This window comes from Gymnodraco acuticeps, unplaced genomic scaffold (genome assembly GCF_902827175.1).
Source record: "Gymnodraco acuticeps unplaced genomic scaffold, fGymAcu1.1, whole genome shotgun sequence".
In the NCBI taxonomy this organism is placed as follows: Eukaryota; Metazoa; Chordata; class Actinopteri; order Perciformes; family Bathydraconidae; genus Gymnodraco; species Gymnodraco acuticeps.
In genome coordinates, this window is record NW_022990368.1 from 1,337,708 (window position 1) to 1,409,796 (window position 72,089).

Below are 72,089 nucleotides of genomic sequence, written 5' to 3' on the forward strand. Positions count from 1 at the left end.
CAGAAGGCATCACCAGATTGTGTGTAAAATGTCCAATATACAAAGTGAATGAGGAAAGGGTATGACCTTCTGATTATAATGAACATCTGAAAGATCCTAATAGATGCAGATTTAAGTTTAGTCACCCAGAAAGCGAATGAAGAAAATCAAAACGGAGCAGCGCCAGGGGGGCGTCCTGCACAGCAACACCTACAAAGGTACAGTGTGTGTGTGTGTGTGTGTGTGTGTGTGTGTGTGTGTGTGTGTGTGTGTGTGTGTGTGTGTGTGTGTGTGTGTGATCTGTGGCAGGGGGTAGGAATTGATTATAATTAATGGGTTGATTAGAATATCATCACATAAACTACAAAAAGGGCGCCCAGCACAAACCTCATCAATCATGCTCACAGATAGATCTCATGGTGATGCTGGACTGAACACAGCATGTCAGATTTACACATTCACGTTTCCTTTAATATTACAGATGTATTATCACTTGAGTGCACTTGAGTCACATGTAGCTTTGTAAAATTAGTTTAAAACCTGTAGGTTTCTACCACTGCTCAATTTGATTGAGCACAACTGCTCACTCACTAACAAGTCTTCTTTATTTGCATGTTGCATGCTCAGGTGTTCAAACCAGGTCAGATGTGTCTTGTGCGTCCATTTACTAGTTTCTAGTTTGAAATCTGGAATTCATCCGGTCAGGCATTTCCCAACAAGTTGGAAAAGGAAAAAGTAAATTGTGTTTTCACCAACTTTTTTAACATTTCCCCAAAACTAATGACTTCTGTGAAGCACTGTTGTCACGATACATGATTAAAACATTATCACAATATCTTTATAATGATTTAATCTATCATTCAATTTATCTTTGACATTTTTATTGTGCATTTTTTCTCTTTGTTGGAAAATGAACTACCCTTAAATACGGTGGAGATGAGGAAACAGTCTGTTACTATGACTACAAAAGCGTACAAAGGCTCTGGAAACTTCACATGATATTATAATCTTCGAGTGTATATAATATGATAGAAAGATACTTTTTTTTAAACATCAAGGTCATCACCAATACCTATATGCAAAGACACCTTGAATGTGAAGCATGGCTGCTTACTTCCCACCTTGGATGGTATTTATGTCACTGTGAGTAATGAGTGACCTTTTGTATGTCCTTTGGAGCCCTGTGTTAAAGTCAACGTATCTATGACCTTTGTTTCATGTCAGTTTGCACTTGGCTTACAGACAAAATGCTAAAAGAAGAAATATGGTCATGATTACGTTAGTCTTTAATTTGTTTTGTTTCTGGTTGTGTTAAAAATAATATAGTTGTACCTCTTCACATTCACCACTGGAACCCTGAGTTGTTGGTGTAAGAGGAGGTGGAAGGTGAGTGCATTTTTCAAGGACATCTACACAGAAGTGAATAAAGGTAAACAAGGTTCTACTCATCATCAAGATTAAACTCGGCTCGTCTGGTTTTCAACCTTCCTAAATTCTCCCACACCACTCCGCTCCTCCGCTCCCTTCACTGGCTTCCGGTAACTGCTAGAATCCACTTCAAGACACTGGTACTTGCATACCGTGCTGCGAATGGATCTGGCCCTTCCTACATCCAGGACATGGTTAAACCGTACACCCCAGCGCGTGCACTACGCTCTGCATCAGCCAAACGACTCGTTGCGCCCTCGCTGCGAGGGGGACCCAAGTTCCCATCGGCGAAAACACGTGGGTTTGCTATCCTGGCTCCAAGATGGTGGAATGAGCTCCCCATTGACATCAGGACGGCAGATAGCTTGCACATCTTCCGGCGCAAACTGAAAACTCATCTCTTTCGACTCCACTTCGAGCGTTAGAACGATTAACGAAGCACTTATATACTAATAAAGGACTGGCTTACCTAAAGCCAGTTGAGTAGCACTTGAAATGTTTGGCTCTATGAAACCTGATATACTTATATGATTCTGTTTTCTTCAAGGTTGTGTCTTCCTGGTCGAATGTACTTATTGTAAGTCGCTTTGGACAAAAGCGTCAGCTAAATGCAATGTAATGTAATGTAATGTAAACTGGCAAGGTCACAGGCCTTTCTTTTTACCTACCATTATCTTTGAGGCTACAGTTTTGCAGCTTCAGTATTCATGAAGTGAATCATGTTGTGTATCGTGGTGTTTATGAGCTTTGCAATGCATCTGACCCAGTAATCACCGCTCACAGTCACTGCACCGAGCAACGAGACACTACAAATGAAATCCAATTGACCAAACTGTTGTATGATAACAGCACTCTGATGATATTTTAATGGTAGTCTATCAAAAGGACATGGGAAGGCAAATGATAAACATTGAAGGGTGGAGCAATATCATCCGTAGAATATATTGAAAAGCAAATTACTGTTTTTTGTTTGAACATTTTTAGTGTGTCACGAAACAAACTCTGAAGCTTTCAATAGCTTCAGGAAAGAGGTTCATTCAACTGGAACATTTATAAAACTGGTTGTCACAGCATTTTAGGGTAATGCTGTTTTGTTTTGACCTCAGTGCCAACAAATCTCCTGCAACACCATACTACCCAGTAAATATAACACCAATGAGATGGAGAGATTTTTAGGTAAGCTTGAAAATCTGCAAAGGCAGAAGTCACACAGAGAACTGGAGTATACAGAGGTAGGCATTTACTTTGGTGGCCCAGAAGCTCAAAGCACAGAAGCATTTCACAAAACAAATGAACAAAACCAAATAAAAAATCCATAACAAGTGTGCAGCTGTTGTTATTGTCATGCAACAAAGACAGATTAACAGGATTGTCTGCATTGAAACATTTGATTGACTGCACTTTCTGATTTCATGTATTTTATTTATAGATCAAACCTGCAAAGATAATACAAAAATGGATGGGCTTGTTTGGAGTCTAATACAACAATGAGCATCCTCCTGTGATTAAAATTGGTACATCTCATATTGTACTTGAACCATGAGCTCTGCTGGTAGATAGAGAACACAACTAAAAGGCCTCTTCATGTCACAAAACAAGATGAAAGTGAGCCAAAAATATCTGATGGTGTACATATAAATACCCTTTCAGCTTAGAGTGATATCTGTATGTGTATTTTGTGATTTGTTGGAATTTAAGTATGCCTTCTGTTTTGTGAAATGTGGTGTACCTTTATCCAACAACATGGCTTTAATGGCAATGATGTCATGTTGGTCGCCCCATCACTTTGGTCCAGATATCATAACAACTCTTGGATGCACTGCCATGAAATGTTGGACATGGACAGGCATTGGTGGTGCAGGGAGGATAGAGACAGAAGACTGCAGTGTGATTTCCTCTACTGCAACCATTCTGCTTGTGAGTGAAATGCCTCCACAACTATTATATAAAGTGCCACTAAATGAGGTAAACACATTAGATTCGTCCCATCATTTGGTTTCTGACTTTTTAATTTTCAAGTTCAGTGGCTCATGTTCTTTTAGCTTAAAACCCAAACATAGTCAATCTAGTTTGTCACCTGGGGCTCAGTTTTATTTATAAAAAAACACTTTCATTTGAGGATTTACCATGGTAATCGCCTGAATCCAGATCCATAGAATATATTTTAAGTTTCCCTTACTACATAACCATCTAAATTACTGTCATAACGTAGTAAACGATGTACGGATATTAAAGATGTTAGACGAGAGATGTGCTGTAAAATCAGCTATAGGCTACTGAGCAGGAATCTCAAAGATAACATTTCGTTTCATATTGGTTTTATGATTACATCTTTGTAGTGGTCTGCTCTGAATAATTTGTGTTTCTTCTTGCTTGTTTTCAGAATCTATTTCTGTTGTTGTGTATTGAGTGTTGTCATCAGTGTTAAATGCCAGCAACAGATCAGACTGATTATGCCAGACTAGTAAATGAGTCTCTCATGATATTGGTTTTTACAGTGTGGTCATTTGGTTGATCCATTCATAACAGTGTTGTTGGTCTGTCCAAATGAGAACATATCTCATTTATATGCATTATGCAGAGAAAGGAGCAATGTTGGATGAAGTACTCAGATATTTTACTAAAGTAAAAGTAGTAATAAATAGTGTGGAAGTTTGCTGTGACAAGTAAAATAATAATAATGAAAATAATGTATGTTATATTGTCACGAGGTAAGACAATTAGGACCTAAATGCAGAAAGAAGACCAGGCAAATATAAAGGCATAAACAAAAAGCAAGCTTTTAATTAAATAAAGCCGATACAAAATGGCGGATCAGACTAAGCAAAGCAAAACCAAACAACAAACATAAAGAAAAACTGCATGAGCCCAGACCAATATCAGGAACACAGGAAGAAACATAGATGAAAAACCAAGGATGAACACTAGGGGACACAGGCCTGTACACACAAGACTAATCACAAAGACACAATGGTCAAAAAAAGGCCAAGAAAATATGAAGAGAGTTCATAAAGACTTCACAAATGACAACTGTGATGCTAATCGATTTTGTATTTCAAAAAAACTTTTTTAGTAACTATAACACGTAGAAAATGAGCAGTGACTATAGTGACTAACTCGATGATTCCTTCACACGCCTCCATATGTGCTGCTGCTGTTTTTTTGTCTAGCAGAGCTAAATGTCAGCATCTAACCAGACACCAAACTACCTATCAGACAAATGGATGACCAACACCTTCCCACGCATTATCGAACAGGGTGACAAAGAGATAGAGTCTGTGTGTGTGAGTTAGAGTGAGTGTGTGTATATATATATATATTTATATATATATATTTATATATATATATATATTGTGTGGTGCATGATCAACCTGTCGGGCTTTTCAATCATGACGGCCTCGCTGCACATTATTCCTCTCTTAATGGCTACATTGAGATTTTGCAAATGGTAACTAAAGAACATGAACTGTAGACAAATTGACGTTATATTATTGCATCAAACTATTCCAAACATATGTTAACCAAAAAGTGATCACATTTAAAAGAAAATAAAGCAAGTCTTGTTCCTCAGAATTAATTGTAGCCTTTTCAGACCATTTACATGCACAAAAACCTATATAACACACTACAGGGAAGGAAAATCTCCAAAAGTATAATGGGACCCCTTTAACAATTTGGTAGTTGTGCTGTACTATAGAATCATTACCTAGCAAGCAGTCCAGTAGTGTATGATATGGGGGAACTAAGACAGCGTACTGAGAGTGTGTTTGCCAGCCTGGTGGGCCCAAATGTTCCCAGAAAAGGGAAACCTGCTTTTGTGACAGTTCTGGTTTCTGTTTGTTGGTTTAAAGTTTGACAGGGATAATAAATAACACTGCACCAACGAGCCCTTCATCCCCTTGCCAGACTTCAGAGAAAAAGTGCTGCTGTGCTGACAAAAAAAGCTGGAAGCTTTAAACATTCTCTACTGGGGGATTAGTCTGTTTATGAGTTCAGTATTTTTGCTGCAGTACTTTTATGTGAGATAATTATTAGGTTAGAGTGAAATAAATAAATAAGTTATTCAACTCTATTGTACAACGAAATGCAATCTCTTGCTGCAGCTTACATGAAGAAAAGTAACTATAAACCAGTCGAGGGAAATCTTGTATTCTACACTGACAAGCAAACACACTAAAGGTGGATTTATATATCAGTGTCAGTGTGTTATGTCTATACAGACATTTGGAGAGAGAGAACTGTTTTATATTTCACCGTAGGATTTTACCTGTTGGTCGTAGCAAGAAACAGCCTTTCAGTCACAACACATGTTATATTATTGAATAGAAAAAATGAAGAGTCTCTCTGATGTTGTATAAACAATCTCTATTAAGAAATAGCAGACTGCAGAATGCCCAATTGACCAATCCAAATCAAGTATAATACAAAATTATAAATGATCACAAGACCACATTATAAAAAGATACCTTGACTGCTTCTGTACTGTTTCAATACACAGCACAGATTTTCCATTTGACTCTCCTCCGCTGCCAGTACATCTGTTTGCTTATGTGGTTCAGTGTGAACAGCTGAGGAGGAGAAGTGAAAGTCAAAGGATAGACAGATTGCGAGTGAGACGGTCATTCGAGAGTCACACAGATCAACTGAAGTCTCCCACAGGAGACAAACGCAGTCAGCAAGGCCAGTGACAGGCAGTCCACAATGTAGAGGCAGAACCACGCTGTCTTTTAAGCCAGCCACACACACACACACACACACACACACACACACACACACACACACACACACACACACACACACACACACACACACACACACACACACACACACACACACACACACACACACACACACACACACACACACACACACACACACACGTAAAAACAATAGACAATTTAAAAGCAATAATCTAAAAGATGTCAACATGCTAAGGAGAAGAGGAGGGTTTTAAGAAGCGCTTTAAAAGCAGGCAGTGTGGCGGCCTGTCTGTCTGATATGCAGGGGCAGATCATTCCACAGTGTGGGAGCCGCTACAGCTAATATATCGTCACAACTGTAACTTACAAAGTTCAGTAACTAAACTTTAAGCAGAAAATAACTTCACCTTATGCTTAAGTCGTTATCGAACTTCATTAAAGTCAGCTTAACAAGAAAGAAATAGCTTACAGTAAAATAATAGGCAGTCAAGTTACGCAGGAGAAGGAGAGGAGTCTGGATATCTGCAGCGAGACCCTTCTGGTGCCAATGCATGAGTTTGTAAGACCTGTTTATAGTTTGGAGTGAGTGGTGTCGCTGTAGCCTTACTATAATTGTCATGCAAACATATTGACTGTTGGACAGAATTTATCCAACCCATTTTGTAAAAATACCCCAGCATTTTTCTTTAACAGTGAAAGGCCAAAACCTTACAAGCAAGTGGTCTCAACTGACGATATAAATCAAAACCCATCTGGTCTCTTGAGAAGGCTGTGAAAGTGGATTTTGGATGTTGATTTATGAGACGCAACACACTGGAAATATTACAAACTTGTGTTGTTGGGGTATGGCAGTGTTGCATACATGTTAGACTTCAGATTGGATTCAAATGTTTTCTGATACATCTCATACAGACATTGCTCTCACATGCTCAGCTACATAATCACACCTTTTTTAAATGTGATTCTTGTGAGATCCGTAATAACACTGCCTGCACATAACACCCTGTATGTGTCATGCCGATGTTATATCAATACCTGATAGAAACAGCTGTGAAGTCCTTATAACAGACAGATGGTATTGAATTCACAAAAAAAATGACTTTGCACAGCTGTGACTGTGACTTTGAACTAAAGCCCGGAGACTTAAGGTATACATAATAAAAATAAGTGTTCTCCGTTTGTGGAGCAGAGAGAATGAGAGCAGGTGGGAACAAACAAAACAAGGTATTTTAAGCTGTGTTGATGCAGACAATTCACAAAACATTATTCCCTCATGTGTGAATGTAGGGAATATTTGTTTTTCTCCATCAAAGTAGTAGTAGTAAAATATGAAAAGGTTAAATCCAGCAGGAAGTCCTCAGAGCAGCAGGAGTAAAAAATAAATAATTCAACAGCTTACACCAAAGCACTCTGTATCACGCATGTCACCAGATTTCATTCTTCACAATTAATCAGAGTTTTGTTTTTTTGCCCAATATAACTAATTACAGATATGTCTCAGTCAGGAGGCTTTACATCATGACACCCTCTGCTCTTAGACCCTCACATCGTACAAGGGAACAAATCAAAAATGTTGAAGAAATCTCGGGGACAGCGACAGAGGAGGAATCCCTCTCCCAGGACGGACAGATGTGCAACAGGTGTTGTATGTATACATTAAATAAGATGAACAGATTACACAATTGATACAACGGACAAGGTAAAGGTATGTTAAAAGATGGATCAAGTTGGATGTAAACAATTTTACAGGTTCTGCCAAAAATAATTACGTAACACAACAAGAAAGTAAACAAGTCCTTGCATGCCTTGCACTAATAACCTTGCACTCTTTTGCAAGAAATATTTATACAGTGAATGTGACTCAGGGTGAAGTGTGCTCTAGAAAATACACAGTGTGATTCTGTATCAGACATTATTTATTTAACAGTCCCTTAACCCCCAAATATCCCTTCACAGGAAGACGTTAATCTGTGCTTCATTCCTCTCGAAGATAAACAGAAATCACAAACCGTACCCTCAACCAGGTCAAACAATTTGACATATTCTTCTTTAAATAAATGTAGTTTTGAACAACTCAGGATGTATTTTAAAAACAGATGATGCAATTTCCTGTGAGGCCAGCCGTAAACCGAGTGTATGCACTTGAATATAGCACATGATATGCACACAGTACATGGCATACATAGGGGCGGTGCATTTAATGTTCTAACAGCAATGAAGCTAAAAGGACATACATCTATGCTACTTCTTGTTTCAAAGAGATAACATTGGTACTTTAACTGTCATGTGGAAGTGACTGTAGACTATAGCAATGACATTTACAGAAAGGCTGTCGATACAATCACTGAAATATTATTTGTCATGCAATGTGTTAAGAAAACATCTTCCATGCTGTTCATGTTAAAGTCAGCAAGTACTACATGGACTTTGTTGAGATAAATATTGTACAGTTGAGTAGTTAATCATTAAAAAGGCCATAAAAAGTGTATTTTCAATCTTAGCTGGTTCAAAAAAACCTGAAAAGATTTAGGTAGTAAATGTAGCACATTAAATAAACCCTCAACTAATTGATCATATAAAGCTAGATGTTACCTTCAACCCACAGGCCAATAGCTTCACAAGTTACATTCAAGTAATGTGTGAACTGAAACTCTTAATTTTCTCAACTCAAAATGTTTGTCATTTTTAAAATCAAATGTACTCTTAATTTGAAATGGTTTCTTTTAAATCTGGCAATCTGTATTATACCCTCTATACTAGTGCATACAAGGCTGACAGGGGAACCTTGTTTAACATGATTTAGCAGTGATGTACACGTAAAGTAAGAGTAGATGCTACTCAAATTAAGGATGTTGTGTGACGTCAAAAAGACAAATGGGACATTTTAAACTAAATCTATTTACTTAAAAAAACTTTTTAAAAAGGCATATTTGAAAATCTAAAAACCACACTTGATTATATATTGTAGGATATTATAAGGTCATTTTACTCATAGTACATCTTGGCTAGTACTAAACTACTAATGATTTTTGCCTGAATCTGTTTCAAGCACAATCGCCACCTGGATTATGTTCAGTTGAAACAATGAAAAACGTACAATTGTTTGGTTAATAAGGCAAAAAAAGAAATTAGAGTCTGGGTGGATACAGGGCGTAAAAGGCACAGGACTTGACAAATACATATTTTGCTTCTATTCACACGGTTTTGTAACTTGGAGTAAGTTCTGTGTGAACATTATGCGACCTAATCCTTAATAAATGTGTGTTGATATAGTATATGACAGATTGATTTGCTGTTAAAAGTTGTACATACATTCATACAGTAGAAGAAGTAACCCTGAGATGTACACTTGTTATGGCAGTGGCAAAGCATTAATAATCAACTTTTTAAATCAAAAATAAAACTGATCTACTTCATTTTCATATAACACCAGAAAGAAATATAGTTTGAAGAGTAAAATGTTAGGCTTTGATGAAGAAAATGTCAGCATTATAAACAACCCTTGTTGTGCTGGACACATCATACGGTTCAGGAAATACTGCAGGGTACTTCATACAAACTTATTCTCCAGCCTCAAATTTAAACATAATTCAGTTTCAAGCTCAAAATATTTCCAGTTGTATTTACAAGGAAGGCAATCAAAGTATTGGTTAGATGATGGAGGCGCTTCACATTTGGTTGTTATAAAAGGAGCCTAGCAATGATTTCATAGGTAGCAAAACAGTAATGTATATTGTGATTTTGTGTTGGAAATGAACAGACTTATTTCATGTCATATTATAAAAGAAGAAGCAAAAGTGGATGTATTGTTTGTCTGCGATTATCCCTGAGACTCTCCTGGGCCCAATGCAGCTAAAAGCCCTGATCTCAAGGAGCTCTTACGTCCCACACATGCATTAGTACTCTGTATGTTAACACAGTTATTAATAATTCACACCACATTCGGCCTTTTGAACATTGTTGTTTTAGATACATATGTTCAAACTAAAAAAGGAATCTTGTTGTTGAACCTTTCCTTTGGACCAAAAGAAAATCATGTAGTAATTGTGCAGTTCAGTGTAAACTCACACTGTGGCTGCAGCAGCATCTGGATCCACAGAGTCATTCAACCAACTAGGGGTGTTGGCTGGAGTCCATTTGCTGCTTTTTAGTTTTTTGTCTCCGTCAGTCGATCACTGGCATACACATGAACCACTTATCCATGCGGCCCTGATTCTTTGCTGCTCTTTGAGGTGTGTTTGAGTCCAGTAGGTCATTGGAGTGACCGTACTCACTGATTGAGTCTTCAACACGGGTCATGTACAGCCAGCTGATGATCACACCGAAGAACTGGAGACAGAAAGACAGACGGAAGATGATTAGAGAAGGATGTCAATATGTGAGCGCTTCATTTCTTTTAAATGTTTAATTGCTTCCCTCACTTGCATGTTATATTATCCTTGTGTCCTTATACCTCTCATGTCAGAAAGGATTATTATATGCAAGGACAGGAATCATTTAAAGAGAAATTAGACCTCTTTTCCCGAGCTGGATCACCTGTCAGCTGGCATGTTGGAGCATATCAGTGTAGTGATATCAAAATATCTCTGCGGTTTTTAATTATGCCCAATCATTAAGAACCTGTTTTCTTTATTTATATTGCTCTAACAGATCTTTCAGATGACAGTTTGATATATCTCACATCAATATATACTTTCACCTTTCTGCCAGCTACTCAATAATCATAATTTACTGCTCAAATACATACAAAATAAAAATAAAAAAAGACTTTCCCTTATCCCTGAATATAATATCATCCATGATAAAACTATTAGAATAAGTGCCTTGCTTTTGTATGACTTCAGTCAAGTTAACTACTAAATCTCAGGGTTTCCCACACATAGACTATACTTGGGCAGGCCGCCCAGGTATATTAAAGGCCGCCCAAGTATATTTCGCGACCCATTTAGTTTTGATTTAAAAAAAAAAAAAAAAAAAAATGTATATATATTTTTTGTATTCGTTCGTGACCACGACGCCATCTGCGATCAATTAACTTGTCGACAATGATCCCTCGCTCCCTTGCTCTGATCTCACCTCCTTCTGGCCTGTTAAGTAGCCTGCCTCACACAGGGTGACTGGCTGTCCACATGATGTGGCCTGCCGACATGGCCACTGTCATACAGATCATAAATCAAAGCCCTTGATTGGTCTCTGTGTGTCATTCAAGCTCGGGATAACCTCAGCTCAGGTGAGGTAAAGGACTGAGTGTTTAGATAGTTAACTTAGTCTAAGTTCTCAGTGGGTCTCAAACGGTGTGGTCACCATTTATGTAAACACATATTTCCATTTGAGAGGGTAGTGATTGGTCTAATGGATAGTGAGGTGGGCTGAAGATCGGAAGGCTGTGAGTTCAAATCCCGCCAGGAACACCACCACTAGTGTGCCCTTGAGTAAGGCACTTAGCCCTTAGTTACTCCAGGGAGAATGTCCCTGTAATCGGTCATTATAAGTCGCTTTGGATAAAAGCGTCAGCTAAATGAAATGTAATGTGATTAGTAAAATATGCATGAATAAATAAATAAAAAGTTAACTAGGTGAAAAAAGGTAAGATACACTTTTAAAACTTGTTGAGAGAAAACTAGTCTTTGCTGCTGCCTCAAAGAGGAGCAGGGGGGAGAGGATGGAGAGGGGGGAGAGGAGGGAGACAGGAGAGGCTGATTCAGGAGCACAGACACACTCACAACTATAAATGAACCAAAACTAAATTAATAAACAAGTTTCAGTGTTTTTTTCATATTGGAAATGGTATGTTATTGGTTATGGCCTTGATTTTATGATTATTGAAATGTATACAGTTCTGTTAAATATAGGTGTTTCCATAGATCTAGTCTCTTTATTTTCCCCTCAAAATGCACCAGATTGATGCATTTAACTCCAAAATAAAAAATAAAATCTTACCGGGGGGGCATGCCCCTGGACCCCCCTAGAGGATTTGAGGTCGACCCCCACTAAAAATCACATGGATAGGTTCCTAAATACATTAATAAATACATTTATTTTTTTAAATAGTAACCCATTTCCATATGTTCATGTGTGGGTAGTAGATTTAAACTATAGGGCTATCATTATGGGCCCTGCCTGTACCGGTTTGCTCTGCCATCGCGTGAAGGGTCTGCTAACAAGCGACCAACAGAAAGGTTAATGTTGTTGCACGTCACCTCAACCCCCCCCCCACTACCACCACCCCCCAAAGTATATTTCAGATCTGTGGGAAACACTGGCAGTTAATGGACCAGCACCAGAGGCATTCCCATACACACAGGCGTTGGAGCTGTTCTTCATGAAATCCCAGAAGGATGAAGTGCTCTGACAAACAGTGCCATCTTTGCGCAAAATGATTATACCGGAATGAAAAGTCAATAAATAATGTTGTTAAAACTTTATTTTTTTTTCGCGCGCGCACCCCCCCCAATAAAAACTTGACATTTTCCTTGATCTCATAAAATGTGTACTTCTTCTTCAGACAAGATAACCTTCCTGTTCCTTCATCTGATGGAAGTGTCCATTAAGGTAGAAGTGAACACAGAGATCGTTTTAGTTTGCTTCTGATAAACAAAAGGCTCAACACTGTAGCCGTATTTTCATCAGATTATTTATTTCTAGCTTTGAATCAAACATCAAAAGACCACTTTTACATATGGAAAAGTGTGCTGAGCAACATGACTATAAAACTGCCTTGAGTGATAGTTTGTGACGTATTTGTGTCCGGTCCGTGTGTGTGTGTGTGTGTGTGTGTGTGTGTGTGTGTGTGTGTGTGTGTGTGTGTGTGTGTGTGTGTGTGTGTGTGTGTGTGTGTGTGTGTGTGTGTGTGTGTGTGTGTGTGTGTGTGTGTGTGTGTGTGTGTACCTGAGGCAGTAGGATCCCTAATAGCATTCCAGCCATAATCTTATAGTTGTCCATGAGCCAGATGAAGAAGGCATCCGTGCAGCCTCTGATATGGATGGTCTCGATCAAAGCCAAACGCTGTGGGACACAAATAGCTTGTTACAGGCTTCGGAAATTACCTAAGACCTGCAGCATAGTGCATCAATCAATCAATATTGGGACTTAATAATCTTACATATCAAAATAAAAATTAATGTTTCACTCTATAAAATAACTGAAATGACAAAGTCCTCGATGCAAGTCAATTGAGTTATAACTATAGTCAATTTAATACACAGCAAACATTTTATATTTTGTCTCATTAAAAAAACAACTAACACAAAAACTGAAAAAGAGGAGCTGCACTTCAATGAGACATCAGTCTTCTCTTAATTCAGGACCCGTCCACAGGGAGACGAAACCGATTTCGAACCGAAGTCGATTTCAAAAAAGTCTTCCGTCCACACGGAATCGGCTCAAGAAATGTGTCCGTCCAAACGAAACCGCTCGAAACCGCTGGAGACGCTGTTACATATGCCGGGCCTGTAAATGGCGCTGTACTTCCGCCACAGAATACACCAAAAGCAGCGAATAAGACCCCCCCGAGCATGGGCATAAGGCATAAACAACAAACAAGGTAGTTCATGTAGTTCTCCATGTCCACTTGTTGCTGATGGTTGTGGTAGAGGAGCTGTAGATTTTGCACTAAAATCTGTATCATGGTCAGTAGCGTCTGGAGCACGAACGCAACCCGGTGATCCGCCATTGTTGGTGGCGAAACACATCAGCAATGATGCGGGGGTGAGAAGGAGAGGTGGGGAGAGGCGGGGCTATGGCGTCATCGATTCAGGAAAAGATCGTACAGGGCGTACACACGGAGCCGCAAGCGTGTCGTCTCCAGACTTACCCACTTTGGGAGCCGGTTTCAAAGTTTATCGGTTTCGGAGCGGCTCCGTTTCGGCTTCGTGTGGACGAACTGTCTATATACGATAAAGAACTTTAGCGGATATAACTGAAATTCGTGTCCGTGTGGACGGGGCCTCAATAAACCTTTGACGCCTTACCTCTTTTTCCAACACCTTGTACCCACACAAAGTGTTTGGCACTTCATTAGGCTGGAGGGAGAGAAGCAAAGAGAAGAGATGAAGTTAGGAGGTAGAAATGAAATGTGGGAGCCAGATCAGCAGAATCAACAGCAGACAAATAAGGCAATCTCGAAATTGAACCCGACACACATCATAACTGCCCCTCTCATGCACACACTGATGACATTCCTGCTACAAGATGGATGAATACATCAAAAGAAAACTGTGTGTGATATTGAGCCAACACTGACCACAATTGTTGATTGTTGATCTTTAATAAAGTGCTGCCAACACAGAAGTTGGCATCGCCCTGGTTCCCTCAACAAAATGCCAATAGTTTTTTCTATAGTCTATTATTACAGAAACTAGGCTTTGTGACCAACATCAGCTTATTATACTTACAAATTGGTATATGTAAGATGATCTTTTATGATTGTAGTAGCATAAATGAGAGAGGCGGATGCAAAAAGCTAACGTGCAGTTATAAAAAAAACGACTAAACTGTTGCATGACTTAAGTGGAATAGCGTTCAGTGTGGTGACATTTCATTTGGCCGATAACCTCATAGTAGACATATAGACAATGTTCATAACTGCTTTTGACACACATGTACAACCTTTAACATTCAGTGGGGTTATTAACTGACATTTATTGTGCAAAAACAAAATGTAAAATGTTCTTGTACTTGATTTAATCAGAGACCTTATTTCAGGCATCAAAACAAAAAAACATTTCCATTGAGACAAAGTAGGCAGAAGTGCAACATTACTAACTCATTTCTGGGTTTGAGGACTAATTTCTGCAGCGCTCTATGGCTTCTTTATGTGTGTGTGTGTGTGTGTGTGTGTGTGTGTGTGTGTGTGTGTGTGTGTGTGTGTGTGTGTGTGTGTGTGTGAGATAACTAAAGTCTGTGTACTGTATGCACACATGTCCCTTATGATTTTGAGCTTGTAGTTTTCCATATTTAAAATATATATATATATATAATATATATATATATATATATTCAAAAATGAAACGACAAACTGACAATCTCTCGTGGCCGAGGAGGAAAAGGAAGGAAGGAGAGGTTGCCTTTTTAAATCATTATCTTATGTGCTATATTAATCACATTTGGACAAGATTACTAAATCAATGTTTTGCAGGACTGTGTGTAGCATGAAAAATATCAATATTTTATAATGGCTCCAATTTTCAAATGGAGCGGTACATGATGACATGTTTGCTTTTTGCAAGCACTTTAGATAATGTTACATATTCCAGTATTGAACACCAACCTTCAAAGCTAGTTAACACAAATACATCAATAGCATTTATAAGCATGAGGTATTTTCCCGATAAGGGTGGTTTGGCAGTTAAAGTTAGCAGTGATTGAAAGGAAACTGATTATTCCAGCATAGAATATACATACAAATGGTATGGAGAGCTGCAACTTTTTTCCATTGCACTTCTTTAAAATTCTCTGACTTGTTACGGAGGGTTAAAAAAGCAACAATTTTGGTGCAGCAGAAAAGATATTCTCTTTCCTCCTCCTTGTCACAACCTGGTGCATTACCCATAATGCAACTCTAATGTCAACAGTTAGATCGACAGTAGAGTGTGTAGTTGTAGCAGTAGCGTGATATTTTAGCTAATTGGCGGCCCTCAGAGACATTTTGTGTGGACCCCCTGAACGTGACAACGTACAATTTAATCACTTCCACATTCAATTGTCACAACTCAGCAACTCACACCACTAACTAGCGTCTGTGTTGGAATGACACCTTATAAAAAAGCTACCTGTTGCATAGCAACTAGCCGCACATTGCAAGTGGTGATAACAATGCTGCGTCATAAATGATCGTGCAATTAGCTAAAACTGGCTATTTCAGTGGACAACTTGACAATGGAATGTGGAATTATAGTGTGAAAGGTGTGAATTTTCCCTGCACGACCATCAATCCCATGCTAGCATCAGGCAAGGCCTCAGAACAGTGAGAAGCTTCAGCCTCAAGCTGATACGTGTCATTTTCTAGGTCACTGCGCTTGTTCTAGGTTGTCCATTTCATAATTTAAATACAATATACTGTATTTGTCCCTGGGAAGGTGTGTAGGTTATATGGAGAAACACATTTTACATTAAAGAGGCCCTATTCTTTTTTTTGGGGCGGGACATCTCTAAGATATTGACCAATTACAACAGAGCCAGCCAGCTAACCAATCAGAGCAGACTGGGCTGTGGTTCCAGACAGAGGGTGAAAAGAGGTGCTGCAGCACAGGCAGTATGAGAAAAATAAAGAGCTTTTTGAACATTAAAACATGGAGATATGTCACAGTAGAGGTACAAAATACAAACATGAACCTGAATAAGTTTGTCCTCTTTAAAAAAAAACACAACACATGCTTTTTAGATTTAACTTAAAATGTCAACAAGTTCATAAAATATGCCACTAACATGTATTCATTGCATTAACATTGTGGCACAGTTACAGTAAGGTACCAGCAGAATCAATAAAACGTAACGTTTGTCATTGTTTGGCGTAAGACTTAAAACCAAGTAGTAGAGCAGAAAGTAGGGGCAGAAATTATTGTAATATTAACAACATTAAGCCCATAAAAGAAAGCCATTGCTTGCCTCTGTATTTTAGTAACAGCAGGTGGAGTAGCGGTTTACAGTAGCGATAATACTCATTAATGGGAATAGTGATTCCTACCTTAGTAGTAATGCAGCAGGTGTAAGGAACTCCGCAGGCCAGTGGACCCGGTGCAGTGCAGTTGTGATACATGTTGACCGACCAGTCCGAGTACTCCTGACCCCCGCAACACTTAAACTGCCAGAGAGAAGAAAGATGGCAAGTTGAGTCAAGTGCAGGAGAAGGTAAGACAATAACGAAAGATCAAGAGAGGAGAGAAGAGGATATGTGAGGAGGAGATGGAGAGAAGGGAGGCAGGGATGAAAGAGAGATACAAATAAATGTAACAATTTGATAAGCAACATTTACGGATTAAGTGAGCCACAATTTTTCTTCCAACAATTTGCATGTAATTATATGCGTGTGTGTGTGTGTGTGTGTGTGTGTGTGTGTGTGCTGGTACGGCTGGGCAATGTAGATACCACAGGGAAGAATGGACATTGAGGGCATTACATTTTTGTTTTTTTAAAATGATGAATAAAACAAGACTAACACGACAACATTTATTTGCAAAGAATGTAGAATGACTGACATTGTTTACAATAATCAACATTTTCAGTTTGAATTAAGGCATCATTCTTCTATAGGTAATTCACGTCTTCAAAGCCTCAAAAGATTGAAAGTCAAACACAAAGGAAAACATTATGTTATTCAAGCTACAAAAGAGTAAGTAAAAAGGAGTTCATAACGTTGACATTCTCCTAAATTCTGTTTAAAAATCTTGTCAGATTAACTGAGGGTTACGTGGTGTGAAGGCTGTTCAAAGCACCCTGCAGGAAACCATGACAATGTAGCCGTACATCATTTTCATTTAATTAACATTGTACTGGAAATTGAACAACAAAAAATGCCACTCCAAATAGCGACAAACAATGTGGCTCCCAAGTTTCTAGCTCCCACCACCTGTTACCCAGAGACTCGCCATGTAAATTACATAAGATAATCACTGTGATTACCCACAGGTGCACAGCGGATGAGCAACAGCAGCATGAAACACACACACACACACACACACACACACACACACACACACACACACACACACACACACACACACACACACACACACACACACACACACACACACACACACACACACACACACACACACACACACACACACACACACAACAAAGTGCACCGTGAAACATCTGTTGATTGGAGAAATACGAAAACCATCAGAGACGATTGCTTAAAATCATTTTAAAAGGAATTTTTCTGCCCAATTTGATAGCACTCTAATAAATTACATCACAACAACACTATTAACTTTACTTTGTAGCAATACTGTAAACATATTTTATTAGGGAGCCAGAAAGAGAACAAATAGGATAAAAGGTCAGACGGTAAGAGAGGACAAGACAAGTGACATGGAGAAAGGATGAATAAATGAATACATAAAAAGTGATCAGTATGCTGATATCTTGCCAGTGCCAGGAAGTTTCTCCCTCTACTTGTTGGCCTCACTTAATACGAGCGCTTTTTATCCAGCACCGGATCAGGACCCCGAATGAGGTTCACAGTAAGGCAAAGCAATGATGATTCAATTAATGTCTACAAGTGTAGGATAGTCCAAAACTATTATTACTGCACACTGTGTAAGAGCTTAACAGCGCGACTGTGGAGCAAAAGGTAATTCAAAAATCATGCAGTACATTCTCTCTTTGGGCAGACGATTGAAATTGAGTCCAGTTCAGACAGGACAAAGACCGACATTTATAAAGTGCGAAGCTTTAACAACAAATGCCAAGTAAATATTCTTAATAGCCACCGACAGACAAGATGAACAATCTGTGGACAAGGACACAACAATTACACCCAGCGGAGGAAATTGAAAGAAGAAGATTGATATTGATTGAGCACACACGAAGACCATCAAACAACCTTTGACAAGAAACCCTCATGAGAGATGAGAGGGATAACACCAGCCAGGATAGAGTTGGGTACCATTCACAGCTGACTGGATAACAGTACATGGAATTTGCTACCAGTAGCTTTTACTGTAATTAATCTGCAATAGCAAAAATATAATTCCAGTTGTAAAAAGTAAGCTTAAACTCATTTTCAATATTGTACATTTTTAAAACATTGGGTTAGGCATTTTAAACGTTTTAAACACTACACACATTAAATCCCCTCCCCCCAACATCCAGCCTGTCAGTCTGTCACCAGGGCGAAACGTGGGACAAACACCAGGATATCTCGGAGGAAGCTCTCGTGGGACCTGTTGCTCTGGCCAGCTTTGAATTTTGCAATACAAATACTACAGCTTGCATTTAGAAAAATGTAAGCACACTTTGTACTCTCCACTCACTGTCACTTCACAAGCTGCAGGGATGCTGTATTTCACTCTCCCTAACCCACACACTCACACATACTCACTCACTGCTGAGCTGCTCTACTCTCACACATACGCTCTCTGGAACCAACTGATTAAATGTGAATCGATACTCTGTAACCCACACCAATGTAATTTGGACGGTTCCTCTGAAAGTACAGATTTTGGGACACAACTTTACACCTAGCATCAGATAGAAAATATATCAGAGGACCAAGAACTCTGGAGGTCCCTGTCGACAACCTATACTCCTGAGAGGGTGCCACGGGTAAGTTAATACAGGCAGTTCAGGAGAAGTTGTGTCCTCACAGGACACACTTAAAGTACCCATCTCCCAAAAAACCTGACGTACCAATGCGACAAAGGGAAGATGAGAGAAGCAACTGTGAAGACTCCTTGTCACTTTCATATTTAAGACTGGATTACAAAATGTGTTAATTGAAGTTTCAGTAAAATTCAACACAAATCAAATGTATTTATGTTTCCTTCATCTGTCTCAATCAAATGCCATTTCTGTTTGTTCTCAGTGCTGCAGATTCATTTTTATTAACTCTTATCTCTTTTTTCTTATTTAGTCTATGTCAACATCTTCAGAGGTTAATCACTGGGAGAGACAGCCCTGAGAGACAGTTGAGTCTCTGAGTAAGAAGTATTTGCAGATGGACTTATTTAGTTGCTATCTGCTTTACTGACTGATGACGGTCTGTTCACTATCTGACTAACTGAACAGCTAATTGACCAGCTGACTGCTCAAAGTGTGGCCCCAAGACAGAAGTCAGGCCATCCTTTGCTTCCTGCCGTCATTATAACATGCCATCCATGCAACAACAGCGTGACAGATCTTTCATGCACTAAGGTCCACATTGAAAACAAAGCTACAATACCATTTAAGAACAAATTGGTAGGTACATTAAAGGTTTGAGTAAGCCATTACCTTGACTCCCATAGTCTAAGTCTAGGATTTCCTTTTCCAAACTAAGTATTTAACAAGAAGCAAATGCTCTCTGCAGTTACATTGGGCGCTGTCTTTTTTTCCATTAAACTCACCAAAAACACTATAGAAGTAAAAATTAAGTTGACTTTTTATCCCAGTCTTGGATATGTCAAAGATTAGCAACCACATTTATTTTTTTGCATTATTAGTTTTTGCACAAAATCAGATTAAACAAAAAACTCCCACATTAGTCATTCGGGACAAACACGTCCACAGTGATACCGGAGGGTTAAACATATGTTCCTGTCAATTTGCAAAGGCCTCCATTAAACAACCTTGTGAAGAGTGTACCTGTAATCACCTGATGCGGTACTTGGTGGTGAGCACTAACAAATCCTTATCCATCATCTGGCCAAATATCATGCCTCTATCATGTGCCATCCCATAGCATTTATAGTGACAGATCGTTGTTCAGCGTCACTTGATCAATTGAAAACGGACACAATGCAGGTAATGGCAGATTCTAGCGATAAAGATCTTTAAAGAGCATTCCATTTGTTTTTTTAGAGCATCAGACGGCGAAACATTTAACAAAACAAAGATTGACTTAAAACGCTTAAAACGCTTCAAATGGTCTGGGTGCAAGACCAAAAACCAGCATGTAAAAAAAAGAGCCGTTACGTGGTTTGAATGGCATGCCAAAATAAATATGGCAAAGAAACAACAACTATTCCTGGCAGTCGTGAAATTAGTGACACAGATGGCACTCGGTTAATCAACTGATAAACTTGGAGTCATGTTTCTCTCAGTAGAAAATACATGAAGTATACACAGAATCTCTTCTATTTCTCATCAATCTGAACTGTAGGCAACAACACATTTATTTATTTCAAGCTTTATCATACCATATTACATTCCTGCCCTCATTTTCATCTTCGTTCCCTCTCCTACCTACTTTCTTTGTATTTCTGACAGGACTTGCTTCCCACATATTATCTGCTTAGTCCTCACATAAATCTGTTGACTGAAACAATAAAAAAGGCAATGCAGTTCATGACTTTTGTATCATCATGCAGATATCTTAAAAATAACATATGAAGAAAAACAATTGTGTCAGTAAATGTTCTTAAACAGCAGACACTACCTCCAGTACGCAAGGGCTTGAGATTACAGTAACTGCACTGCCAAAGAAGGATGTAACTTCTGAGGCAGCCTCACACTGATAACAACTAAACATAGAAACTCAAAAACAAAACACTTATATTTTCACCTCCAGTCCACCTTCAGTGCCTTGTACATTGTAATTTGACATTTGAAGTGTAGTGATGCCTTACAGGCTCATACTTCAGGGCGGGGATTGTCATGTTATCAATGAGGTAAAGCACTTGTAATGCCACAAACTGACAGACTACTGATGTCACATAATAAGTATGAGCCTTCCTCACCATGGTGCTTAAAGGGAAGATAATGATGTATAATTGTATCTCTGATGAAAAGAGCGGCAACAACAGTGGGGCTACAGTAATACAACCAGACAAAAAAGCTATCGTACCACGTGAATGACGGACTGTTTCAACGTTAAGCTGCCTCCTCTGATGGATCGGCACACTTTGATCAATCCCCGGCCGCTAATTACATGAATCCAGATGTCAATAACAGACAACAGAGTAACAACTTTGTTTTTTTTTCAGAGAGATTCACCGTTACATTTAAAATAACTGTATTAACAGCCCATTTCTAATATTTTGTTTGGTTTTTCTCCATAGATTGTGTATGTTTTTCATCTGGTTCTAGGGTACTGTAAAATGAGAAGATATATGATTATCACTTTAAACATTTCACTCATAATGCCATATGTCAAGATTGCACAGATGACATTAAATAGCTTTATTGTTATTCGACAGACTTTACTATATTCCGACTACTGACCTTTCTTTTCTTAGTAAGTTAATTGAATGTTATATTGAAATAATACAATAGGTAATGAACAACGTATGTGACTTGGGCTTAAGAGCTTATCATAACTGAAAAACAGCTTTTTATTAATCATTGGCGTTATACTAAATTATAATACATTCGTTACCTCTTCCCAGAAGAAACGGCATGTTACTCCACATGGGACTAAATAAATGCTTGGCTTTAATGCATTATAATCAATTTATGGAACACATGGGATTTAATTTATGAATTGTATTAGTGCATAAGGGGATTAGCATTCAGACCTCTGAGATCATCACACAGATCCAAAATGCGTTACAAATAACATGAAATCAAAAGCCTTCCATCTTTCACTGAGCTTTGACGGTTGATCATTGCGGTTGTGTGTGTGTGTGTGTGTGTGTGTGTGTGTGTGTGTGTGTGTGTGTGTGTGTGTGTGTGTGTGTGTGTGTAGGATTTATTAAATTGTTCTTGTACTGTCTTCTGTTATTGCTTTTCCTGTAGATATTTGTATCATTACATTCATAAACACAAACTACTTGTTTTTTGATATGCATTTGAATGTAAAACACACATTGAGTTTCTCATGTTAAAATGTGCTTTGTAAATCCAATTGCTTAGCCCTGCTTTGCCCAAATGCCACCAAAGCCTCCTGTGATGAATCCCAAATGAACCTATAAATATGCATGATCACATTTTTGTCACACTAACAAACACACAGCGCTTGGCAAATTAAGTCAGTGTCTGTTGAAATGACCGAATGGCTTTGTTGTTTGAACTGCTGCAAGACTTCTTCATATAAAAACAGAACATCCTGATTCAACGGGTGTAACAACACTGAACGCTGTAACTTCAAGATTAATTCACGATTGATGGCGTGGGCGGGTGTCTAGAGTTACTTCAATTCCCTCTGTTGAGTTTCTAGCAATAAGAACCAGAAGTGGTTTATGATTACTTTTCTGATGATCTATGTAATTGTGAGCACATAAAGGAACTCGCTGTCTTTCTGAGTGTTGAAGCCTAAGGCAGCCATTCCTGGTGGAATAACTGTCACTGTCCCATTAGAGAGTGGATATAAAAGGTCAGCTTGAAATGTACTTTATACAGCATATAATATGACCTGCCACTAATTCATAGTTTCGTTTTTTGGCTCCGGGATCTTTTTTTAATTTCCTGTTGATGAACACCTGAAACAATTTAGAGCTACATCGTCAAATGCACTTTTATGTCTTTTATACATAAATATGTGTCCCCGGTGTGTCGGGGAACTCACGCAGCATCAGAAAAAAACCCCTCTCTCTTTTCCTCCGTACCCACATCTCTAAAAACGGGGGTACAATGGAGCTGATCCAGATTTGGGTCCGATATGACTTAATATCGGAAATGTGGACCCACGGCACTATCAGAAAGTTGCTGAAAGAAACAATGCCCGACTGTTTTGGACGTAATATGGTCGGTGTTTACATTAGCATTGCTAACACTCAGAGCTAACCTGTACTAGAGAGCATGTGTGTGAAGAAGCAGGAAGTAAAAAGGATCTCACCTTGTGGTATAACCGGCAAGAGAGAAAGCCTTTGAGCTCCATACTGTTTCAGAAATAATCCTTGATAATCCATGATATGGCGTTTCATCACGGCAGTATTTAGTTTAGACAGGAGCTGCCGGGTCCCGCATGAACTCAGCCTCCTCATCCTCTTTTTAAAAAAAAAAGCTTTATACCCAAAATCAGCACTTTTGAAACAGGAAGTGAAATAGAGGGATATGAGGCATGGCTAGAATGGGTGATATGTTTGGTATTTTGAGCAAAACACTTCATAGACATGTTTTTTATATATCTGAGACCTACTGTATGCTATTGCCTGAAAATAGCATAATAGGTGACCTTTAATCAAAAAGCTAACAGGTGGGCTTTGGCAACTGAGAATCAGAGTTGCTTAGGGCTGCATTTTACAGAGTGTGAGGTATAATCAAAAAGTGTGAACACTTCTAAAAGGTAAAAGTGTTTGTACCTGCTCTGATTTGCTATAGTTCAACCAGATTTCTTTAGCTTTAGCTCAAGCTTTATTTTTTTGTTTCGGTTTCACTTTTTCCCAATAGCATATTCAGATTCAGTATAACAATAAACATTTAAACAACATTCAAGATAATTAAATAATTCTATATGATACCAAGTCACACTTAAAGGAACAGGGAACAAAACACGGTAAGAACTGCACATTTTCCATAATGTCCAGTCACTAAACCACACAGAGATTTATTTCCATTGTTTACAACCATGAAAACATGTGTCACCTTTGACTCATTTACTCAACAAAACACACGGCCACATTCAGATAATGTCCTCACAAATACAGATTGTAAAGACTAAGCCAAAGCTTTAAGCCACTGAGGTGCCGCTTTGTTTACGTAACTGACGCACGTTAGCTTGTCTGATGAAACTACCTCGGTAGCAAAACTTTACGTTTAGCCTTCCTGCAAAACCCGAGTAAACAAACATTGATTCATTCTTATATCCTGAGTGCTGATATGTTCCCAGATCAATCGGCAAAGTCCATTTAAGAGTGGAATCCGTCTCAATCCACACTAAAGTATTCTTTCAGTCCTTTAGAAAACCCTTAAATCTCTTATACAGCAGGACACGAGCAGCAGCTTGACAGTCACAGGAAAAATATACTGTGAGATATAACCGCTGCTGCCAAATGGCTTTCCACCATCACTGAGGCTGTTTGTCGTAATAAAGGAGCAGATCAGAGTGCCAGTGAGTTAAGAACTCCCATTACAGAACAAACATTAAAAGAAAATCTGCTACCAAAGCAAGCTGGCCTTCTTGTGTTTGAAGGGATAATGAAGTGGAATTGCTTTGGAAGTAGCACACTCCAAAGCACACGCTGATGAAATTGGATGACATACCAAAATAATATGGCAAACTACTATTTCCTGCATTTGTGAAACTTTTGATGCAGATGGAGAGTCTTTTCATCAACAGATTCATTTGAGTTGTGTTTATCCCAGCCTGGTAAATGTGTGTTCAACAATCACTCCCTTTTAGCTCTGGTTTTGGTCTCCATCATCTCCTGAGGGAAATATATGACTCTTTGGCAGCTCAACGCTCTACTATGTTCATCGGTTAGTCTCTAACTGTGAAAGTCTGCTGTGTAGTGCTGAGCAGGCAGTGTGCAGTGGGGTTTAGAAGCTTTTCCCCATGAAACATACACCTGGTGCGTCTGGTAAATGCTATGACAGACGTTTGAGAGACCCAATGCTCTGTAGGTTCATCTATATTAGCGACCCTTTTCACATCGTCACACTGTTTTCATATTGTCTTTCTTGTCTTATCTTTCTGTAAGAGTCCAACGCTAAAAAACTCTGCAGGACTTTGGTCAGATTTGACTGATGATTTAGAAAAATGCCAACAACACCACTGCCATCACATTAAGATGGAACTAATTCAAACTCAACTAATGCACTGATTGTATAATTTACAATAGTATATATTTTTTTCTATGTTTAATTTCATATTGTAAGGAATGCTTTTCAATCCATAGCCAACTGTGAGCCGTGGCTTTTTGAGAAAGTGTGTGTTTATTGTTTGTAGATTGTAATACAGAAGTATTGAAAATGTTCCTTTCATTCCTTTGATAATGAATAAAGTTGATCAAACGTCCGGAGGGCAAAATGTTACTTCACCCCCGAGCAAGAAAATGGAGAAGGACACTTTGCCACAACCGTCTGTTCAGAATAAATTAAAAGAAAGATGAAATGAGAGTTTAAACCAGAATATGAACCAAACTGTGACTTCTTTGTACTGTGACATGCCTACTGAAAATATGTGGAAGTTTAGACCTTCACAATCCAATCTTATATTTTAAAGCTGACCAGTTTCATTGTAAAGTGATTCAAACTGAGGCAGGTGCTCGCTAAAGCACCAAATTACCTTCCACACAACAGCAGCCAATACGTTCTGGCCTTCAAGCGGCCTAAATATCATTCAATCAGGAAACAATCTTGCTCCGCTGGAACTGGTGCTGGTCATTTTGCACATTCCTTAATAGCATGTGGCATTTAGCCTGCAGACTGAAACATTGTTTGTCTTTTCTCTTCTTCCTAATATCAGTGGAGTTTGCCGCAGGCTGCATCTTACTTAAGTGGGAAATGTCTGCTGACCCCAAACACTGCAACCCATTGTGCTCAATACAAAGTTGGTGATGAGATCTTTTGGTTTCAGGCTGTGTGAGGCAGGTGCAGTTGGATGGCTCCGCACAGTTATCTGATTATATTGAAAACAACTAGCTGCGATCATTTCATTTCAAGTCCTGACTTGCCGTGTAATGCATTCATATTGTGAGTCATGCATTGCATTATGACATCATTATAAAGACACTAAATGACAACCTTACCTTCCTCTGCACAAAGTCCATGATGTTTTTGAAGTCAAGGTCGTCATAGTAGTTAACGATGCCTTTTCGGATGTTTTTGTTCAGTAGCTCCACTGTCTGTAAGAGGGAGAAAAACCAACAAAAGAGAAACAGATTGTGATTCAATTGGATGAAGGACGTCATGTTAACACATGTGTTTTGATCCACAACATAACTGATATACAATCAGAGTGTCACACAGGCAGCTCTCCAGAGGAAATGCTCCGATTTCTCAAGGTGACTGATCCACTGAATTGGAATATTAAATGATGACAGTTTGACAGCTCACATCTGTCAGTCACAATCTGGTGCGGCGGGGTCACGTTAGGTTAATGCATCGGTCTATCCAGAGACTGAGAATAAATATTTGCAACTTTAAAGTCCATTAGGTACAGTCATGGAGAGCTTTTCATTTAGGGAACTATTCCACTCATTTCACTTCACTCTTTGTTTTGGATACATCAGTGTTATTTATACTTCATTAGAGAAGAGGATAGAAAAAGCCTTGAGCCATTCAGGCCTGCATATTCTCTGTCATTTTTCTCTTTAAAACTATCAACACACTTGAGACTGCTCCCCTCCTGAGAGTTGCAGAGCGTAAAGGCACTTCCTTTTTCATTACATTTATCTTTCTTCTCCCCTGAACATATCAGATATTCACAGTGAATCTACTGCATTATGTGCAACGCCGCCATATTTAAACCACATTACAATAAGCAGATATCTAGACTCCGAGTTAGTCCACTGAATCGTTTCCCTTTGAGACACTTTATCATTATTAAAGAACTCGCTATGAGCTCACATGGCATTACGATCTCAAACACGGTGTTCATGGAAATGAGGGGAAAGAAAGTGAAATCTTATTTGAAAGCACAGCCATATCTTTTCAAATGAGGCAATGAAGTTAAGATATGACATATTAGAAGCTGGGTTTGATGGGATCTTAAATAGAACTGCCATTAGTTCTGAAATGTAAAAATCATTATGCTGATCATTTGGTTTTGCAACGTGGCATAAACATTAAAATGCACCACACGATATTATTGGAAAGATGTGTTCCAAGACGGCCATTATTCAATTGAGGGAGACGGTTGAAAGCATTAAAAAGTGGAGAAATTAGACACTGATACTCAAGCCTTTTTTCCCCACTGGGCCACATTAAGATATCTATGACAGATCTTTTTATCAAGAAAACTGATGTTATTAATTAAAACATTTAAATCCGAGAACCTATTTTGTCAGCTCTAACGTGATGTTCGTGTAAATGACATGTGCCAAAATTGGATCTAGATTTTTATGTTCACTTCTACAAATGACTTTCATAAAATGTCATAATGGAAACAAAGATTAGGTTCACACCGAGTTGTTCTTAATCACACAACATACTTATGCTTATGCCAGCTACAGCAGGTACATATCTAATATAAAAGTTTAGCAGGAAACAAAACGATGAAGGATACAGTGACTTGCCTTCTTATTTAGATGCACATTTAAAGGAGTTTCATGCAGATATGTATGTTCATGACAAGAAGCATGACCGGATTTCAATCTTATTATAATCAACTAAAGGAAGTCCGCATAATGTAGGAACACTTAGTATTTGTAATGTCCTTACCAACGCTTTTTAACAGTTGATAAAAGAAAGAAAGAATTCTACAACCTTTCTTTCTCCCTCAGAAAATCTAAAAACGATCCTTTACCAGAAAGACTGGGAAAAATGTTTTGTATCGTTCAGGACCGTCACTAACCCTGATAACTGTGATGAATTGTTTGTTTTATATACAAAAGTAATTCCAAATCAATTGATAACTTCCAGTTTTAACACGTCAGATAATTATTTAGGGTTTCTGGTCACTTCATGTCTTCTTTACCCCCCCCCCAAAGCGTGAATGCAACTCAAGAATGCTGCTTGACTAGTCACTGCTGCATAAATACAACATATCCAGCTGTGTTAGTATGTACAGAAACATTAATGGATGTTATTGCTATGAATGAGATCCAAAACTGAAGACAAAAATAGAGAGTAAGACAAAGAAAGGATGTGAGAGACATTTTAGATGTGAGAAAGACAGAGGTGAATACAAAAGACACAGAAACACACGGACAGGTCAGGGAAGCAAAACAATTAATCAGCATAACGATACCATTTTAATGATAATGATATCATCTTTAAAAAAGGGATCAATTATGATGATACTGTCCCTGTACATTTCCGAGAAATTACCAGAAATATGTGGAAATAATCCTGTTTAATGCCGTGTCACTGAAATATCCATTAAAGTAGAAAAAGTGGGATGAAATCTAATTACTAACTTGCATGACTTTATCTTTGATCTAAAATATGCGATAAGTTGTTTGAAGAATGATTATCATAATTATATAAATGTACTTTAATATATTCTATTCCACTACATCAGATTGGTCGCGGTTCATTCTTTTGTACCACCCTGTGTAGTTAAAGTAATCTAAAAGATTTCCATATAAATAAATATCTTCTTAGTCTCCATCTATCTCTGAATGAGGCAACAGTGCAAGAACGTTGAGCTTCACGCCCACTGATGAAAGCCTTTGCATTATTACGACAAGATGGACTTTCAAGTGATCTTGTTATATTGCACAGCTGCCATGCAAGGTAAATTATCTCCTGCCCACACAGGAGATACAATGTAAACGTGTCTACCTGCTGTATGTTTCTAACTCTCGGGTTATTCTTATTTATTTGTTTACGCTGCTATGGACAATCTTGCAATAAATGCACATTCTATGGTCAATCTTGCACCAAAGATGTTGATATTGAAGTGACTGTTAACTTGTATATATTGATTGTTGTGCTTTTTATCTTAATGTGTGCATGTGTGTAAATGTGTCTGTTTATTGTGTATATAGGATATACATATGTTGTACATATTTGTATACATATCTGTATATTGTATAATTGTATTTTTGTATTCGGGAATGTTGGAAACGTAATTTCGATCTCTCCGTCTGTACACACAAACTGAAAGATTGACATTAAAGTTGACTTTGACTTGATCAACATCGTGGACGCTCACCTGGTTCCGAAACACCAGCGCCAATATTCCTCCCAGCAGCTCCAGGATCAGACACACAGAGAGGGTGTACATGAACTGTGAGCAAACAGAAGAGGAAGAGCCATTATACACCTTTGACTTATACACTTCAAATGTAATATTTCTATTCATAATATAACATGTTGTGGTCCAGAAGCGTCTTCCAACCAGCTTTACAAACTTTGAGCCAATCTGCAGAGAGGAATGGTCGGAAATCTCTTTAAACAGTGTGTCGAGCTGCTAGATACTTAGCCCAAAATACTTTAGGCTGCAGTCAAAAGGTGGCCTAAAATTTAATTTTCTTTAAAAGATCTGCTGACAGAATTAATTTTGGCCTTTAAGATAAAGTCTCAGAGTTTGCTATAAACATATTGACTGGAAAAATGTGTTTGAATTTATTTGTTTTCCAGACAGATCTGATAACTTTCAAGGGGATTGAATACTTTTGAAAGCCACTGTATATTCTTTGATTTAAGTTATCAATACATTTAGAGACAATGAAATCATCACCACAGCCTCAAAGCTATACATCCGTTGAGGCACCATGTCTCCTCAGAGTTACAAATATTACTTTGAAGATGGGCACCAAAGTCTGTTTTCTATTTTTATAAATAAACAATATGACGTCTTGTGCCACAGGCTTGTCACAACCCTCAACCTGTGATGTGCTTTGTTTTGCGGTCATGAGAGGCCGCCTGTTTTCTACAGCAAAAACTTGTTTATATTCTTAATTTCTTCCCCCCACTGTATTTAAATCCCTAAAAGTGTAAGCGTAAAAAGGAAAGCATATGGTCCCATGCCCGAAGTGAACTACTGTTTAACTTCAAATGACTCCTGATGGCAAAAACTATAATATACCTGCACACACTGTAAACCCAAATTCATATGATGGCTTGCATACTTTACCTGTGTACCTCACAATTTAAAACCATCACAAGGATGAATGTCCCTTCTATGCAATATTTCAGCTAGTAACAACTTCATGTGAAACTACAGGACCATGGCAGACTAACACACAATTTCACTAACATTGCAGGAAACATGCTTCGACATGTTCAAGAGACATCACCGAGAAAACCAGGCCGACCCCGGGGGGCTGCAGCGTTGTCACTCACTGACACGATCTGCAGGTGAAAAATGTCACGCCACGACAGGTGACTTTCTCACCCTCTATCTTCAATCTCTGAGGTACTGTGTTTCATTATCAATTTGTTGCAGGTCAAATGTGTCCTTTTCTGTCAGGTATTGCTCATAGCACACAAGACAACAGGAAATTAACCCTCTAATATATTTGTGTTTGCATCTTTAGGAATATGTTCTTTATTTGCACAGTATCTGCTTTCCCCATCCCACAAAAAACGAATTCTACTTTGTAACTAAGAAGTGAAAGCATGGATTGTTCTAGTGTGTCATTCTTAAAAGAAAAATAAATACAAGATACAAAAGCATCGTAGTAGCCACTTTCCTTCAAAAAGATAAATCACTTGGCATACCACTCACCACTTTCAGAAGCGTTATATTATCCCTCAGTGAACCCAGGACTCCAATGAGTGAAACAATAAACATGATGATTCCCAGAAGGATCAGGATTATCGACGGGGCCAGAAACACTCCATCCAGAGTCTTGAAGCGTTGTCTCTCCACCTCAGCGTAGATGCCAATGGCCAGGATGAAGCCACCTATCAACTGAAAACACAATAAGAAACTGTTAGGATAAAAAAGCGAGGTTGAATATGAAGGAAAAAACAAGCTGGTGACTATATTCATGCAATTTCATAGCCATCACTTAGCTGGATAAATGATCAACAGGTTATGTGTGTAAGTAGCTAGAGGAAAGTCCCAGGGTAAACAGGTTTTAATATCGGATCTACACATATGATCATGAGCTGACATCCTCGTGGATTCATCTTCTTATTACAGACACATGCATTTCCTAACATTCGGTCTATATGCTGTAAATGTATTATCTCTTCGATGTACACACGGCATCTATTGCACGTCTGTCCGTCCTGGGAGAGGGATCCCTCCTCTGTTGCTCTCCCTGAGGTTTCTCCCATTTCTTTACCCCCTTAAACTGTGGGTTTTCTCTGGAAGTTTTTCCTTGTACGATGTGAGGGTCTAAGGATAGAGGGTGTCGTTATCTCATACTGATATTCTGAACAATCTGTGTTTTTGTATTTGCTGTAAAGTGTCTCTACTGTAGGCTATTTTTATTATATGTACAGCACTTTGGCTCGACCAAAAATCGTTTATAAATGTGCTATATAAATAAGATTTGATTTGATTTGATCAGAAGTGGGGCTTCATAGTTGTTACATTTCCATTTTATTAATACAAGTTTTTGATGACTTAAAATCAGGAATAAGACACAAAGGTTTTACTTAAACAAATTGTGCTGGGTATTTATTTTATTCAGCTAAATAAAGACCTGCATTATATGGAAATGTTCTGTTACTAATATAAAAGGCACAGTGAGAGATAAAGTAAGAGATTATTGAGACTAATCAAACATCCACTCAAAATGTCTATACTGGAATGCAATTGTTCATGTTAACAACCCAGCAGCCTTTAATGACTATATGGTATACATTACTGGCAGTTTTGGTTGTTTTCTAATTAATTAAATGATTTATAGTTTAAGAAAAATAGATACGATAAAAATGTTACCACTGCAGTTCATACTCTTCTATATATATATATATATATATATATATATATATATATATATCGTCTATATATCGTCTATATTTGTGCTTATTGGCAAATGTTAGCCCAGCACAGGTAACTAAGATGCTAAAAACAGTAAACGTTAAACCTACTCCGCAGCAGGGTGTTAGAGTTGTTATTGTTAGCATGTTAGCAGTTCGCTCAAAGCACCACTGTGTCAAGGCTCTGGACTTTTGTTTAATCTTTGAACAAACTGGCATTGGCTTGTCTGTAGTAATCTCTGGAGCCTCCAGTTTGAAACTTCTGCCACTGACACCATAAAAGCTAATTACAGTCCAATTATAATTTGCATGTTCACCAGACTGGAGGGGGATGAAGTAACATATCATTAATAGTTGTTATTTTAAATGACAGATTTCTTTCATTAGGTTCTTTGAAGCACTTTAATTTGGAATAAAGTAAATCTGCTAGGAGCAATCGGTATTGTCTGTGAGAGTTCACAGTCACACACACAAACTGCTCTTTTATCTTCCACATAATTAGATAATCAATTCAAGTCTCACCAAAGATCATTTTAGAACAATAGATGCTGTGAAGCAGAAAGATGTTAGATTGTGCACATAAAAACACACAAAGCAAAAGCTTCTTCTGTTACGCTGTCTATTTTATTGTTTCTATTTCAAGTCTTCAGTTTTCATTGTTTCCATACATTTTGTGAAACTGAATTATGTTGATAAGAGTATAGCAGAAGAGGCTGGACAACAGGTAGAACTTTGAGGCTAGAAAAACAATTTCAAGCATTCGCAAATAAAGGTCAACAAACCTTAAATTACATGGGAAGATTTACAATAGATACAATTATAACTATTAAGAAGCGAGAACCGGTTCACAACTGGAACCGGTTCTCGCTTCTTAATAGTTATAATTGTTATGTTTCAGATTTTTCATTTGTCTGAATTGAGGTTATCGGTTCCTTTTATCAGCCGGCATGTCTTTCTGACGGTTGCCGTCTCCACGACTGGAAGCATCATTTGGCAGACATTAAACACCATGTTTAGATCCAGTGATAATAAATCAGCTGCTTTGAAGTTGAAAACCACAGAAAACTGATCAGGAATCAATAACCAAAACAATTAACAATCAAACCGATAAGCAGAATGTACAATGGCATTGGTGTTAATAAAATGTTATCGATGCCCATTCATAATTATGCCACAATTTAGTTCAATGTTTTGAAAAATAAATAATAGTTTTGTCCCTATATTGATGGCGGCATTACTTTTCTTGTGTTTACATAGAAGTGTACATTGCTCAATTACCATATTTGGTTTTGTACTACTGACATACAAGTAGTTTCAACAAGGAATGTATAGCTGCTAATTACAGCCCAGCAACAAGTGTCTGAACGTCTAGTTAATAACGATGCTTGTTTGTTTTATAACCCTTGGCTGCATGTTGAGATTTTCAGTTTGAGCCACCAATTAAAAACTTAAACCAAGAAGCTACCTGCTAACTGAAGGATGTATTACATTCCCACTCATTTGCATATAAATCTCTGTCTGAAACCAGAGCCGTGTCTGCTCTGATTGGTAGCCGGTTAGCCGGCTCTGTTGTGATTGGTCAACTACTTAGAGATGTACCGCCCCTTAGTGTATCACAAACAATGTGTCGGAGCACTAGCCAATAGAAGTGTGAGTGTAACATAGTGATATCATTTTGTTACAAAAGTAAACAAAGGAGGTGTGTGGCAGAGAAACTCCCTCTGGAAAAAACGTCAATAAAGAGTTTAGTCAGACCTGAGCTCACTGCACAACGACAGAAACAACTGAATGAGACAGAAATGTATTCAGTCGAACATTATCTGAAAACTGTCCAGTCCTGTGTTTTGTGCCTTCCTTTCCCCATCTACAGTGTCACTTTAGCATACATCAAAGCTGCATTCATTTAAATTAGCATTTGGAAGCAGCTAATTATGCAATCAGTAACCACTTCCGTCACTGCTCTGGACATTATGAGAATGAATACAAGTGTAAAAAGGGTCAGTTGACTAAATAATCTATATTATGGAAGAAACAAAGACATTTAGCACTCAGCCCTTAGGTTATCTATCCATGCCATTTTGGTTGTCTCGGAATTATCTGTCTGTGATATTTTTCTGCCAGTGGAAATGTATTTGTGGTGCTCACAGCATTGTGAACAATATCCCAGGTAACTCAGGATTATCTCAACATCCTGCAGTTAACAGCTCTCATTATAATATTTGTTTTACTAAACGCAGAATAGCTAATTAGGAAGATCATTGGATGATAACTGACTGTTCACTCATAACACAGTCCATCCAACAGCAGCACAGGAGCTCACAGTGACACATAGTCTGACAAAATGCAAGAACAAAATGTCACATTTCTATACATCTCTTAGTAGTTCTCATTCATAACACTCCATTCGATGTCTCACTATGGGATGCGCCTCATCGCGGAGCAAACAGAAGCATCAATCTCATTACGCCAATCCTGATTGGCTGGTGATCTTGACGTCAGCGTCAGGGAATTCACCCCCTATAAGTAGCTTGCGCCACGACGCATGCGTCATTCAAACACCTCTTCTCGCTTCAGAGCACATCTCTATAGTAGCCGGACAAGCTTAACGGTCCACAGACTGAACCCAAATATAACCATTTCGGTCGACGGGCGCTCGCCGGCTACTCCTTCTGCTTCGCAAGAAGACGGTAATACTAACGCCAGTTAGTATTAAAATTGACCTCGCCGTTTCTTTCCCCGGAAAGTAAGGTACGGTTTTGATTTTTCTCAAGCTAGCTACGCACCTGTTGCTAGCTAGCTTCCCCTTACTACCGACACCACGGTAGCGAGGACGCTTTTCTTTTTCTGTCTCACGGAGGAGAAAAGGATTAGAAGTATATTGACACACCAGTCAATATTCTTTGAGAACAAAGGACCCACACCGTCCCTTTTTCTCCGGATTAAGGACGGGTTGGTAACACTTTTTCTCTCAACGACGTACCTGTTACGAGCGGGTCCTCTCCACGCCACGAGGCGAACAAGATGGACGCCTCTCCCCCTCACACCAGAGGAGTCAGGGACTCGGCGGCTCGGTCATGCGGCTGCGGGTTGAAGATAGCAGGCACAGACTCACACCAGGTCTGCTTGTCCTGCCTCGGGCTGGAACACGCCCAGGAGGCTATCGACAACCCCGGCTCGTGCGGGCATTGTGCCCGTTTCACCCGAAAGAGCCTCCACCGACGGCTAGCACACCAAGCTAGCTTGTTGGAACAGGACTCCCTCATGTCCACTGATTCGCCGTTTGGCAATCAAGACACGGGGGCGTCTGCCGCAGAGACTGAGCCCCTCACTGTGTCGGTCTGGGGCTCACTAACAGCGGCAGCTGCGGAACCGGGATCCCACGCCGTGTCAGGCCGGGACCCGGTGGCGGCAAGAGATGCGGGAACGGAGCCCCACGCCTCACCAGGCGGGAGCTCCCGGCGAGACCTCACCATGGTCTCGCCCGATCATGACTGAACGGTCCTACAGAGACGCAGCGTTGTCCGCCAGGGCTCTGAACGTTTCCTCACTGCTAACCGCATACCAAGCGGAGCTCTGTGAGGATATGTCGAGTAATCCTGGACCGGCCGTTCTGAACGAGTTGGCCGCGGTCACAGACATTTGTCTCCGTGTCCAACGCTGCGCCGTCCAGGCCACGGGCAAAACAATGGGGATCATGGTGGTGCAGGAAAGAGCTAGATGGCTCAACCTCACCAACCTCCCAGACCGGGAAAAGGAGGATGTGCTTGACATGCCCATCGTTCCCGAGGGGATTTTCGGCTCCGCTCTTGCCTCCATGCAGAGGAGATGCGAGTCGAAAAAGAAGGAGGACGAGGCCCTCCACCTCTGCCTCCCTCGAAGGGCCCAGCCGCAGCGGCAGCCCTTCGTCCAAGCTGCCCCGAACCCTGCTCGGTTCAAAATACCGAAAACTCAGAGGTCGCAGTCCGCCCCGAGTCCCCAGCCCAGGCAGGGGACGAGGGCGAGCTGGCCTAGAAAATCTCCGGTTCCGGCTGCAGCCCAGGCGCAGCCAACCCAGAATTTCTGCCAGCAGTCGAGGAAGAAGAAGCGAGCGGCGTGACAGCCCCACCTTCTCCCCTCTGTGACAGAGCTGGAAGTCTACGGTTCCCCAGCTCTAAATGTGTTCCCGCCGCCTCGAGAGATGCCTCAACACCATCCTCAAGTCCGCATAAACACATGTCACACACTTATTGATTTTGCTGTCATACATTTTTTTCCGTTGACGCATCCAAGCTTCGAGCCAAGGGCGCAGCTCGGAAAAATGAAAAGAAAAACAATAAAAACAATAAACAGTCCGTCAATTGTTCCCCTTCTGAGAGCAGCTACGGCCTCTCTCAAAGGGCGGACAATTGACGGAGCTGTAAAGGCACCACCGTCACGCGCATGCGCAGTGCCGGCTGGGGTCGTGAAGGCACCACCGTCACGCACATGCGCAGTGCCGGCTGGGGTCGTGAAGGCACCACCGTCACGCACATGCGCAGTGCCGGCTGGAGCCGTAAGGGCACCACCGCCACACGCATGCGCTGTGTCGGTGGGGATTGTCGAAATGGGGCACCACAGTGCTCAGACACTGGAGGGCCCCATAACACAACAAATAGAGACTCAGAGGGGAAGAGACATGACATCTCAGCTGGCTCTAAGGAGCATACAGCGGGAGATGCTCACGACATTTGCTTGGGTTTCTCAAGACAGTTACACGGAGCTACAGACTCCAAGTCACCATCACCCCCCCTCGCTTCTCGGGCATTCTGCATTCGCAGGCCCGAGGAGAGTCAGCCCATATTCTGGAGAGAGAGATTCTCTCACTCCTAGAAAAGAGGGCTATATCTATTGTACCCGCCGAGCAGAGTCAGGGCGGCTTCTATTCCAAGTACTTCCTCGTTCCCAAACGGGGAGGGAACGGAATTCGGCCAATACTTGATTTGAGGGCTCTGAACAAATATCTAAAAAGATATAAGTTCAGAATGCTCACTCACACATCTCTGCTGCGGCTCGTGCGACAAGACGACTGGTTTACATCAGTCGACCTGAAAGATGCGTATTTTCACATCCTAGTATATTACCCACACAGGAAATATCTGAGATTCGCATTTCAGGGGATCTGTTATGAATACAGAGTACTCCCCTTCGGTCTGTCTCTCAGTCCAAGGGTGTTTGTACGATGTACGGAAGCCGTGATAGCCCCGTTAAGACAACAGGGTATTCGCCTGGCGACCTACCTGGACGACTGGCTGCTTCTCGCACAGTCGGAGCAGGAGGCTGTTACGCAGACAAATGTCCTCGTAAAGCACCTGCTCAACCTGGGTTTCATAATAAACACAGAGAAGAGCATGTTGTGCCCCGCGCAGACTATACTCTTCCTGGGTTTACGCCTGAACTCGGTGCCCTTTTCAGCCCGCTTGTCAGCGGAAAGAGTGAAAGCTTTCAGAGCTTGTCTCGCTCTTTTCCAGCTGCGCAAACATGTTCTCTTCAGATCATGCCTGCGATTGCTGGGGCTCATGGCGTCAGCCATCCTGGTCGTACGACTGGGACGCTTACACATGAGGGAGTTTCAGCGCTGGGTGGCTGCCCTAAAACTAAACCCAGTGATGGTTACTGTGAAATGCGTAAGGGCACTGCGCCACTGGCTGCACCCGACTTTTCTAGTACGAGGTGTGCCTATGGGTGCTGTCCTTTCACGGAAAGTGGTCACCACGGACGCATGTCTGACAGGTTGGGGAGGTATTTATGAAGGTCGCCCGGTGAGGGGTCTCTGGAGCAGAGACCTCCAGCGGGCGCACATAAATTACCTGTAGCTTTTAGCGGTGTTTCTCACCCTAAAACGCTTTCTGCCTTTCCTCAGGGGACATCACGTCCTTGTGAGGACAGACAATACGACCACAATATCGTATATTAACCGCCAAGGGGGTTTGCGTTCTCTCCAGTTACACACACTGGCGCGCAAACTGATCCTATGGAGCGGTAGACGTCTCCTCTCTCTGAGAGCGACGCACGTACCGGGAGTGATGAACCTCGGTGCAGATCTACTGTCCAGAGGTATACCACTTTATGCAGACTGGACTCTACATCCAAGGATTGTGAGCCAGCTGTGGGTGCGTTACGGCAGAGCCGCGGTGGATCTGTTCACATCGAAAGACAACGCTCAGTGTCAGCTGTTCTTTTCGATGCGCGATCTAAATGCACCGTTAGGCGTGGATGCACTCGCGCACGATTGGCCCCCGGGCCTTCTGTACGCGTTCCCACCCCTGGCTCTGATACCCCCAACTCTGGCCAGAGTGAGAGAGCAACGCCACACACTTATCCTGATAGCTCCGCACTGGCCAGCTATGTACTGGCTAGCGGAGATATATCAGCTGCTGTGCGGGCAGCCATGGCAGCTCCCACTACGCAGGGACATACTGTCCCAAGCGGGGGGGGGCGATCTTTCACCCACACCCAGAGCGCTTGGCTCTATGGGCCTGGCCCGTGAGTGGTACAATCTGAATACAGTGTGACATGAAGCTGACCCTGGCAGCTGACAAGCGAGCCAGTGGCACGCATGCGCTATCTGTACAGTCTTTATGCACTCAGTTCGCCCCAGGGAAAACAGAGTGTGGTTGAAGCCCAACCCTGCCTTTATCTTAAGGCGGTTGGTTCAGGTACCACATTTGACATTGAGGCATCCTCCCCGCCACTGTATTCCTCCGGGGAACAGCGGCCGGATTTGCCGTGTCCAGCCCGTGCTTTACGCACGTACAGGGACAGATCAAGGGTGCTTCGTCATAATGACCAACCCCTTGTGTCCTGGGCTAACCCTTATAAGGGCAAGCCTGTTACTAAGCAACGGCTCTACTACTGGTTTGTGGAAGCAATTGCTTTGGGGCCCATATGAGTCAGAGTTCGCAGGCACCCTCGGGTCCGCGAGCTCTTTCGACTCAGGGTCTGGCTGCATCCTGGGCTCTGTCTCCCATCCAAGACATTGGTGCAGCGGCGAGCTGGTCCTCGCCGCTCACTTTTGTCCGCCTCTTAACAGGCTGGACGTTCTGCTCCCAGTGTGACTCAAGCAGTGCTGGGTGATATGGAAAACTTCTTTGCAGCAATGTTGAGCCAATGTTCTTGAAATTAGGGAAACTGGATTCGCCTTAGTCAATACACTGATATTTATTGAGAGATAAAACGGCCGGAGGATTAACAAAGCAACTCGCACTGTTTAATGCAAGCTGCCAAATTAATTCTGCCCACACAAAGACGGAACCGCTCGAACCTGGTCTCTGAGAAGGGGCGGAGCCTAGAAACGCGGGCCTTTACCCAAATCGATTCCAGATGAACAAACAAAGATGCTCTGTCTCGTAAAGGCATCGGGCAGTAAACCCTTCCCCCACACAGGAAAAGAGAACCCATAAAACCTGGGTCATGTAAAGTTTCTCAGGACAGCTAAGAACACAAAGACATCAGACTGAAATATTCCTTTACACTGGGCACCTGGTTGAGTCAGAGCTCTACCTGTTACGTTCTGGTTGGTTTGGTGATTTTTGAGATAAGCTCGTCTGACAATACGGGAGCTACAATTTCCCTCCTTGCTATGGTGAAGCGAGAAGAGGTGCTTATTTTGAATGACGCATGCGTCGTGGCGCAAGCTACTTATAGGGGGTGAATTCCCTGACGCTGACGTCAAGATCACCAGCCAATCAGGATTGGCGTAATGAGATTGATGCTTCTGTTTGCTCCGCGATGAGGCGCATCCCATAGTGAGACATCTCACTTCATGTTACTCTGAGAACTGGGGTTACGTAAGTAACCTATAGTTTTCTTCATTGTGCATAGTTACTGTTGTCGTTTTCGATGAATGCTACGCTAAATGTTATGTGGTCTAATGCATGGCTAAACTTGTGTTACTACTCTTGATCTTGTTGTGAGTGCCAAAAAGTGAACTGGCAAAAGAAAAATTCAACATTTTCTTTTCCTTTAAATTAAAGTAGAACATGTTTACCCTGAATACATGACAACTAAGTTCAACAGCTAAGTCTATCACTATGAGCTTGAGGCAAATCTAAAATTAAGAAGGACCTCTTACACAGATTCAATTATAGCCAAATGGCACATGAGGAAATGTAAGACTGTAATGTGATGATCAGGCGGCAGAAGCAGTCAAGGCCAAACACCAATGGCTCATTTATAGTAACTTAATTTGTTTGACCCTTTATGTATATAGGGAGGGTCAAGAGAGTTTGAAACATGTGCCTTTCATGTGCAACAAAACATACCATAGAACATATAGAAATACATTTATACCTTTCAGGCCTATTTCAAATGTAGACCCATTAGGCTAGAATGTACCTACCCAGTAGCCAATACTAAAACAGCTGAAAGTTAATAATAACTAACTTTACTCGTGCCAATTCAAACACAGATTTTTTTTTTTACAAAGAGGCATTAACAGGGAAACAAGTTAATATTAAGTTTAATGCGTTCTTGTAGAAAAGTACCGACATCGCAGAGCACTGCAAACAAGTGAATGATGGTCACACACACACGTCCTCGTAATGTTTATAATCCACCATAATGTCCTTTCCTTACATGTCCCTCTTGCTGCATGTTATGGCGTCTCGCTGCTGCCTGGCCTCACGCCAACTGTGAGCACACTTCACTTCAGCCAAAAGAGAGGGGGCACTTAGAGCCATACACAGAGCATCTCTGCATCTCTGATCATCTTTACAGAGTGTCTTCTTGGTTTGTGTGAACAAATCTTAACCAAAATATCTGAGATGATATATGAACACAGGCAGTTCTGTTTATCAGCATGCACTTAGCTGAAGATGTATTAATGAAAACATCAGGCATTAGGCCAGGTTAAGTCGTATTATATAACCTGGTACACTCTGCTAAAACATGTCACAGTGCTAGTTTGCCTGACTAACTGATGTGGGAGCAAACAGCACAGAGCTGAAGCTCTGAAAGCAAATGGGCATCAAGCTGCTGGGAAAAAAATTGACTCATTCATGAACTCTCTGCAAGTCTGTCATTTTGTCCTCAGGGAATTGGTGGTAAACCAGGATAATTCATATAATACTGATTATGAAGTGTCAACGAATTAAAGAGGACGGAAAATATAGGATTCATGGTTTCTTTAATAAATAAATAAAAATGATCCCGCTACATGGTTAAATTCTCAATTTGGTTTTTAGAAAGGCTTATTTTGTTTTCTACTGCCATATTTCTCAATTCTGATCACTGTTGCTTAACAATTTCATGCAACTAATTAAAAGAAGAATAAAGTTATATTTAAGACACATAGCAATACTAAGGATGAGAGTGGACCAAAACGAACTACTTAACCTGATATCTCTGAGCATTGGCCTCCGGAGAATGAAAGCTCTGCTACTGACACGATACAGACGAGAGCCCAATTACCAAATGACATGGTCATATTTTTCAGTACAGTTTGTGTGTTTGTTTTTAGGCTGTGGTTGAGGAGTGGTCATCCCCTGAAGTCAACATGTTTAAGCATCTATGGGCTCCCTATGGCAGAGCCCATGGTATTTGAGTGTGTGTGAATCACACCAAGTACTTTTCCCAGGAATAGTTCCTGGAACTTAGTTCCCCGGAAATCTTTATTTCCTGGAACTATCTAGTAGATCGCGTTCACACTGGAATAAGTCCCTGAGGGAGCCGCTGACGTCACTTCTTCTTCTTCTTCTGCTTTGGGTTTACTGGCAGGCCGCAAACAACTTCACGCCGTATATTGCCACCCGAAGTCCCCGGAGTTGGGGACTGGCTTCAGTAATTTAATAATAATAATAATTCCTTACATTTATTATAGCGCTTTTCCAGATGCTCAAAGCGCTTTACAAATACACATTACACATATGTTTTATACATGCAATGGTCACTGTGGACAATACCCACAGGAGCAAGTTCAGGTGAAGTGTCTTGCCCAAGGACACAACGGCTTTACAGACGCAGCAGCGGCGGGTTTCACCCCTTGATCTGATGATCATTGCACAGCGCACTGCGCCACACCGTCCATCTTCACGCCTCGAAGTCATCGAGGCGCTTTTACAAGTACACATTGATATCATACATGTACTGTGGACATTACCCACAGGAGCAAATCCGGGTGAAGTGTCTTGCCCAAGGACACAACGGCCTGACGCAGTGGCGGCAGGAGCGGGTTTCGAACTGGAGTTCCCCAGCACCCCCCTTGATCTGATGATCAGATGCACAGACCACTGCGCCGCCCGTCCCTGGTAGAGGCTGCTGGGACTCCCAGCAGCTACTCTACTATACTCTACTGAAGCCTTCCGAGTAAATCGCCAGAAGCACCGACACCTCCTCATCACTCCACCGCTCCCATGTTTTCTTTTGTGTTGCCATAAGTTAATCTCTCTCTGTTGGTGCGCTGGGCTAATGCTAATAATGCTAATGCGAGCAAATAAAATGGCGGCTTCAAAAAAAGTTGTCAGAGTTTTACGGGGCTTGGTTTGCAATCCACCCAGCCAATCAGAAATTATAACCTTTTTCTCCCCAGGAAAGTACCTGCTCTCTAGCAGGGACTAAAAAGGGGTGAAAAGGTTCGCAAACAAAAGTTCTGGTTCCAGATCTTTTTCGTGTGAACACAAAATCCCAGGAACTATCGGAAATATTCCTGGGTAAGTACTATGGTGTGAAAGTGCCTAAAGTGTATCACTCCTGATTAGCACACTCTGTAAGACAACATGTGCCACCAGTGTGTGAATGCTGACTTTAGATATAAAAGCACTTTTAGTGGGTTCAAAGATTGTAAAAGCAATATATAAAAGCAGTCCATTTATTACTTTTTATAATTTGGCACGAGATTACAGTAAAACTACTTTCCAGATTGTTTTGAAACTTGGAATACTATACAGTAAGGGTGCAGCGTGAACCAAGGGACAAGCCACGGCATTTTGGAGTGGATCCCATATGAGGGCGAATGCCCACTTTTTTGTCTCATACGGAAACAACCTTTGCTGAAAGTGTTTCCCAACCGACTGCATTTCTAGTTAGTCTGTATTTTCACCAGACTCTGGAGTTGACAGAGAAAAAAATCATTCAGCATTGTTTTTGTAAATGACAGCTTTCTTTAATTAGTTTCTTGAAGGCATTTCTCTCTGATTTAATGTGTAATCATCTAAATGATACACTTGTTTATCAAACATCAAATGACACTAACATAATCATAATACTTGTTGCGTACATGACATTTAGACTATTTTGAAGATAATTCAACTTTTGCGATCGTCAACAAGCAAACGGGGACATGTTTACCTTGATTGACATTTAAAATCACGAAAGGTTGTTGGATTGTAGAGTCAGACTCTAATGATTCCCTCACATGACAATAGTTGTTGTTCACTCACTGAAGCACAAAGTTCCAAATAACAGCACAAATACACATCTGTGTGAACAAAAGGCAAAGATTGAGTTGAACTGAAGTCCTGTGTGTGCATGAGGTTTAGTGTGAATCAGTATGAGCACCGTTAAATAAATTGGCTCAATCAACACTCACTTTGTAAATACAGGTTAATAAAAGCAGACCTCATGCAGCAGACTGAAGCTAAATCAAGCCTGAGGAACAAGAAGCTCAGACCACAGTAACAATAGCTTCAAAATGCAAAACAGCAGTTTCCTACAATATACATCGGGGTCAAACGTGGGATATTTCTATAGAGTGGTGCAGTGACGAGTCCTAAAACCCGGATGTGAGTTAGCATGTTACCACTACCGGTTCCTTCGTCTCAGAGTCAATGGGATTTCTCCATAGGATTTTGGAAAATAGCTTGAAATAAGGTCTGTGGTTGACACAAATTTAAGAGACGGATCACGTTTTGTTCTACAACATTAAATACATCAGCAGTGACCCCACTGGTGATTTATGAAGAGTTTACGTGTCTGAAAAACGATGGTTGTTAACAAGTGGCTGAATAGGACTACAGAAGTTGTCGAGGACGTTGTACGTCATTACACCGAACACGTAAAACACTCCCGCTAAGTTTGTTTGCCCTGTTCTGCTTGAAAGCAAGTACCTGCGCTCTTGCAAACTGTAAAAAACAAACGCTTCAACTTCTACAATTTTGAATCAGTAATTTTGAATATCGATCTTAAGTTGGCGTGACATTGAAGCAGCGACCCTGCTATAGGTCGTTTATAGTATAACGTTAGCATTTTGCTTCTGGTGATTAGATTTATGATTAAAAAAGGATAAAAGTAGGGATGTGGATATTATCCGGCTGAACAAAACGTGCATTTATCAAACAGGTTCGTTTTCCACAGACCTTATTTCGAGCTATTTTCCAAAATCCTACGGATAAATCCCACTGCTTTTGTCGAGGGAACCCATGCGCAGCTTATTTCCGGGTAAATACGTCATCCCGGCACCACTATTACTAAGCATTTTTAACAATAATGATATTATAGCAAATAAAATATTAGCATATTGGCAATATTTGCAGTTCGCAATATTAATGTCAGTGCACATAATAAATGACTTGTTATGGTTATGGAATTTCAAATTATCCTTTTTTTTCTTCAAATTGGTATCAAGAATGAGAAGCTGCCAATTATCGGCTATCGGTATTGGCTGAAATAATACATATCCTAAATCCCTGACAGTGTGCGAAAAAGCACTCGTCCGGGACGTGTTATTTACAATATCGGACAAGTACATCTTTCCATTGACGTGTCCGACGGACAAGTGACGTTTTTTGCCCATATTTATTGACAAATTATTAATAAATTCAGCTTACAAAATGTGCGAACTCATTCGCAAATTGTCCGTGTCCGCCATTGTTGTTTGCGACCGCTTTACTTTTCCTTCTTTGTCATGTGTGATTAGGGTTGGGTACCGGTTCCAACATTTCGATTCCATCGGTATCGTTTAGAAATGTTAGTTTCGGTTCTGCTTGTCGATTCCTAAGGAAATGCATCTCCCCGTTTTCTGTACTGGCGGGGCGGGACTTGTAGCACAGTGGCAGGGTTGGGAAGCAAAACTCGGTTCCGAGTAAGAACAAATAACAATTGTCCGGTACCGGGATTACTAAGAGTTGTGAGTAGTGATGTGATGTTCGCGAACTATCCGATTATTTTGAGTCCTATTTGGTGAGGGCCGTTCTTTTTATCGTTGGTTCACTGCCTGCCATAAATCCACTTGCCTTTAAAGGAACTAACTTTCCTGAATGCAAATTTGCCATAGATGATGGCATAATGCATGCTGCTTGAGTAGAAGTTTGGCTGGCTGAGAGATGTAGCAAGTTATAAAAATGTTCTGTGAGTAAAAGAAGATTTCTAGCAGGAACGCAGCCATAAGATCCGGCTCCCTTCAAAAGAGCTGTAATTCCCAACACACGGAACGCAGCTCTCTCTCTCTCTATGCTCCGGATCAGCTGATCACTGCACGGTGCAGCTCAGCGTCTCTCCTCTCTCTCTACACACAGTGGATCCGCTGCCCGTTTAACAGCCTCATCTTTGTCAAACTTTCTTATGTTCTTTCTCTAACACGTAATGAAGGTTATTAAGAGTTTTAGCTCCTATGTTGTTAATAATGACCACCATTTCCTTTATGAAGTGAAGCAGCCTCCCTGTCTGTGTCCTCGCGCTGTCCTCACATCCCAGGACCCCCAGACTCGGAGGAGCACAGGGATGTCAGTATTGTTTATGAAGCAGGGTATAGAAAGTAGCTACATTATTGAAATGAAAATACTATTTATTTACTTTTACAAACAGTGAGCAACTGGGCAGCTGCAGCATGTTTATTGCAGGATATGTGTTGGACACACAGACTGTGTGGTTGGACTCTGTCTCACAGGCAGGTTGCAGTGTAACATCAGAGGAGACTGGGGCAATTGTACATTCTCAAACTGCACCACTTAGAACTAACTAAACAATGCAGAGATTATTTTTATATAATTTGATTCAATAACCGTAACAAAATGAAACAGTATGAAGTGATTTGTAAATAGGAATACAGATTTGACTTAATGTTATCATACATATATTTTTCTCCCGATGACATTGGCATGGGACTTATTTTTACCCTCTCAAAGAACCGCAATCGAGAACCGAAAAGAACCGGTATCGAAAAGTATAACCGGAATCGTTAAAATCCAAACGATACCCAACCCTATGTGTGATGCAGTAAAATATTAAAGCTCACTTACGTTAGTGGTGTCGTGAAACCGTGGGACAATGTAAAATACTATGCCGAAGAAGAAGATTCCAGTGGCCCCAATTTTTTCGGACAAGTAAATTGCCAAACTCACTTGTCTGGACAAGTACTCTCAAAAAACGTTTTCTTACACTGCCTGAAGGTAATAATCACAGTGCTTTTGAATGCTTTTAAACAACTCCCATCATGTCCTAGTAATTAAAAATAATAGCTCAACATATAAATGTGTCTGATTACACAATACTCAGTTCTGCCTACACAGAGCAGTGTTTGCATTATGTCCTTACACACCCTAACAAACAACATCTCAGAATGACTTTCACAGACAACAAAACCCTTGGAATAATCACCACACAATTTATTTTAATACTGAACTTGGATTACGGAGTTATTCTTTGTCAACTGTTCACTTTTGATCATTCAGGAAAGAGCTCGATTTCCTTGTATAACTAGCTACAAATATTTTCCACAGTGAGCAAGAAATGCCTACTGTGCATTGTTTCTCCAACATATGCTGTTTCTATTGGCTGTTTGCAGCCTAGGCAGTGGATATCCAGCCCCTGGGACACTGAATCAGGGTGAAGAACAGGTCATTTATAAAATATAAATAAGAGGAATAAATCAATCTGAAAGAAATAAAGTTAGAGCCTCTTACAACTTCCCTTTCAGAAAAGTTGGTTTGTGAGAAAGCAAAGGTCTCAGGTAGAAGAAATGACACTGAAACACATTATGGAGAAACAAACTTCCCAATAAATCACTAACAGAGAACTCGGCCCCTGCCGTCGATATAGCTGACGGCTTTATCAGCGTTTGTCATTTCCGTCACTGATTACAATAGCAGGAACAACGTGCAGTCAATAATAATACATTTAAAAATACTAACAGATGCTTTATGAGACCTTACTGCAGATAAAAGTCAATGATTTTAATAAAAGAGCCCCATTTGAAATGTGTGTTAACATTTGCCTCTTTAAACATTTCCTGAAGGATGAGGCTTTATGAACAAAGCTGCTTTTTATTCTCGACTGTATCACGCAGAGATAAAGCGCATTCCTCAGGGACAGCATGTGGTGAAGTGTCTAATTAACATGACTGAATCAACAAGCTGTAGGAGCAGAGTAAATATAACTCGTTAATCTGTGTCACCTCTTCTGTCAAGGCCGCATTCATTCTCCATAATAAACCCATTACTGCCTCCCCATCACTCTCTCCTGCTCTCACCATGAATAACCGCTTCAGAAATGTCTCAGAACAAACAAGTGATTTTCTTTATACGTTAGGAGTTGTGTCAATCAGCCACCTGTCTGCACAGATATACAATCAGTCATGTTGTCCATGAGAGGGAGCAGCTGCAGTGTTCAGTTATGTTGCACGAAAAAAGCTTTATTCTTAAAACAAATGACATAATAAGCCATCATAGTAGCTTGTTTCAGTTACAACAAAGATATTCCAAAACATTAGTTTTATAACAAGAAATATTTTTAAGTTACTGCCTTTAGTTAGTCAGTTAAACAAAAATCCTTTGCAGTTTAAGATGTGTAACGTTAGGCTGCCAACGCTCTCTGTAAACAATCAAATTGTTACCCTACAAGGCAGGTGTGTCAAACTCAATGTTACCGATGGCCACACTGGGACATAAGAATCACATCAAGAGGCAGACGCACATAGTTTGCTGCTAATAGAAATGTAAAACGTCCTCCACAGAAAGCCTGAAATAGTCGCTTTGCTTTAATAGCATTTAGTCTGTGTCATTTAAGTAAGCCAACAGCCAACTCACAAAAGGCATTTTTCACAGCCTGAATATGACAAGTCAATGGTTTTGTGGGACATTGAAGTATAATAAAAACATGTCCCCTAGCATAGTCTTCTAGCATGCAATCCCATGCACTCAAAACTTTGATATAAGATACACTTTGCAGTCCAGCATGACTCACATGGAGCCTAGACCTAAATAAGATGCATCAAATAATGCATTAAAAAAACAAGTCCTCATCTCCGTACACGCCGTTTAGGGTCCTGCATCAATGTTGGCATGCTATTTACATTAAGACCTTTTTCCAGCCCCTCATCTGCTCCTTGATGCAAGTTTATCAAGTCTACTTCAGCTACAACTAGGCAAGCCAAGAATGTATTAAGAACCAAATTGTATAGGAGGGTCGGATCAAAAGGCCTGATTTGGCATGCAGGCGTTAGGTTTGACACATGTGCAATAAGGTATTAATGTAGAGTTGCCTCTACTGCTTTTTGGTTGAGCATTTCTTTACTGATGAATTCATCCAGAGGTTGGACAAAGACTTCCGCTCTTTTGGACACACTTAAAAAGTAAACTTCTGTATTTAAGGGAGTATATCCATGTTTTTATGATGACTGGGACAACACTTTTTGGAAGTAGTCCAGTTCAGAGGGAGATCTCTTTAGACAGCAGCTGTTAAATGAGCTGCAATGTAATCCAATTGGGCCATTCTGGATCACCAATCTCTTCCACTAAAAGTGTTTTATTTGCCACCAACAGGCTCAGATTGTTTATATACATCTTTGACAACATAATGGAAAAGATCTGCAAGAAATCCTCTGGTTTCAATCATTTGTGAATATGAAAACTATAGTAATGTTGAATGTCCAGAGACAATGATAAACTGTTTTGAATTGCTCAGCTGGATTTTGAAGATGCTGTCCTGTGCTTGTTTAGAAATAATGTTTAATGTACTTTCTTTTCATGACATTGCAAACTTCAGTGTCTACTGTAGATGCAGGATCATTGTGTTTAAAAACCGAACAAATCCTCTGTTCTGAGCTCTTTTGCTAAGTTCACTATTTTTACTGAGCTTGCGAGTTGACCCTCGGAGGTTTAAATTAAACTTACAGAAGGAACAGCTTTGACTTTTGTCTTTGTACTTAAAATACTGAAATTGCCACAACAAAAGTTGAGAAATAAAACGTTTTTTATCAAAGTATTTAAAAAAAGACTTGTGACACAATGCTGAAATATGGAGATAGGAGTTTGTAGGACACTTAATCAGATGCAAATAAAGATAAAGCCATTCTTTATGTCTTTCAACCTTCATTTAAGCACAACTAATCTCACCTTTACTGTTGGCTACTCTATGTCATCGTTTTTTTTCATTTCACTTGAGCAGCAGACTAATAGTCAAAGATTAAAAGGCTACGTTAAGCCCAAAAACATTTGATGGGTCCCTTACCGGCAGCAGTTGTTTCATGTTACATTTTTAACATATGTATTCATTTTCTTATAAGATTATAAATTGTTTGTGAAACACAAATAAGCATCATCTTAACTCACACACACACACCCTGCGATTGTAACCGCAGTTTAGTTTAATCACAAAAAGCCACACTATTCAAGTCTGAAGAGTTGATACTATCGGTTACAAGAAGTTCAAGAAGGTGCAGAAGAAATATATGAAAACCTCCCTGAATATACCTGAATTTACTCTAGCAATGCTACCATGCAGATTATGTTGAACAAATACAATTACTGGACCAACTCTGTTATTTGGAGCGAAATCCCTGTTATTTTACGTCCTTATGTACTGAAAACGTTGTTGCTGATGTGTCATCTGGCGGCCCACACATGACTTATGTCTGGCCACATCAGCTTCTGGAATCTCCCATAAAGAAAATAAAAATGAATATACTGTTCCTCTTTCATTTTCTCTTTATCTGCTCTAGTAATGGACTTTAGTACAAGTTTGAGGTACTTGTACTTTACTTATTTTTCTATTGTTTGCTACTTTTTACTTCTACTTCACTACAATTCAGAGGTAAAATGTGTACTTTTACTCCACTACATTTATGTAATACCCTTAGTTACTTTGCAGATCTTGACAAATGATGTGAAATATAAACACCTAAATTAGACTTTAGTTACACCTGAAGTAAATTCACAAGCTTCCCAGCTGAATACAAAGTAATTAAAACAACCTGAACCAGCTGTGATAAACACATTGATGCATCAATAATTATAATATATCATATATCATATGTATATATTATTCTGAAATGTACCAATCTGCATAATGAGTACTTTAGGTATATTCAGATGCTTATACTTTTGTACTTTTACTTTAGTAACATTTTGATTGCAGGACTTTTACTTGTAACAGAGTATTCCTACACTCTGGTGCTTCTACTTAAAAGGTCTCGTGTCATGGCCATTTCTACTGATCATAATTCCATTGTTGAGGTCTACTAGAATATATTTACATTGTTCCAAAATCACATTGGTTTCTCGTGCAGCATCTCTGTATAGTATGTGTATTCACTCTGTCCTAAACGGTTTGTTGAACCTCTGGTTGTGTTTTGTTTACCCTGTACTCAGGTAAGAGCAGGGTAAAGGTGCACAGTGGAGGGTGTGGCCACATTACCACAGGCAGACGGTTATCAAAGTGAGCGATCCTTCAGAATAAAATGTCTCCACAGGTACAACACCTGTCGCTTCAAAACTGTACATCACAAAACCCAACGCACCCATTAAAAAGGCGATACAATCCTCTATTTCATAATTTCTTCACTTAAACAACATCATGTTTGAAGAGCACAGAGCTGAATCATAACTGAAACACACACACCCCGTCTGTCTGATCCTCGAGCCGGGATATCTGCGCAAACACAGCGCGCGCTCTTCTTTAACAAACAATAAACATGACGTTACTCACCCACCAGACGATGCCATACGCAAACAGGGTGAATTTGAGCAAAATGTAGGAGAATCGGTGACAGTATCGTATCTCTTGGTTGTTGGACATCGTGTCTGAGGACAGTTGACTCCAGGCTGTCTGCTGTTGACACTCACTTCCGCGTTGTGTTCGTCACCACACCTGGGATCGCGTGTTGGAGTGATTGATGGACAGATTGATAGGAGATTTATGAGATGAAATAAACAAAGCGGAAAATGGCAGCGAATAGACAGTTGTATTATTATTTTGTGAGGCACATGGATATATTTGGTCGATGACTAATAGCATGAAATAGCCTACATTGGTTTTTGACAGCAGAACCACAACATTGATCTGAAGCCTGAAGCAGGGGCGTGTGCAGGAATAATGGGCTCATTACACTTCCTCCTCTTTTCCTTTAAAAAAAACAAAGTCTCATTGATATTAGGATCAGAAATGTGTTTTTTTAACGAATATAGCTATATTCGTTAATATTCGTGATATTCGTTATATATATATAGCTATATTCGTTAAAAAAAAACATATATAAAGCTATATATATATATATAGGCTATATTCTTTAAAAAAAAACATATATAAAGCTATATATTTTTATATTATTTAATGATTTAAAGATGCATTTGCCTTCGAACTGAATTGGGATGCCAATGAATATTACATTACATGTAATTTGTTAGGACAATCCCCACAGGAGTAATCTGGGGTTAAGTGTCCCAGGGACACAACGACGTGCTGACATTAGTGGGACTCGGTACCACCTGATTCGAAGTCCAGCACTCTTACCACTGAGCCACAGCCGAACATCTTTGTGAGTAGCAAATTGCATGAGACTAAACACACTGTAAATTGTGTGATCATAATATCTTTGTTTATTAAGTGCCTTTCTAAACAAATTACAAAGTGAATGACAACAATATAAAAAAGACAATAATTTAACAGTTAATGTAAAATACAAGTATATACACAACACAAAAGGCTGTTTAATTAAGCTCGATCAGTCTCATATAACAGCTAATTAGCACACATGCAGCACAATATGGATCTAAAAAAAATCTAACTTTGAGTGGTGAAACACAACAGATAAAACACAAATAATTGACAATCTGTGAATCCTTCAGAGGACTTACTTACTTACTTTGAAGACTTTAAACATTAGTACGACCAAATACTGCTGTTTTTTGACTGCTCTGCCTTTGTTTAAGACTCATACACGGACCAAAATGTACATATTATAAATATAGAGTTGATCTTCTTTGACTGCTAAATAAACCAACCCAAAACCTTAAAAACATACATTGCAGACATTGTCGTCTACACATCACCTTGAAAATGTTGGTTTTAAGAATATTTTAAGTAAGACTAAGTTTGAACCATTAAATAATATACAGCTGTGGACCACAACAGAACATGTTGTGCCATCATACACCAGAACATCACGCCAGCATCGCCCTTACTGTTTGCAGTTTGTCCGGCTCTGTTTCCTCTGGTCGAACCCTATCAGCAGCTGTTAACGTGTGTTGAGTCGATAAGAGGGAGCTGTCTGAGTGGCTTCTCAGTCAAATAAATCACTACTTTCCCCCGTTTAGTTTGGTTAATCCTTAATTATCACCACCACCTTTGTCTTGTTTGCTTTCACAAGCAAAATACCAATAGCTGACAACAGTGCAAAGCATAGTAAAATAAAAAAGAAAGCTGTTTTACCAGACCTGTTGTTAATTTATACTTCTGTACTTATTCTAGAAACTGAGTGTGAGCTTTTAACACAACCTCTCCTCCTTCTAAGGTGCGTAAAAGGTAAAAGAAAAAATCATAGTCATAGTTGTCGAGGAAACTTCTGTGTAGCTATGCAGTGGGAGTCACCGACTCAGGAAGGAGACACGGGAAGAGCAGTAGCTTTGATGTCAAACACATGATGGTTTATTCGGAGTTAACGGCCGGAGGATTCACATCACAAGTCCAAGAGTCAGAGGTTCTGACTTCACGGTAGAGTTGCCACGTCAATCCTGAAGAACTCTACCCCAGACCCATGTATTTAGCTAGTTCAGAGAGCATCATCAACATGCTGCATAACAAGATAGAACCATAACACCTCTATCAGCTGACGCCAACAGGCAGGAACAGGGAGACAAAACACTGAGAGCACAGCAGCCAAGGTTACAGGTGCCTGTGCTCAGTCAGGACAGTTTGAACTGATACACTGGGTCAAAGTTATGGGCCTTGGAAAATATTTCCACAACAGTTTCTTCCTTTTTATCAATTTTGATAATCTAAAGTTTCTTTCTTTTTATCAATTTTGATAATCTAAAACCCTTAGTCTAATAATATTTAGTTCAATACTTAAATCAATGGGAATCTTCAGATTTGAGTGTGGACTTACACAACATCAATTACATCAATAACAATCACATTAAGATTGAAACATTCAATCACAATGATTGATACAGCCAATCATAATAGGAAAAATCATCTCTCATCAGTGTTTGATCATCTTTTGTCAAAAGCATAATAATGAACACACATAAAACACAGGTGCACAATGGCTAAATATTTGTTTTTAAACTAATATATTTAATCATTTACCATTAGTTAATTTCATTCATCAAACTATAAAATCAAAACCAGCTTGCCGCTTTAAAGATTTACTTCAAGGCAATCACTAGTCAAAAGCATTTTAAAACTCAGGATCGTAAGAGATCCAGCTACAAATGTACAGTTAGAGTATAGAATTCACACTGGTGATTTGATCAATCTGTAATCTGCAAAAGTGCAGTGTCCTCAATTTTAGGATTACTTTTACGTTTACTTAAATACGCTTTAGTCAAGAGTAAGGCACTTAGTGAAATCAATACATTCATTTTAGTCAAGTACATTGTTCAAAATCTGAAAAGGAAAAGTTAGGCAAATATTCAAAGACGTTTGTAAAAACCTGGAAAGGAAGGATTAAACATTTTTAAACCTTGAATTATTACCTTTGTAAATGCTACCACTGATCTGTACCAAATTAAGTCTATCAAGTATTCCTATTAGCCATACTTACCTGAGTTATGGTACTTGGAAAGGATTCTTCTGTGTTTATCTAATGTTGAGAATATCAATTTCTTTAAATTATACTTCTCTAATTTGAGGATCAAATATGCTACATAATTGTTATATGAAATATTATAAATATTTGTTTTGGGCCAAAACTGAAATTAATCCAGTACTTGAAACATCATTGTAGGTCTTTCTATGCATGGATAATACATTAAAGAGTAGTGTTGTTAAGCCTGATTGCTGGATTCAAATCCACTAGAGTGCATGTACCTATCCAGAGGGGAGCCAGAACTTGATAGAGCTTGTCGCCGCACAACCAAACGTAATCTTGTGGCGAGCTAAACCCCACATCACTGGGCCAGGCCAGTTGTATTGCTCACGGTTGCGTTGTCGTTTTCCCAGGCGAGCCGTCATCACGAGGTGGGAATGCTCCATGGGGTGTGTGTGTGTATTCCTTCGGTCGATTTTGTGACACGGACAGTCAGACTCCGCACACCGGTAACACAAACGAAGAACCAGAGGGCATATGGAACCGCTCAGCTGGCACTCGCTCGTGATACCTTGTGTGTAGTGTGTTTTGGTGTATGTAGTGCAAGTGTGGTGCAAGTTGGTGATTAGGACACATCACTTGTTGTCATCTACTTTTGTTGGTGATTAGGACACATCACTTGTTGTCATCCACTTTTGTTGGTGACTAGGACCTTGCAGTGGCTGGCGTGGACCCACGTAGCTCTCTCTCTGACCCTTGGCCTTCAGAGCTGTCCTACTGTAGTTATTGGGTTAACACTTGATAGGGATGTTTTCCTGAGTGCAGACAACTCAAGGTAATGGATTAGCACATTATCATTTAAATACAAAAATAGGATAGGCCCCTCAGAATTATTTGGGAGCCTTCCTGAGACATGCACATGCATAAATGTAAGGTTTGTGTTAGTCATTTAACATGCAAGAATCATAAACTCATCAGTCCAAAGTAGAGAAATGTTATTGTAATTTAAAGGTGAGCTAGTCCCTGCGGATATCACCCCTTCTCAATGATTCTAAATGTTATATTAATTCACCATTTACCGTTTGATAACATATTAGTTTATCAGAAATATTTTCCTCTTCCATAAAACAGGTTTGAGAAATAAATGTTCCAATATAAAATCAATTACTCAATATAATTGACTCTTCCCTCCCTTTTCTTACATATGTCTCATATGAAATAATAACTTAGGAGTCTATTTAAGCATGGTGTAATCTATTACTCGAGAAGACTCAGTATCACCTGTGTGCAGCTTACAAAAAACAAACAATTGTGAGAAACATATATTATGCAGGAAATGCATACCTTTGTTAAAAAAACAAAGCATATCTGATTTGGGAGGAAAAGCTTCTTCCCCTTAACATCTGAGTCACTACTGAAGGCATAGCATGAATGATAGTGGGTGTCTGAGGGTGTTATTACTGAGAAATGTCAAACACATTCAAAACCTTACATTTGAAAACTGGTTTGCATTCCTCCACTTAAAATGACATTATCATTGGAAACAATAAAAGCTAATTGTTTTGATGTAGAATCTATCAATTGAATTGTTAGAGCAGAACAGAATGGTTGTATTGTAGCCTGAGTACTGTGCAGCCTTTAGTTTCACCAGGTGGAAACATTGTCCATATAATGTGAATACATGTAGAACTAGACATTAAGAGGCCTATTTTAAAAATAGTAGGGGCTTTTAACAGCTTGCCAACTTACAGGCATCCTCTGCATAGGAGTATGAATAGCCTTAAAAAAAACAACCCACTCTGCGGTAACGAGAGTCATATTTCTGAACCAAATGCCCTAAGTTAAGCCGTTAGTCCCATCTGACTGACCCAAGGGTTGGTGCTGGTGTGACCGGGAGGCTTCCAGGTGTTCAAAGCAGATGTCTAGCTTTCAGTTCATGGCTTGGTGGGGGGAGTGACCCACGTGAGACAGTATTGTTCAGTTTGAGGAGCGGCATTCTCTCTGGAAGCAGGTAATGGTGTCCATTCTCAGACCAGACCATTAATGTCATTTCATGTAGAGCAGCCATAGCATCTCTGTGACTGCACTCAGAACTGTGTCAGAACTGGGTGATTCTTAGTGAAGCCGTCCAAGGCCATAGACAGAATGGAACCACGTACCAACAAAAGGGACACAAGGTCATCAATGTCTCTCTTTACCATTGGCCTAATTGCACAACAAATTAGTGGGGAAAAATGTGGAGCACTAATCCATCATGTGAAATGTTGAGTTAATCTAAATAATTCCTTATGGGTTGAAATCAAATTAACATTAGAACTAAAGTCAGTCAAAATTGGACTTTGCACGGATCCGAATCTAAGCAATACACCATTTCCCCAGCTCTGTAATGAAAAGGATAACAAGATTAGGTACATTACAGGAGTGTTCCACACCCAAACATGCACACTTATCTTATTCTAGTAGAGATTAGAGGACAAGGTCTAATGTTGTGAACAAAATGATCAAGTCAAAGTTATTTTGTTTATTGTTATGTACCTAATTTAATTTAATAATTAATCTTGAATTACTAATAACTTTAAAGAAGGCAACAATTTACAATTTGGATGAAGTGATTACTCATCCAAAGTGTGTGTGTGTGTGTGTGTGTGCTTGTCTGCCCAAGGTTTAAAACATTTGGGACAGCACAGCAGTGAGAATGTTATGAGAACCAATCTGTTGTTTATACTAAACTCGAAGGAAGCTAGACTGGAACATTTTTAATAAATCAAAACACTTGCACATTAATTAAATACATTTCACATTTAGCTCGAGCTGGGTTCAATACTTTTCTTTATGGTATTTAAAATTGGACTCAAGTAGAACCCCTGGATTTGGCTTGCAACACAAAATGATACTGATCTCTGTAGGACTTGGAAGTGTCATGATTCAAAGTGCCTGTGAAAGAGAGACCCTTGGAAAACAACACCTATTTTTTAACTGTAATTACTTATTTTAAAGAAATTGCAACATTATACTTTTAAAGAATTGCTCAATTAATTTAACACATTTATTATGCACACAATAAAAACTTCAACAAATATATTGATCCTGGCTTAACCAGCAACCTTTACTCTGTTGTTCATAAGCTCGGTTTCAGAAAACTTGTCAGTAGTTTAACAACTATTTTAATTTTAGTATTGTCTATGGAGACCAATTGGTTGATACTAGAAATAATTTCAAGCAGTTTAATAAAGAATGTTAAACTATTTTTAAAACTGTAATTGAACTTCAACTTATATTAATTACCTGATTCCAGTGGCCAGTTGGAACAGAATAATTAACACAGTTTCCATTTAGCTGCAACAGCGCAAAAGGTTTCAACAACAATTAGTATTATGTCTGAGTCTTGTTCTGCTTATCTGCTTTGTTTCGGAATGTGTTCAATACATTACGTTTTTATTCATTATTACTATACAATACATAGATTAAGAATAAATGAAACAAATAATACAACATTGACCTAAAACCAGATTTTGCAACCCTGATCTCCTCAGGCAGGTCTCTGAGGGTCTCGGGGCGTTAGACGGGCATAGGGTTTATACAAGGTCACAAAGATATCTTAACATACCAGCAATACCATCTAAGAATGGATTCTTAAAGCAATATAATCTTATTTTCTTCTTACACCTATAGCGCTCACCCTGAACAGTGTGCTTCTTGTTTACATTTTCCCCTGCACTCAGAGGCAGGACATAAAAACACTCTTTATTTTTCTCAGGTCATTTACTTTTGGTGAGATAACTAATGTTTAGTTCATTTTACCCTGTCTATGGACTGATTAATTAGTTGTTACAAAACATACACAAGACGGCGGGACAAACCAATATAGACCCCCCATACAAACAATCAGACAAACAAAACATGAACTCTTAATAAACACCAGCGCGACAGCAAAGCTCATCCAGCTCAATTTAGTCCGGATTTTAGAGATCTTAGAGGGGGTGGGGAATTAGTGGGGCGTCTGCTCACGCCTCACCCTTGTATACAAGTTATTGATCGGTGCCTGAAAGCCGTCCAAGAGCGATAACTAGCTTATCCTCTTGCGACAACCACTAGGCTATTTGTTTCTAGTGGCGCTGTGCCCCCCCGATTAGAGCCCACAGACTTTTTCCCTGCCCTTTCTCTCCAAACAACAGCTCAGTTGACTGTAGTCCGTACGACCAGCCTATATCTACTCGCCATCGAGTTCACCTCAAGGTGAAACACAGTTTGCCTATGCTTGCTTGCCACTACACACCTCTGATCAATTAGCCTATAATTGTATGTATGCACTCCTGACCGCCACCTGCTCCAGAGAGCCGTAGCGCATCGGGTGATGCACGCACTTCGCGCTGGCCCGTCTAACCATGAGAAAAGCGGTCCTAAACAACGAGTGCTTTTAGACCGTCCCGTTTGAAGGACGGCGGTGCCGTGAGTTAAAACCTATAGGCAATAAGCTGTGACTTTCTCCCTCTCAGCCTGCACTGCTCCAGCCCCACACACACACACGGGGAGGTTTTACACACACACGCAAGGCTGCAGCTGGAGCCGTGTTTTTACAGAGAGGTGATAGCAGTAAATATCTCTGGCTGCTTATTTTCAACTGCTATGTTTGGCCGCTAAGACCCTCAAAATCCGGCGATTTGTCCAATAAAAATCTTTTACATTGCTTTCAATTCACACAGAAGCTCCACTTCACTGATGCTCTTTCCTTAAGGTCTCTTTAAACATGAGCTGTGCATGCTTGTATGGCACTTCCGTCCCGAGCAGCATACACAGAGGAAATAAGCCAGGACTGAGTCCCCAGACACTGATTCCCTGGGTTTAACTATCCCCAAATGTTCATTAACCAAAAGGAAACGCAGCCGATCAGTTTCACAAGTAATTTTAGGATACCGTCAATCACAGATTCTGATAAGGCAATGTCCAAAGTAGATTTGAAAATCACACTTACCAGAATCTGAAGATCTGTTGGCATCCTGCCGACAACGCCAATTTGTCGAGGAAACTTCTGTGTAGCTATGCAGTGGGAGTCACCGACTCAGGAAGGAGACACGGGAAGAGCAGTAGCTTTGATGTCAAACACATGATGGTTTATTTGGAGTTAACGGCCGGAGGATTCACATCACAAGTCCAAGAGTCAGAGGTTCTGACTTCACGGTAGAGTTGCCACGTCAATCCTGAAGAACTCTACCCCAGACCCATGTATTTAGCTAGTTCAGAGAGCATCATCAACATGCTGCATAACAAGATAGAACCATAACACCTCTATCAGCTAACGCCAACAGGCAGGAACAGGGAGACAAAACACTGAGAGCACAGCAGCCAAGGTTACAGGTGCCTGTGCTCAGTCAGGACAGTTTGAACTGATACACTGGGTCAAAGTTATGGGCCTTGGAAAATATTTCCACAACAATAGTGATTGTTGTTTTTGTTGCCTCAGTGATGTGTTTTGGGACTTCAGACACAGAATTCTGCTATTCAGGTATAAGGTGGGCGGGGCGGGTGTTACCTTGGTTGGTTATTGGCTAATGGTTACACACAGAAAAAGATTGTGATATCACAAATTGGCCAAAATCTGATCAGATCACTTTCGTTTTGTATAGATGGATCAGGACAAAAGGAGAGAGAATCTTTTTTCCTGAAACTTGAGGGGGCATATTTTGTGAGTAAAACACATGAACATTTTGATTTTGCACAATAGGTGTCAAGATCTGTCTGTGTTGTATTTTGTCTTGTCTTTTTCTGTCTTTTGTTTCATGTTTTATTTTGAAAGGTCTTCACCTCCTGTCTTGCCTGTTTCTGTCTTTGTTGTGTTTTGTCTTGTCTAGATCTGTTTTTGGTTTTCTGTCTGCGTTGTGTCTTGTCTAGATCTGTCTTTGGTTTTCTGTCTGCGTTGTGTTTTGTCTTTAGATCTGTCTGTGGTTCCCTGTCGTTAGTTTCCCTGGTGTGTCTTATTACCCGATTGTGTGCACCTGGTGTCCCTGTGTTTTCTCCTCCCTCCTCACCTGTGTCTTGTTTGTATAATTAGTCTTGTGTGTATTTAAGTTCTGGTTTTTCTGTCTGTCTTTGTCGGTTCGTCTTGTGTTTTGACTTGATCTCCGGTGAGTGTTCTGTTCTGTCTTTTTGAATAGTTTAGCCTTGAAATAAAGGAGTTATTTTTGACACTTTAATCTGCATTTGGGTCCTGCTTCCTACACACACCGTAATATTACGAACCGACCTGAGATATGGGCCCAGCAGATCCGTTTGAGCAGGAACTATTGGATTTTACCTTTTCTTTGTCTGTCTGCGCTCATCGATAGATAGGAGCGGTCAGGGTTCAGCAGCGAGAGGCTGCTATGGCTGAGGCACACCAGATGGCTATGGAGAAGCCAGGGGTAGTGAAGTTCTTACCTGGCTGGATTTTGGACTTCCTCTCGGTGTGTGATTCCCGGCCTGCTAGCCCCGGGCATGCTAGCACCCTGCCTCCCAACTCCCAACCTGGCGCCGTACGCCTCGGTGTGTTCCGTCTCTGCTTCTTCCCCAGTTCCTGCTCCTGTCCAGGAGCCATTCTCTGGAACTCGTCTGGCTTTTGGAGGTCCACGGAGCCTCCAAAAGGCTCTTAAGAGAAGGAGTCACAGGTCCAGGCTAGCAGCCAGTACAGGCCCCCAGCAGCCATGGTTCCAGCCCCAGTTCTGGCCCCAGCAGCCATGGTTCCGGCCCCTGTTCTGGCCCCAGCAGCCATGGTTCCAGCCCCAGTTCTGGCCCCAGCAGCCATGGTTCCAGACCCAGTTCTGGCCCCAGCAGCCATGGTTCCAGACCCAGTTCTGGCCCCAGCAGCCATGGTTCCAGACCCAGTTCTGGCCCCAGCAGCCATGGTCCCAGACCCAGTTCTGTCCCCAGCAGCCATGGTCCCGGCCCCAGTTCTGGCCCCGGCAGCCATGGTCCCGGCCCCAGTTCTGGCTCCGGCAGCCATGGTTCCGGCCCCAGTTCCGGCTCCAGCAGCTGTGGTTCCGGCCCCAGTTCCGGCCTCGGCAGCCATGGTTCCGGCCCCAGTGCTGGCCCCGGCAGCCATGGTTCCGGCCCCAGTGCCGGCCCCGGCAGCCATGGTTCCGGCCCCAGTGCCGGCCCCGGCAGCCATGGTTCCGGCCCCAGTTCCGGCTCCGGCAGCCATGGTTCCGGCTTCGATTCCGGCTCCAAAGCCGGCCCACACAGCCATGATCCAGGCTTCAGCTCCGGACCTTACAGCCATTTTTCCGGCTCCAGAACTGCATCTTACAGCCATGTTTCCGGCTCCAGAACCGGCCCATGCAGCCATGATTCCGGCTCAAGTACTGGGCCCAGCAGTCATGGTTCCGGCCCCAGTTCCAGCCATGGTTCCCACTCAAGTACCGGCCCCAGCAGTCATGGTCCCGACTCCGGCTCCTCGTCACCTGTTGACTCATCGGCCGACGCCAGATCCCCGAGTCCTGTCGGCATACCGGCTGACTCCAGCACCTCGTCTCCTGCTGGCTCTCCAGCTGACGCCAGCTCCCCGTGTCCTGTCGGCGTACCGGCCGACTCCAGCACCTCGTCTCCTGTTGGCTCTCCAGCCAACACCAGCTCCCCGAGTCCTGTCGGCGTACCGGCCGACTCCAGTACCTCGTCTCTTGTTGGCTCTCCAGCCAACCCCAGCTCCCCCAACCCAGTCTCACAAAAAAACGTGTAATAACTACGTTGGTCCACAACGTAGGACGTAGTATTTCTACAAAAACGCCTCTGAAATTGTAAGATCCCTACGTTTTGTTTTTTTTCACCATTCATTTCCAATGGCTGTCACGTGATAGTGTTGGTCCCTGGTTGGTCCACAGCGCAAACGTATTAGTTTAACAAAATCCGCATCTAAAATTGTGGCATAGATACGTTATTTTCCCCTGTGCAATTCTCCATTTACTCAACAATAAAACATAAATTAATTATCCTTGTGTTTATTTGTTTGATTAATAAACACAAGTTGGAGTCCGTCAGGACCGAGGGTCGGAGCAGCTCATTTGCTTTACAGAATATTACACCCGGAAGTAAGTATTCTCTCCGCTTCACTTGACAAACCACGTGATAGTCCTCAAGCTCTGTGATTGGAGAGTGGGCCGAGCGTCGAACAGCACTTGAAATGCGATGGAACCACGGCAGACTGTCCAAAACTGGATTTGAACGGGTCCACCCCGCCCCCCCCTCCCCCACCCCGTCCCCAGAACTACACATGCTGGCTATTGTGTTTCGCAACATGTTCTATGGCACGTCTCTACTGGGAGTTGTAGTTTTAAAAGACGTTTTCGTATTTCCCATAATAAGAAGTGGCCAGTATTAAACGGTGTACATCCCTGGAGGTTTAGGGGATAGGAAACACTCAAATGTAAAACATATATAATTAATAAATGGGTGAAAATTGCTTGTGCCCCTAGCATTACCCACATGCCAGCTAAGGTCAGAAGAGCTTTATTTAACAGCTGGTCTTATGTTTGTGACCCCTCCTGTTGTTAATTGATAAGCCTGAAACATGCACTTGTCAAGGTTCAGAGGCACATTTAGCAAATATGGCATTAGCCATCGATCATCTTAAGATAATATATACTTTATTGATCCCAAGTTGGAAACATTTGCGTTACAGCAGCATGTGTAACAGTTGTAAATATGCAGTGGTGTTTATTTGTAAATCATATAGTATAATCACACAAATTCTGTGTTTTATATTGAATCATTCTGTGTTCTTTATTTATTGATTGTTCAATACCTGACAAGATGAAAAACTTTGGTCGCAGGTTCCTCAACAGTGCATTACAAGACATCTATCAATATGTGTGTACCTCCACCATTAAACTGTCGTATTCTGCACATTTATTATACTATCTACATACATCTTATATAAGAGTATAATACATATGTATAATATCAGTTAAAATAAGTGCTTCAACATAGTTAACATTGCTGTTAACACAACGTTTTTCATTCAATGCATAACTACACAGTTTGTGAATATGATATGTCAATAAACCTTAGAAAATCTTGAAAGGGATGTGCAAAATAGTCATTATATACAGTCTTTAATTAACTATTAGTAGAGAATAACGAGTAATGAATATACTTTATAGGGATCCTATTAATATCTAATAATACAAATAATGAAATTCAATAACATGCTTTAACCACTAGGTGTCCCTTTATATCAGCTGTGCACCTTTATGGTGTAAATACAGCCTATCTACCAATTGGATCAAATATAAAAGTCAGCCGAATTAGTGTTGATACTGCAAGGAGACGTATTGTGTGAAAATAAATGTAAGATGTTGTTTAATGGCTGATATATGTATGATCCATGTCACGTTTTCAGTGTTGGCGGCAGTTCCTCATGTTTGTCCAGAAGCCTTCTCATCAGGGCTCTATAAATAGAGAACTACGGCAGATATGTAATATTTAATGCAGCCGAACCGTGTATTACAATGCCGTTATGTGATGACTTTCAAAGAGAAAAGCAAGCACACTCGGAATAAAGTGTTTTCAGTCTGTTTCCGGTATTTGTTTATGACGATGTGATGTGAGATGTGAGACTGGAATTGCACAGGGGAAAATAACGTATCTATGCCACAATTTTAGATGCGAATTTTGTTAAACTAATACGTTTGCGCTGTGGACAAACACTATACATTGACGGGGAAGGGGGTAGCAATAAAGATTACACCATTAAACTGTTACACAACATAACAGAAATAATATCGATAGCAGCGTCCCTAGCAACCACCTTGGTAACAATGAAAACGTTGTATCGACACAATTTCCTGAAGTAATCTTCGTAATAACTAGCAAACTAAAGATCATGTGCATCCACTGCACACATAATCTGAAATAACAACTCATATTTCTCGCATCAAATGACATCAAAACGCATTTTAATGACCAAACTAACTTTAAAATAGGCATTTTACACCGAGAATAAAACGAAGTTTGGCCATGTTTTATTTTTTTCTGCAGGGAGAAATGTGAAGATCACGTGACATAGACGCCAGCCATTGGAATGAATGGTGAAAAAAAACGTAGGGATCTTACAATTTCAGAGGCGTTTTTGTAGAAATACTACCTCCTACGTTGTGGACCAACGTAGTTATTACACATTTTTTTATGAGACTGGGTTGGCTCCCCGTGTCCTGTCGGCGTACCGACCGACACAAGTTCCCTCTCTAGTCCCCTCTCAAGTCCCCTCTCAAGTTCCTACCCGAGTCCCCTCTCAAGTTCCTACCCGAGTCCCCTCTCAAGTTTCCTCTCAAATCCCCTCTCGAGGCCCCTCTCAAGTTCCCTCTCGAGTCTCCTCTCAAGTTCCCTCTCGAGTCTCCTCTCGAGTCTCCTCTCAAGTTCCCTCTCGAGTCTCCTCTCGAGTTCCCTCTCAAGTTCCCTCTCAAGTTCCCTCTCGAGTCTCCTCTCGAGTTCCCTCTCAAGTTTCCTCTCGAGTTCCCTCTCAAGTTTCCTCTCGGGTCCTCTCTCTCGAGTTCCTTCTCAAGTCCCCTCTCGAGTTCCCTCTCAAGTCTCCTCTCCAGTTCCTTCTCAAGTCCCCTCTCGAGTCTCCTCTCGAGTTCCCTCTCAAGCCCTCTCTCGAGTCCCCTCTCGAGTCTCCTCTCGGGTCTCCTCTCGAGATCCCTCTCGAAATTCCTCTCAAGTCACCTCTCAAGTCAACTCAAGTTTCCTCTCGAGTCCCCTCTCAAGTCATCTCTCGAGTCTCCTCTCGAGTTCCCTCTCAAATCCCCTCTCGAGTCTCCTCTCGAGTCTCCTCTCGAGTCACCTCTCAAGTTCCCTCTCGAGTCTCCTCTCGAGTTCCCTCTCAAGTTCCCTCTCGAGTCTCCTCTCGAGTCTCCTCTCGAGTCTCCTCTCGAGTTCCCTCTCAAGTTCCCTCTCAAGTTCCCTCTCGAGTCTCCTCTCCAGTTCCTTCTCAAGTCCCCTCTCGAGTCTCCTCTCCAGTTCCCTCTCAAGCCCTCTCTCGAGTTCCCTATCGAGTCCCCTCTAAAGTCACCTCTCGAGTTCCCTCTCAAGTTTCCTCTCGGGTCCTCTCTCGAGTTCCCTCTCGAGTCTCCTCTAAAGTCACCTCTCGAGTTCCCTCTCGAGTCTCCTCTCGAGATCCCTCTCGAAATTCCTCTCAAGTTCCCTCTAGAGTCTCCTCTCGAGTTCCCTCTCGAGTCTCCTCTCCAGTTCCTTCTCAAGTCCCCTCTCGAGTCTCCTCTCCAGTTCCCTCTCAAGCCCTCTCTCGAGTCTCCTCTCGAGATCCCTCTCGAAATTCCTCTAAAGTCACCTCTCAAGTCACCTCTCGAGTTCCCTCTCTAGTCCCCTCTCAAGTCTCCTCTCGAGTTCCCTCTCAAGCCCTCTATCGAGTCCCCTCTCGAGTTCCTTATCGGGTCCCCTCTCAAGTCACCTCTCGAGTCTCCGTTCAAGTTCCCTCTCGAGATTCCTTTCAAGTCACCTCTCAAGTCAACTCTCAAGTTTCCTCTCGAGTTCCCTCTCAAGCCCTCTCTCGAGTTCCCACTCAAGTCCCTACTCATGTGCCGTTGGAGGTCCCGCAGACTACTCTTCTGCCGGGGGTCCTGCCAACCCCATGTCCTGAGCCGTTGGAGGTCCCGCAGACTGCTCTTCTGCCGGGGGTCCTGCCAACCCCATGTCCTGTGCCGTTGGAGGTCCCGCAGACTGCTCTTCTGCCGGGGGTCCTGCCAACCCTATGTCCTGTACCGTTGGAGGTTCCGCTGGGGGTCCTGCCAACCCTTTGTCCTGTCCCGTTGGGGGTCCCGCCGACTACTCTCCTGCCGGGGGTCCTGCCAACCCTATGTCCTGTCCCGTTGGGGGTCCCACCGACTACTCTCCTGCCGGGGGTCCTGCCAACCCTATGTCCCGTTGGGGGTCCCACCGACTACTCTTCTGCCGGGGGTCATGCCAACCCCATGTCCTGTGCCGTTGGAGGTCCCGCAGCCTGCTCTTCTGCCGGGGGTCCTGCCAACCCTATGTCCTGTACCGTTGGAGGTTCCGCTGGGGGTCCTGTCAACCCTTTGTCCTGTCCCGTTGGAGGCCCCGCCGACTACTCTTCTGCCGGGGGTCCTGCCAACCCTAAGTCCTGTGCCGTTGGAGGCCCCGCCGACTACTCTCCTGCCGGGGGTCCTGCCAACCCTGTGTCTTGTCCCGTTGGAGGCCCCGCCGACTACTATCCTGCCGGGGGTCCTGCCAACCCTATGTCCTGTCCCGTTGGGGGTCCCGCCGACTACTCTTCTGCCGGGGGTCCTGCCAACCCTATGTCCAGTGCCGTTGGAGGCCCCGCCGACTACTCTTCTGCCGGGGGTCCTGCCAACCCTAAGTCCTTTTCCGTTGGAGGCCCCGCCGACTACTCTCCTGCCGGGGGTCCTGCCAACCCTGTGTCCTGTCCCGTTGGAGGCCCCGCTGACTACTCTTCTTCCGGGGGTCCTGCCAATCCCTTGTCCTGTTCTGTTGGAGGTCCCGCCGACTACTCTTCTATCGGGGATCCTGCCAACTCTATGTCCCGTGCCTTTGGAGGTTCCGCTGGGGATCCTGCCAGCTCTATGTCCAGTCCAGTTAAAGGCCCCGCCATCTCCTGTCCTGCCAGGGGTACTGCCAACCCCTTGTCCAGTTCCGTTGGAGGCTCCGCCATCATCTGTCTCGCCGGGGGTGTTGCCAACTCCTGGTCCTCTTCCGTGGGGGATCCTGCCGAAGCCTGTCCCACCGGCTCCGGTTCCTGTTCGGCCGACACCGGGTCCTGCCCGGCCTCCGGAGCTGTTTGGCCTTTGCCCCACCCTGAACTCTGCCTTGCCCCCGGGCTGTCCGCCCGAGTCCCCCTTTTTTAACTCTGCCTTGCCCCCGGGCTGTCTGTCCGAGTCCCCCTTTTTTAACTCTGCCTTGCCCCCGGGCCGTCCGCCCGAGACCCCTTCCGGGTCCTCCGCTGTCAGCCCAAGCACGTCCTCCAGACCCCCTCCACCCACCCTGTTGGCCTTAGTTTTGTGTCCCTCCTCCGGTCCCCCTCCACCCACCCTGCTGGATGTTTTTTGGGACGTCTGGGATCCGTCCCTTGAGGGGGGGGTACTGTCAAGATCTGTCTGTGTTGTATTTTGTCTTGTCTTTTTCTGTCTTTTGTTTCATGTTTTATTTTGAAAGGTCTTCACCTCCTGTCTTGCCTGTTTCTGTCTGTGTTGTGTTTTGTCTTGTCTAGATCTGTCTTTGGTTTTCTGTCTGCGTTGTATTTTGTCTTTAGATCTGTCTGTGGTTCCCTGTCGTTAGTTTCCCTGGTGTGTCTTATTACCCGATTGTGTGCACCTGGTGTCCCTGTGTTTTCTCCTCCCTCCTCACCTGTGTCTTGTTTGTATAATTAGTCTTGTGTGTATTTAAGTTCTGGTTTTTCTGTCTGTCTTTGTCGGTTCGTCTTGTGTTTTGACTTGGTCTCCGGTGAGTGTTCTGTCGTTTGAATAGTTTAGCCTTGAAATAAAGGAGTTATTTTTGACACTTTAATCTGCATTTGGGTCCTGCTTCCTACACACACACCGTAACAATAGGTGACCATTGAGAGACCTGAGACCACACACACACTTACACCAGCATGTTAGAAACGTTTCATTCCCTTGCCTGTACCCTTCAACACGCCCTTCACCAGGTCCTGCTGGCCAACAAAGATCTGTGAGCATGTGAAAGTACACACATGCAGTGCGTAGTGTACACACTCAACAGAGGGAAGACAGAACGAGCTTAGCTGAAGTCAGCAGCGCTACCTATATCTGTTATTTTCTGTGCAAACACAAAGAGGAGATTTCCCTTAAGAGCAAGGGAGGAAAGACAAAAAAAGAGAATGATGTGTGAAGAATAAAAGTCAACATGGGAGTAGTTAATGTCGCTGAGAATTAAAGCAATAGAAAGCAAAAGAGAATGTATGCCAGTAAGACAGTGATACATTGAAAGCACAAACATGTTATCACAGTATAGGCTACTTGTTGTGTGGAGACATAAAAAGTATGTAACTGCAGAAATTAAGACATTGTTAAAGTACAGCAAGTTTATACATGAGTGTCCTTAGTGGCACCTTATGGTGATAAGTGGCTGAGTTAAAAAGTAAATATTTATACTGTTTATCTCTTAGTAAACACACATGCATGGCTGCAGTTCATGTGCTTCAGGAATACAAAGACTTAGACCTTGCACAACTGTGTGTACTTCTTTTTACATGCACTCAAATTGAGGTACTTTATTTATTTTTCATATTATCAAATCAGTGAATTTGTCTTGAGTGTTTGGTCATGTTTCTGACGCCACAGCTCTACAAGTAAAAACAAGCTATTTCTAAAAATGACTGTCAATAACTGCAATCAGAGGACTGGGGCCCATTCCAATAGTCCATTTAGCTTAGGAACCTTCCTAACCAAGTGAAATGACCCGGAAGTACGTCACTGGCAGCCATGATAAGTGCCGTTCCAATTCTCCAAATGAAAGGAAAGGAGGTTTCAAACTTCCTTTATAACCTCCTTTAGTTTAGGAACCACTGGACCTCCCTAACCGAAAGGAGAGGAGAAAATGCTGCCCCACAATGCATTGCAGCCGTAGCATTTGCCGTCACTCAACAGTCGGCCGTTCACTGACACAAACGATAATGGGAGAAATTATATCATGAAAGTTACGGTGCTTATTACGCATTTTAAAACGTATGTGGTAAGTTGCCAAAGTGCTTTGTTTTGAACGTTCATCAGTATTATAATCAAAAAGAGAAATATGAACGTTAGTTTTTACTGAAATGATCAAATAAAGTCAACATTTCACTGAGCTGTGTGGGGTTGTTCAACTTTTAAAAGATGTTTGAATGGTGATATACACAGTGATAGATGTTAAGGACTAACGTTTATAATAAATACATTTGTATTTATTTTAAGATCTTTTAATAGTTCATACAATCATACGTATTGGGATCATTTGTATTAATGTGGACCTGAGAGAGAGGGTGACGAGCATAAGTTTCACTTTCCTTTTTTATTTCAATTCCAACTTTGGTCATGAAGAATATGTTTCTCTGTTGTCCACGTTCATAAAGCTTAAAGCAACAGCATCAGAGCATGGTGCAGAGTCTCTAGATGAGTTTACAGTAGTCCCTCGTTCTTATTATACATCCATGTTGTAGTCCGCTGTAGAAAACTGTAGTTTCCATAGTTTCCCCACAGCAGCAGACGCACATTCATGACGTCCGCTGGCGCATCATAAACACGTCGGATAGTGAAAGTGCATTCGGATTCTCTAAGCACCGCAGTCTCTTCTCCTAAATCCTTTTGAATTCTCCTATCCACTATCCCTTAACCCCGTGACGTTTCACTCAGAGATCAAGGAATAGGAGATAGGGTTAGACGTTAGGAGCTGATTTTTGGATTATCGGAACGCAACCCTGTTCTTTGTGATTACTTCATCATTGGTTATCAACCCAGTTTTCATCTCTGTAACCATTTTTTAAATCTCAAATAGATTTAACCTGGGGGAGCACAGTTATTTCATATATCAAAACGATTTTTCTTTGCTTTTACACTAAGAGCACAATTCACAACAACTTTGAAAACAGATTTTGTCGGAGCTGCAGCAAAGAACCCATATCCAAACTGCAATAATGTTTGACCTCTTTGACCATGTCAAAACCCATAATATGTGCCTCTTAGGAGGGCAATCTAACTCGATACCAAGTAAAAACAAATGATGATGATGATGATGATGATGATGATGATGATGACTGTGGGTCACAGACCCTATGGTACACCAGTCACCAGAGGTGTGAATTTAACAAATTCACACATAGAAAGGATCCTTTTTGAACGGCTCCTAAGAGAGCAATGTTCAAGGATCAGCTTCAATGTATAATACAGCAACATGAAATGCAGTTGTAACCACCTCCATAGAACATATACAAAAATATATGGAACTATTTTATTTAGAACAGAATAAGACAAGGTAGGACATAGAATAATAAAAGAAGGAAAATATCCTCCTGGGACCCGAGGAAAAAAATGTGTGTTCCAATTTCCTTTTTTTGTGATTTCCTACCTATTTAGGGTTACAAAAACATCTTGCAATTTAGACTTTTTTTATTTTATTTTATTTTTAAATGTTACAGTATGTCCACTTGTGGACTGACGGCTTCGGGCTTTGTATATTGCACATGTGTTTTATTTTGAAAAGTGTTCCCTTTCCCCATGTCTGTTGCTGTTGATTGTGTGCACCTGGTGCCCTGTGTTGTCTCCTCCCCCTCACCTGTGTCTTGTTGTGTTAATTAGTGTGGGTATTTAGGCTCTGTGTTTCCTGTTTTGTGGGGGGTGTGAGATCCTTGTGGCTGGTGACTGTGCTCACGTGAACAGCAAGATTGAGGCTGTGTCATGTGCCCGTGAGTAATAAATGCCCACACCAGGTTGTATTTTGGACGTTCTGCCTCTGCCTCCTTGCTTGGTCGGGCCGCTCAACGGTCAGCTTCACACCACTGTAGAGGACGTCGGAACCATATTAGTTTGAAAAGACAGCCAAAATTAACAGACTATGTAACGTATTATGGTTATAGAGTGATATTAATACAATAATACATTCACCTTTATTTAAAACATGAATAAGTCATTGATCTGAACATTGCTGTTTATTTGTTCAATACAAAACTAGCTTGTTTTTTGGTGAATCTTTCCAGATCTTCAAAGACTTTGTAGTCAATGTAGTGGGAAAAGTACCTCATTGACTCCAACGGCACGGGCTGTAGGGTCATCTTGACTAGTTTTCTCCATTTGACCATGCTCATAGAAACAAAGCTTGCATTCCTGAGGCAATTCTCATTTTTCATGGCTCCACTTAAAATAAAAACAACAATAAGACATACGTGTTACTCCTGGCCCACAGAGGGCCATGTCTTTCCAGCTCGTCCCTATCTGTCTCTCTGTCTGTATCTGTGCGCTCATGGAGCCTCCTGCATCTTTCCCCCCCTTCTTCTTGACCCTCTTCTATCCCAGGTGTGAAAGCCTCATCTCTCTCATCATCTGAGAGCTCAAAATCTTAATCTTCCTGAACTTTCTGGTACAGAAAATGTCTGCTTCAGTTCCGTCTCCTGCAACAATATTGAGTCATAAAGTCCATGAAGATAGTCCTGACGTCCACTAGAATGGACATTTATAAAAGAGCTGTTATTTGAAAACTTGAATTATTTAATTGCTTTCAGAACTAATTTTATAGTTCCTCACATGTTAATAAACAAGAACATATATGATTTTCATGGTAAAAATTACAATTATTCAACAATATTTGACTTCTCCTCATGCTTCTATAACATTTTGTTTTTGGTATGCCAGCCATTTTGGATGAAAAGAAAGAGGAACTTCCCAGCATGCAATTTTAACCAATGACATATCACTGGAAAGACCATGATGTCCTCTGTGCAGTACATCAGGGATTGATAGAGTAGCTCAAAAGAGTAAAAGGAGATGCATGTTAACAAAATGTCCACTACAGTGGACATTTTCAATGGGCTGGGTCCCAGGAGGATACACAGTTTCCACACATTTTGCAGATATTGTATATTTTGTGTGTTTGGATATGTAAAATTCACAGATCTAGTGCAATGTATACTACAGGGTGCGATAGGCCTATAACTTTCGTAGAGCTGAGGTCTATTAGATGTTAAAATCCATCAGACTTTTAGTATTCATGAAACGTTCTGTTAACTCCATTTAATAAGCTTTATACAGAGACACTGGAGATTTGAGGTTAGCCTGTAATATAAGAAAAGCATTTATTTCCACAAACTCATAATGAAAATGTCATAACAAGGCTTTTAGAGAGCTCTCCTTCTCTCTGAGGAACAGGAAATACACACTGAGTATGTGACATTTCTATCCCACTCTGTATGTCTTTCTCACTCTATGCTGCATCAAAAAAAGAGGAGAATAGAAACGTATTACTATTTGTAGTATAGACAATTGCTTTAGCATTTC

At 41.1% G+C, this 72,089-nt stretch overlaps 1 protein-coding gene across 1 annotated transcript; it reads right to left on the bottom strand.

The window, feature by feature from the left end:
* Nucleotides 1-8,005: 8,005 nt before the first annotated feature.
* tspan15 (tetraspanin 15) lies at nucleotides 8,006-51,285 on the bottom strand. Its single transcript, XM_034224342.1, has 8 exons — nucleotides 51,048-51,285; nucleotides 30,967-31,152; nucleotides 29,449-29,523; nucleotides 26,378-26,473; nucleotides 16,792-16,908; nucleotides 14,078-14,128; nucleotides 12,996-13,112; nucleotides 8,006-10,436 (listed from the first exon to the last, which is right to left on the bottom strand). The coding sequence occupies exons 1-8, from the start codon at nucleotides 51,135-51,137 to the stop codon at nucleotides 10,272-10,274; spliced, it is 897 nt and encodes a 298-aa protein (XP_034080233.1). The 5' UTR covers nucleotides 51,138-51,285; the 3' UTR covers nucleotides 8,006-10,271.
* Between the last annotated feature and the right edge of the window lie 20,804 nt (nucleotides 51,286-72,089).

What these genes read in the sequence shown, in the direction of transcription:
- tspan15 (XM_034224342.1), bottom strand. Translation starts at nt 51,137, where the DNA reads ATGTCCAACAACCAAGAGATACGATACTGTCACCGATTCTCCTACATT. An exon ending in ATATAACGCTTCTGAAAGTG is followed by an intron (nt 29,524 to 30,966) that starts GTGAGTGGTATG and finishes GTTTGCTCACAG; the next exon opens with TTCATGTACACCCTCTCTGT. An exon ending in CGCTGGTGTTTCGGAACCAG is followed by an intron (nt 26,474 to 29,448) that starts GTGAGCGTCCAC and finishes TCCCTCTTACAG; the next exon opens with ACAGTGGAGCTACTGAACAA.